Here is a 60,948-nt window from a genome sequence, read left to right on the forward strand (position 1 = left end):
TCTCTGGTCCGGAGAGGTCAACAGGACTGCCAGAGGCGCACAGCTTAGTGTAGAGGCCAGATCTCAAACCTCGCCCCTCTGCCCCACACTCCTCCCAGGGTAGGGTAGAGACGCCCCCCACTCCCCCGAGCAGAGCGGGTGAGCACACCTGCGAATTCCCCAGGGGACCCCTCGCCCGCGGCCCCCGCGGGTGACCTCGGAGAAGCCCCGCACACACCAACGGGCCACTGGACTCTGTCCCAGGAGCGGGTTCCCCCGGGAGGAGGCGCGGCCCGGGCGGGTCGGGGGCGGTCCTCCGGGGAGGCGGGGAGCGGGGGCGGGGCCGCCGCGCTCCGCAAGAAGCACGCTTGCGCCGCGGGCTTCCGGGGCCGACCCTGCTTCGCGATCCCGTCTGCAGCATGGGGCCCGGGCCGCGAACGGTCGAGCTGTTCTACGATGTCCTGTCCCCCTACTCCTGGCTGGCCTTCGAGGTGACGCCGGGGAGCAGCTTCGCCCGGGGCTTGGGGAGACGGAGGCAGAGGGAGGGTTCAGCAAAGAGCGCGGGGACCCCGGTCTCGTGAATTTCCTGGCAGTCCCCTACTTGGTTTAAGGCAAGCGGGTAGAGAGCCAGGACTGAAGGTCACTTTGTTGATAAACGGGATATGATCGCTGGCTCCAGGTCGAACCTTTATGTCTTAAGGCCGGGGTTTCCCACACTGGCTTGGAAGATGAGCAACTCCAAAGAATCCAGAATATAAGCCCTCCGATGTCAGTTTTGGGGAGTGGGGTGCAGAACAGATAAAAACTGTCCACAGGAGCAGAGATCCTGGAATCGATAACTAGGAAATTGGGAAAGTTTTGCCCTTGCAAGTCAAATTTAGGGTGTCCTTCTAACCCTTTCTCGGCGCCCACAGCCTCTGGCTGGTCAGTGCCATGAAATACCCTTCCCTCCCTCAGCCGTCTTCACTCTCCCTCCCCGTCCCTCCGTGCAGGTGCTGTGCAGATACAAGAATATCTGGAACGTCAGCCTGCAGCTGCAGCCCACGTTAATTGCAGGAATCATGAGAGACAGCGGTATGAAGGCAGCGGCATTCTGGGCGGGGATTTGAGGGAAGACTAATTTCAAACATCCAGGGGAGCAGCCCCTCCACTGGGTGTCCTTATTGGCGGCAGCAGCCAATATGCGCACTGCCTGAAACCCACGTAGGTGCATCCCCAGCCTGGGACCATCAAGTGATCTCTCATCAGTAAGTCCAACTTTCCACTTGCAGGAAACCAGCCGCCAGCTATGCTTCCCCGCAAAGCCTTGTACCTGAGAAGTGACACTAGGCTCTTGAGCCAGCATCTCCAGGTTCCCCTCCACTTCCCCAAGGATTTCTTCTCTGTGATCCTTAAGAAAGGTGAAGAGAGTGGGATATGGACGGAGGATAAGGTTTCAGCTGTGGATTTGGAGATTGCAGGGCCAGAAAGGAGGGGTTCCGGTGATTCCATTAAGTGAAGGAAGCTTTGGGAAAGCTTAGCATCACAGCTGATCTCACAGAAGGTTGTATAGACAGAGGCAGACAGAGAGCAGTATGGATTAGTGATCAGAAACGCGAATGGGAGGCTGAGGGCGATGGAGCACTGACGGGTGGGGGGCTGGGGGGAGAAGAGAAGGAGGAAAAACCTGGTCTTCATGGGAAACAAGCTAGAGGAGCCCCCCTCTGAGTGCCTCTGCACCACAGGAAGTTTGACAGCCATGCGCTTCCTCACTGCGGTGAAGATGGAGCACCCGGAGATGCTGGAGAAAGTGTCCAGAGAACTGTGGATGCGCGTCTGGTCACGGGTGAGGGCTGGGTCCCGGGCACCCACTTTCGGGAGACCTTGGATGACTTGTGACCCTCCCCTAGGCCTCGAGTCCAGGTCCTGCCCTCCTCCTTGTTCACTGACCTGGTTCACTGGCCTCCATCTCACCCCTCACCGTGCCACCCCCTCTTACTGACTGTCTTCCTCTTTTCAGGACGAAGACATCACAGAGCCCCCGAGCATCCTAGCCGTGAGTGTTCCCACTCCTCTCCTGGGGAATCTGAGGACAGCTGACCTCTGGGAGTAGAGAGGACATCATTTATTATTGGGTGGAAGTTTTTTTGGTCATAGTTACCAGGGGAGAAAGGATGTTTGAGGCCAAATTACTAAATGGTTGGAACTAAGAAGACTCTTGAAAGAATGTATCATGGGTGAAAAGGGAAATATGATTTTGATGAAAGAAGTCAGTGGGAGAGAGGTGGTACATGTGGGGACCTGCAGATGGAGAGACTTGAAGTACTGGCAAGGCTTGGCCCTAAAAACTGTAATACAAACCTCACATCCAAGAGATAAAAAGCAGGCTTTGAAAAGACAAAGAGATAACTGACTCAAGCCAGAAGTCTTCAGGAAGTCCGAGTGAGAAAAGTGGAAATAGCTCCAAATGTCAAAATGTGTGCCAGCCATATTTAGATATAGAAAAGTTTTTCTTCAGGATTAAATCAGGAAATTCAACACCACATTGTTTCCCCTTAAGATTTTTTCCCCTTAAGCCACAAGGGTTTCCCTTGTGGCTCAGCTGGTAAACAAACCGTCTCCAATGCAGGAGACCAGGGCTCGATCCCTGGGTTGGGAAGATCCCCTGGAGAAGGAAAAGGCTACCCACTCCAGTATTCTAGCCTAGAGAATTCCAGAGATTGTATAGTCCATGGGGTCGCAAAGTGTCAGACAGGACTGAGTGACTTTCACTTTCACTTTAACTTTACAGAAGATAGCTGAGGCATATTCAAATGCAATATATAAAATGACAAGTTACAAAAAACATTGAATGTGTAAAACTTGCCCAGAATATCCTCCTGTGTTTTCATTCCTGCAAAGTCTATGCATTGACTTGCTTTTTCACTTAATATTTAATGATCATTTTCCTTGTCATTTAAAACTATTGCAGAAAATAATTGTTAGGTTCCATATAGCATTCCATTCAGTGGGTATACTTCTGTTTACTTAACCAGTTCTCTATTGTTGAGCACTTGGCCAGAATACACTTATGTAACCGGGTCAAAGACAAAAAGTCGTGCCTGACTTTGTATTTCCCACTACAGGTCAAGGGGCTCAAGTTGCAATATCTGTCAACCCCAACTGTGTATTAAAATCACTTGAGCACCTAGACAACACCACCCGGAAATTCCCATGTAATTTGTTCTCGAGGATAACATCTGAACTGAGATTTTCAAAATCTCCCCCAGGATATTCTAATATATGCAGCCAAAGTTGAGAATCATTGATCCCAACAAACCCCAAACTGAACCCTTTAACATTTGCTTGAAGCCAGACACTGCTGGCTGCAGCCAAATGCCCTGTCTAGAGTCCTCAGGAAATTCTATGAGAATTAGAGTCCAGCCCTTAGACTTGGGAATTCTGAGAAGCAGGAAGGCACGAGCCCCCAGCTTAATGTCAGGGGACCTGATTTCCAGCTTTGGTTCTGCTAACAAGCTCTTCAACACTGACCAAAATATGTACCATTTCTGGTCTGGAAGCTCCTTTTGTTTTGGCTTTTTAAATATTTATTTATTTGGCTACACCAGGTCATAGTTGTGACATGTGAACTCTTGCTTGCAGCATATGGGTTCTGGTTCCCTGACCAGAGATTGAACCCAGGCCCCCTGCACTGGGAGCACAGAGTCTCAACCACTGGACCACCAGGGAAGTCTTTCCTGATCTGTTAATGAAGTGGTTGGGAAGCTGACCTCTCAAGATGCCCTCTTCTGTTAAATTTCTACAATTATGCCTATTTGCCACCCGCTCTGTCTACCAATCTCATGATTTTGAAAGAAAAAACATAGCCCCTTTTGATAAAGATAGACCTCCACTGGTGGGTAGGTAAAAGCGCTGCCAGGATAATGTGGGGACAGAAAAAAATGACCAGCATTTTCCCCTGATTCCCACCTGCACTAAAGCAGACACACTTGTCTTCCCTACCACATCCCTTCAGGCTGCAGAGAAGGCTGGCATGTCCATGGGACAAGCCCAGGAACTTCTAGAAAGGGTCTCAACACCACAAGTGAAGAACAAGCTCAAGGAGACCACTGACACAGCCTGCAAATATGGGGTGAGCAATTCTGAGACATGCTGAGACAGAGAATCCTGACCACATCCCTAAGCTCCTGACCAAAAGTTACTCCCCAACTGTGAGTCCTCCTAGATCTCCAAGATAATCCTCATCATCTTCCTTACTTTCCCTGGGCCCAGGGAAAGGAGGGAGAGGGTAGATGGTTAGAGAGGAGACAGAAATCTCTCCTTAGAACCCTGGAACCTCTCATCAAATACCTCTGGCTACTTTGTGTCTATGACCTCTGACCAGGATTGACTTGCAGCCTTCAACGGCAGCCCTGTAACCACCTGCTCCGTCACCCTCCTTCCTGCCCTGTAACTTCTCCAGGCTTTTGGGCTGCCCATCACTGTGACCCACCTGGATGATGAAACCCACATGCTCTTTGGCTCCGACCGGATGGAGTTGCTGGCGTACCTGCTGGGTAAGTTACAGGTTCATGCTGACCTGCCCTTGACCCCATTCCTGCATTATATCAGTTGCCCAGAAGGATGGATTCAAGAACTAAAGAAAAGAAAAAAATATTCTAGTCACTTCCAATAATGGAACCTCATACAGAGGTAGGTGTGCTTGGGCTGGAGTGGGGAGGGGCCACCTTCTTCTGCAGGAGAGAAAGAAGCCTTCTGTACCCAGCACCCAGGAGCTCTTCCTGGAGAGAACCCCTGGGGGCTTTTGGGGCCAGACTCTGACTCACGATCTCATCCATCCAGGAGAAAAGTGGATGGGCCCTGTGCCTCCAGCTGTAAACGCCAGACTTTAAGGAAGCCCAGAGGAAGCAAGACGATTGGTATAAAAAAGCAGATCATCTGCTTACCCCTCCTCCACCGTGGGGCCCTGGGACTCTGGTTTCCTATCTGATAGAGGTTCTTGTCCGGCCCTGGGGTGTGCTGGGGGGCGGGAAGGGCAATACACCATCTGCCGTTAGTCTCACAAATGCCTCTGAGAGCCTCCGACTCTGCGCTCCACAGAATAAACCTAATGCCCTTAGGCATCATTGATTCCGGGTCTGTGTCCTCCCTGGTGTCCATGTGTTCTTGTTCCTACATCCACATCCTGGCCACTCTGGGTGTTTGAGAGGAACAGTTCCTGGGTGCCCCCAGCCCTCTGCCCCACTCTGGGGTCGCTTACATGGAGAGAGCAGGAAATAGTCCCTCTCTCTCTTCTACAGAAGCTTCTTAAGTCTGTCAGAGAAAGAAATCTAAGCCAGATGGACTCTGCAGCTAACCGGTGGGACACTGTCTTCTGACCAGCCGTGGTGTCTGAGACAGGGGCTGGGGCCAGAAGCCCAGGGGAAGTGGAGGCCAGCAAGAACCCCAGCGTGGCTGAGCTTGCATCCAGATGTTTAAATGGGGTCCGGCTACTCTGACCAGCAGGGGCTGCGAGAGGCCACGTTGGGAGACTGGCCAGAGCTGCTGGGGCCTGAAGAAGTTGCTCATCCCCTCGGGGTTCCTTCCCCTCGCCCACAAAGCAGATCCCAAGGACAGGCCAGGCCACTCTCCCTGGCCCACTATGAACCCTGTTCCCTCCTCGAGAAACCTCTAGCTTTCTCACTCCCCCAGTTATTCACTGAATGCCCCTGCTCTTTCTGTGCACACTGTGCGATCATAAGAATGCCTTGTGTTTCAATAGGGTCTGGACTTCTTTGAGAAGACTCTCTTCAGATGCTGAAACCACACTTGGATGCCTGTGTGGTGACTTCGATGGCTCAGAGGGCTTTCAGGGTTAGATGCCTCTTCCGATTGCTGTTTTCTCATCTCATATTTCTCATCTCCTATCCCATATCCCCTCTTTTCTCCCATCACTTTCAGTCTTCCTCCTCTCCCCCTTTTTTCCATTAATCCAGTACACTCTGGACTTCAGCTCATCCTGACCATGCATACCTGTAACGTAATTTCACAAGTATATCCCCAAATAAGCACTCTGTTTCTCCAAAGGAGATCTGGGACAATGTGCAACTAACACAAAATAAAAACATGAGAACCATAAGGGCAAAGTAAAACAAAATAGAGGGACTTCCCTGGAAGTCCAGTGGTTAAGACTCTGCACTTCCAATGCAGGGGACATAGGTTCAATCCCTGGTTGGGGAACTAAAATGCAACATGCTGAATGGGCATGGCCAAAGAGTAAAAGTTAAAAAAAAATTTTTTTTAATGGAACTTTCCATATATTGCAAGTTAAATATATTCAACTATATTGAAGTTCTCATACATGTTAAGGGTGAAGAGAGACAAAGCTTTGTGAATAAAGATGCTTGTCTCACCACTGCCTGTTGTATCAAATAAATGTTCAACAGGAGAATTTTTTGAATAAATTATGGTACATCCAGGATGTAGCATTTCATAGCCATCAAAAATTATATTTGTGAAGAATTTTTGGCAACTTCCAGGAACTTTGTAAATTCTTAGGACATAATACTGATTGAAAAAATGATGAAACTGCATAGTATGATCTCAATTATATCTTCCATAAAGATATATTACAGAGGACATTAAGCTGGAATAAATCTGGACTGTTAATCTGGAATAAAATGTATCAAAATGTTTCCATTTTATTTGTATATGTTTTTAGCAGATTTATTTATTCTTGCCTGAGCTGGGCCCTCGTTGCTACAATAGGGGGCCACTCTTTGCAGGAATGTGCAGGCTTCTCATCGCCACAGCTTCTCTTATTGCAGAGCATGGGCTCTAGATGCGTGGGATTCAGTAGCTGAGGCTCACAGGCTCTAGAGCTCTGGCTAGCAGTTGTGGCACACTGGCTTAGTTGCTCCACAGCGTGTGTGATCTTCCCCGACCAGGGATTGAACTTGTGTCCGCTGCATTGGCATGTGGATTCCTAACCACTAAACCACCTTGGATAGTGACTGCAGCCATGAAATTAAAGGACGCTTACTCCTTGGAAGGAAAGTTATGACCAACCTAGACAGCGTATTAAAAAGCAGAGACATTACTTTGCCAGCAAAGGTCCATCTAGTCAAGTCCATTGTTTTTCCAGTAGTCATGTATGGATATGAGAGTTGGACTATAAAGAAAGCTGAGCACCGAAAAGTTGACGGTTTTGAATTGTGATGTTGGAGAAGACTCTTGAGAATCCCTTGGACCGCAAGGAGATCCAACCAGCCCATCCTAAGGGAAATCAGTCCTGAATATTCATTGGAAGGACAGATGCTGAAGCTGAAACTCCAATACTTTGGCCACCTCATGCGAAGAGTTGACTCATTGGAAAAGACCCTGATGCTGGGAGGGATTGGGGGCAGGAGGAGAAGGGGAAGACAGAGGATGAGATGGCTGGATGGCATCACCCACTCGATGGACATGAGTTTGAGTAAACTCTGGGAGTTGGTAATAAGGAGGCCTAGTGTGCTACAGTCCATGGGGTCAGAAAGAGTCAGACATGACTGAGCGACTGAATTAAACTAAACTGAAACCACCAGGGAAGCCCCCTTATTTGTATAGTTTTTTTTTTAAATTGTTTATTCCGGTAAAAAAAAAAAAACTTCAAGAATTTATAGATTCACATTTGTATACAATTGTGTACCCTTCTCACTGTTTTCTAAATTTGTATCAGTTGCTTAATGCTGAATGCTAAGGAGAGTCTGACTCTGTGACCTCATGGATTGCAGCCCACCAGACTCCTCTGTCCATGGGATTATGTCCATGGGATTACTCTGGTAAAAATACTGGAGTGGATTGCCATATCCTCCTCCAGGGGATCTTCCTGACCTAGGGATCAAACCCACATCTCTTGTAGCTTCTGTATTGCAGACAGATTCTTTCCTACTGAGCCACCTGGGAAACATCAATTGCTTAACTTAATCCTAAATCTTATCTCAGTGTAATGTGGGATAATCTCTTATTTTAGAGGCAGATTTTGCAGCCCTGGTCACTCCTCCTTCAAAGGCTCTCTCTTCAGGTCAGTTCAGTTCAGGCACTCAGTCATGTCTGACTCTTTGTGACCCCAAGAATCGCAGCACGCCAGGCCTCCCTGTCCATCACCAACTCCCAGAGTTTACCCAAACTCATGTCCATCGAGTCAGTAATGCCATCCAGCCATCTCATCTTCTGTCTTCCCCTTCTCCTCCTGCCCCCAATCACTCCCAGCATCAGGGTCTTATCCAATGAGTCAACTCTTCACATGAGGTGGCCAAAGTATTGGAGCTTCAGCTTCAGCATCAGTCCTTCCAAAGAACACCCAGGACTGATCTCCTTTAGGATGGACTAGTTGGATCTTTTAGCAGTCCAAGGGACTCTCAAGGGTCTTCTCCAACATCACAGTTCAAAAGCATCAATTCTTCGGTGCTCAGCTATCTTCACAGTCCAACTCTCAGATCCATACATGACTACTGGAAAAACCATAGCCTTGACCAGACGGACCTTTGTTGGGAAAGTAATGTCTCTGCTTTTTAATGTGCTGTCTAGGTTGGTCATAACTTTCCTTCCAAGGAGTAAGTGTCTTTTAATTTCATGGCTGCAATCACCATCTGCAGTGATTCTGGAGCCCCCAAAAATAAAGACTGCCACTGTTTCCACTGTTTCCCCATCTATTTCCCATGAAGTGATGGAACCAGATACAATGATCTTAGTTTTCTGAATGTTGAGCTTTAAGCCAACTTTTTCACTCTCCTCTTTCACTTTCATCAAGAGGATTTTCAGTTCCTCTTCATTTTCTGCCATAAGGGTGGTGTGTCATCTGCATATAAGGTTATTGATATTTCTCCCAGCAATCTTGATTCCAGCTTGTGCTTCTCCCAGCCCAGCATTTCTCATGATCTACTCTACATATAAGTTAAATAAGCAGGGTGACAATATATAGCCTTGATGTGTTCCTTTTCCTATTTGGAACCAGTCTGTTGTTCCATGTCCAGTTCTAACTGTTGCTTCCTGACCAGCATATAGGTTTCTCAAGAGGCAGGTCAGGTGATCTGGTATTCCCATCTCTTTCAGAATTTTCCAGTTTATTGTGATCCAAACATTCAAAGACTTTGGCATAGTCAATAAAACAGAAATAGATGTATTTTTGTAACTCTCTTGCTTTGCGATGATCCAGCAGATGTTGGCAATTTGATCTCTGCTTCCTCTGCCTTTTCTAAAACTAGCTTGAACATCTGGAAGTTCACAGTTCACGTATTGCTGAAGCCTGGCTTGGAGAATTTTGAGCATTACTTTACTAAGGTGTGAAATGAGTGCAATTGTGTGGTAGTTTGAACATTGCCTTTCTTAGGGATTGGAATGAAAACTGACCTTTCCAGTTCTGTGGCCACTGCTGAGTTTTCCAAATTTGCTGGCATGTTGAGTGCAGCACTTTCACAGCATCATCTTTCACTATTTGAAATAGCTCAACTGGAATTCCATCATGTCTACTAGCTTTGTTCATAGTGATGCTTCCTAAGGCCCACTTGACTTCACATTCCAGGAGGTCTGGCTCTAGGTGAGTGATCACAACATCATGATTATCTGGGTCATGAAGATCTTTTTTGTACAGTTCTTCTGTGTATTCTTGCCACCTCTTAATATCTTCTGTTTCTGTTAGATTCATACCATTTCTCTCCTCTGTCGAGCCCATCTTTGCATGAAATGATCCCTTGGTATCTCTAATTTTCTTGAAGAGATCTCTAGTCTTTCCCATTCTTTTGTTTTCCTCTATTTCTTTGCATTGATCACTGAGGCTTTCTTATCTCTCTTTGCTTTTCTTTGGAACTCTGCATTCAAATGGGAATGTCTTTCCTTTTCTCCTTTACTTTTCACTTCTCTTTTTTCACAGCTGTTTGTAAGCCCTCCTCAGACAGCCATTTTGCTTTTTTGCATTTCTTTTCCATGGGGATGGTCTTGATCCCTGTCTCCTGTACAATGTCACAAACCTCTGTCCACAGGTCATCAGGCACTCTCTCTATCAGATCTAGTCCCTTAAATATATTTCTCACTTCCACTGTATAATCATAAGGGATTTGATTTAGGTCATACCTGAATGGTCTCGTGGTTTTCCCTACTTTCTTCAATTTAAGTCTGAATTTGGCAATAAGGAGTTAGTGATCTGAGCCACAGTCAGCTCCCAATCTTGTTTTTGCTGACTGTATAGAGCTTCTCCAACTTTGGCTGCAAAGAATATAACCAATCTGATTTTGGTGTTGACCATCTGGTGATGTCCATGTGTAGAGTCTTCTCTTGTTTGTTGGAAAAGGGTGTTTGCAATGACCAGTGCGTTCTCTTGGCAAAACTCTATTAACCTTTGCCCTTCTTCATTCCATACTCCAAGGCCAAATTTGCCTGTTACTCCAGGTGTTTCTTGACTTCCTACTTTTGCATTCCAGTTCCCTATAATGAAAAGGACATCTTTTTTGGGTGTTAGTTCTAAAAGGTCCTATAGGTCTTCATGGAACCGTTCAACTTCAGCTTCTTCAGCGTTATTGACTGGGGCATAGGGTTGGATTACCGTGATATTGAATGGTTTGCCTTGGAAACGAAAAGAGATCATTCTGTCATTTTTCAGATTCCTGCCCACAGTAGCAGATACAATGGTCATCTGAGTTAAATTCACCCATTCCAGTTCATTTTAGTTCGCTGATTCCTAGAATGTCGACGTTCACTCTTGCCATCTCCTGTTTAACCACTTCCAATTTGCCTTGATTCATGGACCTAACATTCTAGGTTTCTATGCAACAATACTCTTTACAGCATCGGACCTTCCTTCTATCACCAGTCACATCCACAACTGGGTATTGTTTTTGCTTTGGCTCCATCCCTTCACTCGTTCTGGAGTTATTTCTTCACTGATCTCCAGTAGCATATTGGGCACTTACTGAGCTGGGGAGTTCCTCTTTCAGTATCCTATCATTTTGCCTTTTCTTACTGTTCATGGGGTTCTCAAGGCAAGAATACTGAAGTGGTTTGCCATTCCCTTCTCCAGTGGACCACATTCTGTCAGACCTTTCCACCAAGACCCGTCCGTCTTGGGTAGACCCACATAGCATAGCTTAGTTTCTTTGAGTTAGACAAGGCTGTGGTCCATGTGATCAGATTGGCTAGTTTTCTGTGATTATGGTTTCAGTGTATCTGGCCTCTGATGCCCTCTTGCAACACCTACTGTCTTACTTGGGCTAAAGTAAGACAAAGGCACTTTTTCAAAGACTCTAGAACCCTATTTTTCTAATCCAATAGCAGAATTTAATCTTCTCTGAAGGAAAGAGACAATTTCTAGACTAATCCTTTCACATGTGATCTAGATTACAATATCTGAATTTATGGCAAATAGAAAAAAATTGATTGTATTAGTGAGGGCTGGCAAAGCATAAAAACAGGATTAATAAAGTATTGAACTTGGACTCTCAGGTCTTGGAACTTAGACTAGAACTGATCCCACCACCTTTCCTGAGCCTCCAATTTGCAGATGCAGACCATGGGACTTCTCAGCTCCCATAATCACGTGAAGCAACATTGATCAAGCTAATCTCTTCTGGAAACACTCTCAGAGGCACACTCAGAAATTGTTTTATCAGCTCTCTGGCATCAGATCATCTTTTCTCAGATCTTTTATCTTTTATCAGATCTCTGGCCCTGATCCCTGGATACATGCCTCCCTCACCCCATATTAGGAGAAAGATTGGTGTTAGGGGGCGGGGCACACTTGGGGAGTGAGCAAGGGAACCTATGGTCTCTTCTGGAACACCGCCTCACACCACCCCGCCAGCAGGAGACCCAAAGACGCCTTCCCTGTATTTTTTATCAGGTCTCTGACTCATTTCTATTGCACAAGAAGCATCAGTGGTCAAGAACCCGCCTGCCACCCCAGGAGACCAAAGAGGCGGCTCCATCCCTGGGCGGGGAAGAGGCCCTGGAGTAGGAAATGGCAACCCACTTCAGTATTCTTGCCTGGGAAATCCCACGGACTGAGAAGCCTGCTTGGCTACAGTCCATGGGGTCACAAAGAATCGGACACGACTGAGCACGGTCACGCAGCAGTTCGAAGGAGGCCGAGAACTCCGGTCAGTAACAAGCCTTCTCTGGTCCGGAGAGGTCAACAGGACTGCCAGAGGCGCACAGCTTAGTGTAGAGGCCAGATCTCAAACCTCGCCCCTCTGCCCCACACTCCTCCCAGGGTAGGGTAGAGACGCCCCCCACTCCCCCGAGCAGAGCGGGTGAGCACACCTGCGAATTCCCCAGGGGACCCCTCGCCCGCGGCCCCCGCGGGTGACCTCGGAGAAGCCCCGCACACACCAACGGGCCACTGGACTCTGTCCCAGGAGCGGGTTCCCCCGGGAGGAGGCGCGGCCCGGGCGGGTCGGGGGCGGTCCTCCGGGGAGGCGGGGAGCGGGGGCGGGGCCGCCGCGCTCCGCAAGAAGCACGCTTGCGCCGCGGGCTTCCGGGGCCGACCCTGCTTCGCGATCCCGTCTGCAGCATGGGGCCCGGGCCGCGAACGGTCGAGCTGTTCTACGATGTCCTGTCCCCCTACTCCTGGCTGGCCTTCGAGGTGACGCCGGGGAGCAGCTTCGCCCGGGGCTTGGGGAGACGGAGGCAGAGGGAGGGTTCAGCAAAGAGCGCGGGGACCCCGGTCTCGTGAATTTCCTGGCAGTCCCCTACTTGGTTTAAGGCAAGCGGGTAGAGAGCCAGGACTGAAGGTCACTTTGTTGATAAACGGGATATGATCGCTGGCTCCAGGTCGAACCTTTATGCCTTAAGGCCGGGGTTTCCCACACTGGTTTGGAAGATGAGCAACTCCAAAGAATCCAGAATATAAGCCCACCGATGTCAGTTTTGGGGAGTGGGGTGCAGAACAGATAAAAACTGTCCACAGGAGCAGAGATCCTGGAATCGATAACTAGGAAATTGGGAAAGTTTTGCCCTTGCAAGTCAAATTTAGGGTGTCCTTCTAACTCTTTCTCGGCGCCCACAGCCTCTGGCTGGTCAGTGCCAGGAAACACCCTTCCCTCCCTCAGCCGTCTTCACTCTCCCTCCCTGTCCCTCCGTGCAGGTGCTGTGCAGATACAAGAATATCTGGAACGTCAGCCTGCACCTGCAGCCCTCTTTAGTTGGAGGAATCATTAGAGACAGCGGTACGAAGGCAGCGGCATTTTGGGCGGGGATTTGAGGGAAGACTAATTTCAAACATCCAGGGGAGCAGCCCCTCCACTGGGTGTCCTTATTGGCGGCAGCAGCCAATATGCGCACTGCCTGAAACCCAGGTAGGTGCATCCCCGACCTGGGACCATCAAGTGATCTCTCATCAGTAAGTCCAACTTTCCACTTGCAGGAAACCAGCCGCCAGCTTTGGTTCCCCGCAAAGCCATGTACGTGAGAAGTGACACTAGGCTCATGAGCCAGCATCTCCAGGTTCCCCTCCACTTCCCCAAGGATTACTTCTCTGTGATCCTTAAGAAAGGTGAAGAGAGTGGGATATGGATGCAGCATAAAGTTTGAGCAGTGGATTTGGAGATTGCAGGGCCAGAAAGGAGGGTTCCAGTGATTCCATTAAGTGAAGGAAGCTTTGGGAAAGCTTAGCATCACAGCTGATCTCGCAGAAGGTTGTATAGACAGAGGCAGACAGAGAGCAGTATGGATTAGTGATCAGAAACACGAATGGGAGGCTGAGGGCGATGGAGCACTGACGGGTGGGGGGCTGGGGGGAGAAGAGAAGGAGGAAAAACCTGGTCTTCATGGGAAACAAGCTAGAGGAGCCCCCCTCTGAGTGCCTCTGCACCACAGGAAGTTTGACAGCCATGCGCTTCCTCACTGCGGTGAAGATGGAGCACCCGGAGATGCTGGAGAAAGTGTCCAGAGAACTGTGGATGCGCGTCTGGTCACGGGTGAGGGCTGGGTCCCGGGCACCCACTTTCGGGAGACCTTGGATGACTTGTGACCCTCCCCTAGGCCTCGAGTCCAGGTCCTGCCCTCCTCCTTGTTCACTGACCTGGTTCACTGGCCTCCATCTCACCCCTCACCGTGCCACCCCCTCTTACTGACTGTCTTCCTCTTTTCAGGACGAAGACATCACAGAGCCCCCGAGCATCCTGGCCGTGAGTGTTCCCACTCCTCTCCTGGGGAATCTGAGGACAGCTGACCTCTGGGAGTAGAGAGGACATCATTTATTATTGGGTGGAAGTTTTTTTGGTCATAGTTACCAGGGGAGAAAGGATGTTTGAGGCCAAATTACTAAATGGTTGGAACTAAGAAGACTCTTGAAAGAATGTATCATGGGTGAAAAGGGATATATGATTTTGATGAAAGAAGTCAGTGGGAGAGAGGTGGTAAATGTGGGAACCTGCAGATGGAGAGACTTGAAGTACTGGCAAGGCTTGGCCCTAAAAACTGTAATACAAACCTCACATCCAAGAGATAAAAAGCAGGCTTTGAAAAGACAAAGAGAGATAACTGACTCAAGCCAGAAGTCTTTAGGAAGTCCGAGTGAGAAATGTGGAAATAGCCCCAAATGTCAAAATGTGTGCCAGCCATATTTAGATATAGAAAAGTTTTTCTTCAGGATTAAATCAGGAAATTCAACACCACATTGTTTCCCCTTAAGATTTTTCCCCCTTAAGCCACAAGGGTTTCCCTTGTGTATTCTGGCCTAGAGAATTCCATGGACTATATAGTCCATGGGGTCGCAAAGTGTCAGACACAACTGAGTGACTTTCACTTTAAGTTTACAAAAGATAACTAGGCATATTCAAATGCAATATATAAAATGACAAGTCATAAAAAACATTAAATGTGTAAAGCGTGCCCAGTATATCCTCCTGTGTTTTTATTCCTGCAAAGACTATGCATTGGCTTGCTTTTTTCACTTAATACTTAATAATCATTTCCCTTGTCATTTAAAACTGTTGAAGAGAATAACTGTTAGGTTCCACATAGCATTCCACTCAATGGGTGTACTTCTGTTCACGTAACCAGTTCCCTGTTGTTGAGCACTTGGCCAGAATACGCTTCTCTGATGTAACCAAGTCAAAGACAAGAAGTCAGGCCTGACTTTGTATTTCCCACTCCAGATCAAGGGGGTCAGGCTGCAATACCTGTCAACGCCAGCTGTGATTTAAAATCACTTGAGCACCAAGACACCACCACCCAGAAATTCCCATGTAATTTGTTCTCAAGGATGACATCCAAACTGAGATTTTCAAAAGCTCCCCCAGGATACTGTAATTAATGCAGCCAAAATTGAGAATCACTGATTCCCAAAAAACCCCAAACTGAACCCTTTAACATTCGCTTGAAGCCAGACACTGCTGGCTGCAGTCCTGTGCCCTGTCCAGAGTCCTCAGGAAATTCTATGAGAATTAGAGTCCAACCCTTAGATTCAGGAATTCTGAGAAGCAGGAAGGCACGAGCCCCCAGCTTAACGTCAAGGGACTTGGTTTCCAGCATTGGCTCTGCTACTAACAAGCTCTTCAACACTGACCAAAATATGTACCATTTCTGGTCTGGAGGCTCCTTATCTGTTTTGTTTTGGCTGTTTAAATATTTATTTATCTGGCTACACCGGGTCTTAGTTGTGACTTGTGAACTCTTAATTGCGTCATATGGATGCTGGTTCCCTGACCAGAGATTGAACCCAGGCCCCCTGCACTGGAGCACAGAGTCTCAACCACTGGACCACCAGGGAAGTCTTTCCTGATCTGTTAACGAAGTGGTTGGGAAGCTGACCTCTCAAGATGCCCTCTCATGTTGAATTTCTACAATTATGCCTATTTGCCACCCGTTCTCTCTACCAATGTCATGATTTTGAAGGCAAAAAACATAGCCCCTGTTGGCAAAGATTAGACCTTCACTCATAGGTAGGTAAAAGTGCTGCCAGGATAATGTGGGGGGCAGAAAATAAAATGACCAGAGTTTTCCTCTGAGATTCCCACCTGCACTAAAGCAGACACACTTGTCTTCCCTACCACATCCCTTCAGGCTGCAGAGAAGGCTGGCATGTCCATGGGACAAGCCCAGGAACTTCTAGAAAGGGTCTCAACACCACAAGTGAAGAACAAGCTCAAGGAGACCACTGACACAGCCTGCAAATATGGGGTGAGCAATTCTGAGACATGCTGAGACAGAGAATCCTGACCACATCCCTAAGCTCCTGACCAAAAGTTACTCCCCAACTGTGAGTCCTCCTAGATCTCCAAGATAACCCTCATCATCTTCCTTACTTTCCCTGAGCCCAGGGAAAGGAGGGAGAGGGTAGATGGTTAGAGAGGAGACAGAAATCTCTCCTTAGAACCCTGGAACCTCTCATCAAATACCTCTGGCTACTTTGTGTCTATGACCTCTGACCAGGATTGACTTGCAGCCTTCAACGGCAGCCCTGTAACCACCTGCTCCGTCACCCTCCTTCCTGCCCTGTAACTTCTCCAGGCTTTTGGGCTGCCCATCACTGTGACCCACCTGGATGATGAAACCCACATGCTCTTTGGCTCCGACCGGATGGAGTTGCTGGCGTACCTGCTGGGTAAGTTACAGGTTCATGCTGACCTGCCCTTGACCCCATCCCTGCATTATATCAGTTGCCCAGAAGAATGGATTCAAGAACTAAAGAAAAGAAAAAAATATTCTAGTCACTTCCAATAATGGAACTTCATACAGAGGTAGGTGTGCTTGGGCTGGAGTGGGGAGGGGCCACCTTCTTCTGCAGGAGAGAAAGAAGCCTTCTGTACCCAGCACTCAGGAGCACTTCCTGGAGAGAACCCCTGGGGGCTTTTGGGGCCAGACTCTGACTCACGATCTCATCCATCCAGGAGAAAAGTGGATGGGCCCTGTGCCTCCAGCTGTAAACGCCAGACTTTAAGGAAGCCCAGAGGAAGCAAGACAATTGGTATAAAATAGCAGATCATCTGCTTACCCCTCCTCCACCGTGGGGCCCTGGGACTCTGGTTTCCTATCTGATAGAGGTTCTTGTCCGGCCCTGGGGTGTGCTGGGGGGCAGGAAGGGCAATACACCATCTGCCGTTAGTCTCACAAGTGCCTCTGAGAGCCTCCGACTCTGCGCTCCACAGAATAAACGTAATGCCCTTAGGCATCATTGATTCCGGGTCTGTGTCCTCCCTGGTGTCCATGTGTTCTTGTTCCTACATCCACATCCTGGCCACTCTGGGTGTTTGAGAGGAACAGTTCCTGGGTGCCCCCAGCCCTCTGCCCCACTCTGGGGGGCTTACGTGGAGGGAGCAGGAAATAGTCCCTCTCTCTCTTCTATAGAAGTTTCTTAAGTCTGTCAGAGAAAGAAATCTAAGCCAGATGGACTCTGCAGCTAACCGGTGGGACACTGTCTTCTGACCAGCCGTGGTGCCTGAGACAGGGGCTAGGGCCGGAAGCCCAGGGCAAGTGGAGGCCAGCAAGAACCCCAGCGTGGCTGAGCTTGCATCCAGATGTTTAAATGGGGTCCGGCTATTTTGACCAGCAGGGGCTGCGAGAGGCCATGCTGGGAGACTGACCAGAGCTGCTGGAGCCTAAAGAAGTTGCTCATCCCCTCGGGGTTCCTTCCCCTCGCCCACAAAGCAGATCCCAAGGACAGGCCAGGCCACTCTCCCTGGCCCACTATGAACCCTGTTCCCTCCTCGAGAAACCTCTAGCTTTCTCACTCCCCCAGTTATTCACTGAATGCCCCTGCTCTTTCTGTGCACACTGTGAGATCATAAGAATGCCTTGTGTTTCAAAAGGGTCTGGACTTCTTTGAGAAGACTCTCTTCAGATGCTGAAACCACACTTGGATGCCTGTGTGGTGACTTCGATGGCTCAGAGGGCTTTCAGGGTTAGATGCCTCTTCCGATTGCTGTTTTCTCATCTCATATTTCTCATCTCCTATCCCATATCCCCTCTTTTCTCCCATCATTTTCAGTCTTCCTCCTCTCCCCCTTTTTTCCATTAATCCAGTACACTCTGGACTTCAGCTCATCCTGACCATGCATACCTGTAACGTAATTTCACAAGTATATCCCCAAATAAGCCCTCTGTTTCTCCAAAGAAGAGCTGTGACAATGTGCAACTAACACAAAATAAAAACATGAGAACCATAAGGGCAAAGTAAAACAAAATAGAAGGACTTCCCTGGAAGTCCAGTGGTTAAGACTCTACACTTCCAATGCAGGGGACACGGGTTCAATCCCTGGTTGGGGAACTAAAATGCAACACGCTGAATGGCATGGCCAAAGAGTAAAAGTTAAAAGAAAAATTTTTTTAATGGAACTTTCCATATATTGCAGTTAAATATATTCAACTATATTGAAGTTCTCATAAACATGTTGAGGGTGAAGAGAGACAAAGCTTTGTGAATAAAGATGCTTGTCTCACCACTGCCTGTTGTATCAAATAAATGTCCAACAGGAGGATTTTTTGAATAAATTATGGTACATCCAGGATGTAGCATTTCATAGCCATCAAAAATTATGTTTGTGAAGAATTTTTGGCAACTTCCAGGAACTTTGGAAATTCTTAGGACATAATACTGATTGGAAAAATGATGAAACTGCATAGTATGATCTCAATTAAATCTTCCATAAAGATATATTACAGAGGACATTAAGCTGGAATAAATCTGGACTGTTAATCTGGAATAAAATGTATCAAAATGTTTCCATTTTATTTGTATATGTTTTTAGCAGATTTATTTATTCTTGCCTGAGCTGGGCCCTCGTTGCTACAATAGGGGGCCACTCTTTGCAGGAATGTGCAGGCTTCTCATCGCCACAGCTTCTCTTATTGCAGAGCATGGGCTCTAGATGCGTGGGATTCAGTAGCTGAGGCTCACAGGCTCTAGAGCTCTGGCTAGCAGTTGTGGCACACTGGCTTAGTTGCTCCACAGCGTGTGTGATCTTCCCCGACCAGGGATTGAACTTGTGTCCGCTGCATTGGCATGTGGATTCCTAACCACTAAACCACCTTGGATAGTGACTGCAGCCCTGAAATTAAAAGACGCTTACTCCTTGGAAGGAAAGTTATGACCAACCTAGACAGCATATTAAAAAGCAGAGACATTACTTTGCCAGCAAAGGTCCATCTAGTCAAGTCCATGGTTTTTCCAATAGTCATGTATGGATGTGAGAGTTGGACTATAAAGAAAGCTGAGTGCCAAAGAATTGATGCTTTTGAACTGTGATATTGGAGAAGACTCTTGAGAATCCCTTAGACTGCAAGGAGATCCAACCAGTCCATCCTAAAGGAAATCAGTCCTGAATATTCATTGGAAGGACTGATACTGAAGCTGAAACTCCAATACTTTGGCCACCTCATGCGAAGAACTGACTCATTGGAAAAGACCCTGATGCTGGGAAAGATTGAAGGCAGGAGGAGAAGGGGATGACAGAGGATGAGATGGTTGAATGACATCACCGACTCAATGGACTTGAGTGAGTAAACTCTGGGAGTTGGTGATAGACAGGGAGGCCTGGTGTGCTGCAGTCCATGGGGTCAGAAAGAGTCAGACACGACTGAGCAACTGAACTGAAACCACCAGGGAAGCCCCCTTATTTATATAGTTTTTTTTTTTTTAATTGTTTATTCCGGTAAAAAAAAAAAAAAAAAACTTCAAGAATTTATAGATTCACATTTGTATACAATTGTGTACCCTTCTCACTGTTTTCTAAATTTGTATCAGTTGCTTAATGCTGAATGCTCAGTTGAGTCTGACTCTGTGACCCCATGGACTATAGCCCACCAAGCTCCTCTGTCCACAGGATTACTCTAGTAAAAATACTGGAGTGGATTGCCATATCCTCCTCCAGCGGATCTTCCCGATTCAGGGATCAAGCCCACATCTATTGTAGCTTCTTTATTGTAGACAGATTCTTTCCCACTGAGCCACCTGGGAAGCATCAATTGCTTAACTTAATCCTAAATTTTATCTCAGTGTAATGTGGGATAATCTCATTTAGAGGCAGATTTTGCAGCCCTAGCCACTCCTCCTTCAAAGGCTCTAGAATCCTATTTTTCTAATCCAATAGCAAATTTTAATCTTCTCTGAAGGAATGAGACAATTTCTAGACTAATCCTTTCACATGTGATCTAGATTACAATGTCTGAATTTATGGCAAATAGAACAAAAATTGATTGTATTAGTGAGGGCTGTCAAAGAATAAAAATAGGAATCAGTAGGATATTGAACTTGGACCCTCAGGCCTTTGAACTTACACTGGAACTGACCCCACCACCTTTCCTCGGCCTTCAGTTTGCAGACGGCAGAGGATGGGGATTCTCAGCTCCCATAATCATGTGAGCCAACACTGATCGAGCTAATCTCTTCCGGAAACACTCTCATAGGCACAGCCAGAAATTATGTTTTATCAGCTCTCTGGCATCTGTTGTTGTTCAGTCTCCAGCTAAATGGTGTCTGACTCTTTGCCACCCAATGGACTGCAGCATGCCAGGCTTCCCTGCCTTTCACTGTCACTCAGCTTCTCAAACTCATGTCCATTGAGTTGGTCATCTGTTAGCACAGTAAGTGATAACCATCACAGGGAGAAAAGGAAAAGCCTCCAAATGCGCCTATTTTTTCTTCCCCCAATAAAGGGACATTTCTAATTGAAACAGCTTCACACTTAGTTTCTTCCTTTCCTCATCTTCTGATCAACTGTTGTCATGCAAACTTTGCCATTATGTCAGTGCTCAGAATTAAATCCTGAAACACTTCCTTGTGTTGTAATTCAAATTCCAGGCTTACTAAATAGTGTTATGCTTCCAAAATGCTACATTTCTAGGTAAAGTTCTTAAAAGGGATACTTTGTTTATAGAACCAAAATACAAGTGGTAATTAAAAACAACAAAGTATCACATGCATGTGGTAAATCAAAAACACCCAGAAAATATGACTGAAAAGAGAAGTCGTCCCTTTCCTACTTTTCATTTTTCTGTATATGCTTCCAGAAATGCTTATGTCTGGGAGGGGAGTTTGGGGAAAACGGATACACGTACATGTGTGGCCGAGTCCATCCCTGTTCAGCTGAGGCTATCACAATATTGTTTGTTAATCAGCTATACTCCAATACTAAATAAAAAGTTTTTTTTTTAAATGCCCATGTCTTTTTAACACAGATGTCAGGCATAATACAGAGACTCTATATACCCTTTATCCAGTTTCCCCAGTGGCACCATCTGGCATATCTGGTAGGACAACCAACAGAAGCCTGGCATGGGTACAGTCCTTCAGCCTCATTCAGATTCCACCAGTTTTGCATGCACTCATTTCTGTGTCTGTATTTAGTTCCATATAATTTTATCACCTGTACGCGCATGTGCTGGAGAAGGTATGGCAACCCTCTCCACTATTCTTGCCTGAAGAATCCTATGGACAGAACAGCCTGGCAGGCTACAGTCCACGGGGTCGCACAGAGTCGGATACGACTGAAGCCACTAAGCATGCATGCAGACGCGTGTGACCACAGTCACAGTCTAGTTTAGATACTGAATGCTTCCAAAGTTAAGGATCCCTCAATGTGCTTTTCGTAGGTACAGCCACCTCTCTTTTTCTCCCCACTTCCCTAACCCCTGGCAACCACTAATCTGTTCATATAGTTCTTATTTTACCAGGCCTTGTGAATGGAATCAGAATGGCTTGTTTTCATTTAGCCTAACTCCCTGAGATCTACCCACAGTGTTGTATGTATCTGTAGTTTGTAGTTTGTTCTTTTTACTGCCAAGTCATCATGTTCCTTGATATGGATGTGCCAGTTTGTTTAACCCATTGAAGGGCGTTTTGGTTATTTCTAGTTTGGGGCTGAAAATCTGCTTCTGGACCAAATTCCTGTGTGTGTGTGTGTGTGTGTGTGTGTGTGTGTGTGTCTGTGTGTGTGTGTCTGTGTGTGTGTGTAAGCTTTCTACACCAAATGGCAATTTTCAGATGCCAGCAAGGTGTCCAAGAATTCAACTCAATTCTAACACTACCCAGAAATAGCATCACATTCCATATGTAAGACCACCCTCCACTTCAGACGCTAGCTGCAAGTCCAGTTTGTCACTGGTTCTTCTGACAGACTGGCTATATACCCCATGATCCCCTCTTTGGGTTTGATTAATTTGCTAGAACAGCTCACAGAACTCAATAAAACCTGTTTACTTACTAGATTGCCAATTTACTATAAAAGTATATTAAAGGATATGATTCAAAAGCTAGATGAAGAGATACATAGGACAAGGTCCTGAACAAGCTTTCGTCCTCACGGAGCTTGGGAACCAGCCCAGAGGCATTTGGAAGCCTCCCAGCTTCCCGATGTAGAATGAAGTGAATGATGTAGAATGAAGTGAAAGTCCTTCAGTTGTGCCCGACTCTTTATAAAGTCCATGGAATTCTCCAGGCCAGAATACTGGAGTGGGTAGCCTTTCCCTTCTCCAGGGGATCTTCCCAACCAAGGGATCAAACCTAGGTCTCCCACATTGCAGGCAGCTTTACCAGCTGGGCCATGAGGGAAGTCCAAGAAAACTGGAGTGGGTAGCCTATCCTTTCTTCAGAGGATCTTCCTGACCCAGGCATCAAACTGGGGTCTCCTGCATTGCAGGCAGATTCTTTAACAACTGAGCTATCAGGGAAGCCCAATGTAGAAGCTCTCGGAAAATAGGGTTTTTATGGAGACTTCATTACATAGTCATGATTAACTAAATCTCTGTTGTTCAGGCACTCAGTCGTGTCTGACTCTTTGTGATCGCATGAACTGCAGCACGCCAGGCTTCCCAGTCCTTCACCAGCTCCTGGAGATTGTTCAAACTCATGTCCATTGAGTCGGTGATGCCATCCAACCATCTCATCCTCTGTCTTCCCCTTCTCCTCCTGCCCTCAGTCTTTCCCAGCATCAGGGTCTTTTCCAGTGAGTCAGATCTTCTCATCAGGGGGTCAAAGTATCGGAGCTTTAGCTTCAGCATCAGTCCTTCCAATGAATATTCAGGGTTGATTTCCTTTAGGATTCACTGGTTTGATCTCCTTGCAGTCCAAGGGACTCTCAAGAGTCTTCTCTACCACCACAATTTGAAAGTATCAATTCTTCGATGCCCAGACTGCTATATGGTTCAACTCTCACATCTGTATATGACTACTGGAAAAATCATAGCTTTGACTATATGGACCTTTGTCAGCAAAGTAATATCTCTTTTTTTAAATGCTGTCTAAGCAGAGACAGTACTTTGTCTAAGCATTGAGAATGATAAAGGTGTCTTTCTGTGAATGAAGTGACTTTTATAAGCACCTAAAGATAGGGGGTCTGGTTGCCAGAAGAGCCAACCAAGTGATCAGTGAGTTGTAATTCTCAGTTCTACCCCCTGATTTCTGGGGAGGAGAGAGGAGCCTGAAGTTGAAAATCCCCACCTTTAGGTGCTTCTAAAAGTCACTTCATTCACAAAAGACATGTTTATCACTAGCAATGCTTATGCAGTTTCAAGGTTTTCAGAAGCTGTGACCCAGGGACTGTGGACTAAAGCCACATATATATGAGAAACATATTTTGGTCATCTGAATATCTAGATCTAAATATATATATATATATCCTGTGCTCAGTCCTGTCTGACTCTTTGAGACCCCACAGACTATAGGCTGCCAAGCTCCTCTGTCCATAGAATTTTCCAGGCAAGAATAATGGAGTGGGTCGCCATTTCTTCCTCCAGGGAATCTTCACAACCCAAGCATCAAACCCACATTTCCTGTGTCTCCTGCCCTAATTGGCAGATTCTTTACCACTGAGCCACCTGGGAAGCCCTATATAAATTATCAAAGACAATATCACAGGGGCTACTATAGGTAATGCTGCTATGACTATGTACATACAGGTTTTTATGTGCACATAAGTTTTCATTTCTCCAGGAAATTGCCCAGAAGGACAATCACTGAGTGCTGTGGTAAGTGAATGTTTAGTTCTGTAAAGAAACTACTATATTTTTCCAGAGTGGCCTTACCGTTTTACCTTCACACCAGCAATTCATGAGCAGTCCAGTTTCTCCACATCCTCACCAGCATTTGGTGTTACTGCAATTTCTTATTTTACCTTTTCTGATTGGTGTGTAGTGGTAAGTCATAGTGATTTTAATTTGCATTTCTCTGAGGATGAATAGGGCCTTCCCTAGTAACTCAGGTGGTAAAGAATCTGCCTGCAATGCAGGAGACCCAGGCTCTATACCTGGGTCAGGAGATAGCACCCACTCCAGTATTCTTGCCTGGAGAATCCCATGGACAGAGGAGCCTGGTGGGCTTTGGTTCACCGGGTCGCAAAGAGTTGGACACAACTGAACGACTAACACACACACATACAAGGGCTAATAATGTGAAGTATCTTTTTGCCTGTAGGGTTGACCAAGAAGGGGAATGATGGAACTTTCTGGGTGTTAATAATGTTTCTTGTCTTGATTGGAGGTGGGTTATACTGATGTAAGTTTTAGCCAAACTTGTGGAATGGTCCACTTAAAATCTGTGCAAATCATTGCATGCAAATTTTACTTTTAAAAAATGTTTAACTGTAAGGTAATATTTAACTCCAGGTACTTTTATGCATGCTGAAGTAGCTAGGTGGAAATGTGCTGATGGTTCTGCAGCCTACTTTGAAATGAATAAAAAAATAAGATATATTGGGACTTCACTGGTGGCACAGTGGGTAAGAAATTACTGCCCAATGCAGGGGACATGGGTTCAATCCTTGATTTGGGAAGATCCCACATGCCTTGGAGCAACGAAGCCCGTGTGCCACAACTACTGAGCCTGTGCTCTAGAGCCTGGGAATTGCAACTGCTGAGCCTGAGAACTGAAACTACTGAAGCCCATGTGCCCTAGAGTCCATGCTCTACAACAAGAAAAGCCACCATGGCGAGAAGTCCACATACCACAACAAAGAGGAGCCCTTGTTTGCTGCAACTGGAGAGAGCACGTGAGCAGTGACAAAGATCCAGTGCAACCAAAAATAATAAATAAAAAAATTTTAAATGTTATATTTCCTGGGCAGATAACTTCAGTGATTAGCAGAGGGTGATGTACAATAAACAGATGCTCCACAGTGAAAGAAATCCAGACCCTGCGACAGGATGGTGGCCCTGTGGTGGGCCCCTGGGTCGAAGCCAGGCTAGAGGAGCAGAATGGGAAAGGAGTGATAAGCTTGGGCTTCTTTTCACCTTTACAAATTAGAAACTGAAGCCCCGAAAGGTTAAGTACTTACCCAAGGTCACACAGTAAATGGCAGAACTGAGATTTGGAAGCTGGTTTGGCCATCTTCAAAAAATACATGATCAACTACAATGTGTCTCACTCCAGTATTCTTGCCTGGAGAATCCCAGGGACAGAGGAGCCTGGCGGGCTATGGTCCACAGGGTTGCAAAGAGTTGAACACGACTGAGGCGACTTAGCAGCAGCAGTCCCTGTTTTCTCGTGTGTGGGGAGATATTACATGGGACACGGTTGCCACTATCTGTAGACATTTCTAATCAACAGAGTGCTTTCTTATGTCACTCAGCAACCACCACACTCAATTTCTCAAATTCCAGTATTGCTTTTTGCGGCTTGGTGCTGAACACGTAACAGCACTGAATCCCACTATTCGCTCAGTTCGTCGTCAGTGAGCTTCGTACTAAGTGACAATTAGCTGGTGAGGGTAATATTTATCCTGACGTATTTGAGGATTCGTTGAAAGCATTCCCGCTGCCCCCAAATATCAACGTTTCTAATTTACTTCTGTTATATCATTTAACCAGGGCTTCTGTGGTAGCTCAGTAGTAAAGAACCCACCTGCCATTGCAGGACACTCAGGAGTTGTGGGTTCAATTCCTGATCCAGGGGGAATCCCACGTGCTGCAGAGCAACTAAACCCATGTGCCAAAACTACTGAGCCTGTGCTCTAGAGCCCAGGAGCCGAAACTACCAAGTCTACCTGCCACCACTACTGAAGCCCGTGTGCCCTAGAGCCTGTGCTCCGCAATGAGAGATGAGCCCCTGCTCGCCGCAAGTAGAGAAAAGTCCTCACAGCAACGGAGACCCAGCTCAGCCATAAATAAATCAATACAATTATTTTTTCTAAAAGATTCTGAGTATGATTCTAACTAAAGAAATCATGGACTTTCTCTGAGATGGTTTCCTCCTCTGTAACATGAAAATGATAATCAGATCTACCCCACAATTGTTACTGAGGATCAAATGACACTGTGGATCTGTTTCCACAATGTTTGTCGTTTCTACCATCAACACCTTGTTGGAAGGCACCTGCACATCAGGCTTCTAACAGCTCTTCAGTTACAGTGTTACTTTTTATAATCAGGCTTAATTAGCTCATAAAAGATGAGCATCCTGATAGTGCCTGCAATCTTAATTTCCCAATCTTGCTTTATAGCTCGATAACCTTATTTGTCTCCTGATATTCTCGCTTGTCGCCTTTGCTATCTGAAAAATCAGTCTTTTCCCAAGACACCAAACAACGGGGAAAACAGCATCTACCTACTCCTCCAGGGAGGACCAGGTTAATGACCTTGGAAAGTCATAGGAGTTTTGTTAAATTATCATTATCAAGCAGCCCAAAAAAAGAAAGTGTTTAGAGTTGGATGATATAGCAGTTAAGAGCCAGGGTTCTGGACTGGGATGGCAGGTTCAAATCTTGCTCCCACCTCACCTACAAAATGATATAATGATAGTAACTCTCCCTTATTCCATTATATTTTAAATCACCTAATTTTGTATGTACAAAAGAGAGCACATGGGCAAAAGTACAGAGAGCAGTAGGTACAAAACACTCCACATGGGTTGGCCATAAGCACAAAGCCGACCCAGGTTCAGAAATACAAAACCACAGAAACCTGGGGATGCAGAAGCTCACAGCGGTAGACACCCATGACCCTTCCCAGGAAGTCCGTGCGTTTTCTCCACTTCTCCTTCTTCCCCTGATTGCCCACTTTCCTGCACCCGCACCCTCCAAACTGAGGCCACGTAGTGGGCCAACCAAGAGGGCTGCTCCAACCTCCAGCAAGGTGGTTTGCGGAAAGTAGGCAAGTAGAAAGTGGAAAGACAACTGAATTAAGTGATAAACTCAGTTGATAAACTAAGTTGATAAAGAAAAAAAGAAAGTAAAACCTCAGGAAAGGAGTTTGGCTTCATGCATTCAGGGCAATAAAAACTTTCGCCTGGCTCATCTCAATAATGTTGGTCCTTAGAATTCAACTGGAGGAAATAATGCAAAATGGAGGAAAAACTATACCTAAGAAGATACCATTATTTTTTAAACAGCTTTATAGACGTATAAGTCACCTTTTTAAAGTGTATAATTCAGCGGGTTTTTTTCTTTTGTATACTCATAGAGTTGTACGAGCATCACTACTACCTAATTTGAAAACATTTTCATTAACCCCCAAAATAAATCCTCCCTCTCTACAGACCCTAGCAACCATTAATCTACCTTTTTTTGTTTCTTAAAGCATTATTTTTAATGACTAAAAGAAAAATTGAATAAAATATACTTGATATTATTGAATAACATAAAGGTAAGTTAAATTATGATAAATCCATTCAGTAAAATATTATATAGCTTTAGAAATCATTAAAGACTATATCAAAAGGCAAACTCTCTATGTTACAACATTTAAAAAATTTTTTTTCTAAAGATAACAAAATGGTGAACATACTCTGATCTCAACTAGAGTATATTCTGGTTTATGTGTGAAGAGATTGGTAGAAATGTGCAGAAATTTAAATGACCATGTTAGGATACTTAGATTGTGGATGCTTTTTCTTCAGCCTTTAAATATTCTCTGACATTTTATACTTTTTAACAAATGGGATTTTTAGAAAATCTATTTAAAATGATTGGAATAGACAATACATTGTAGGGCACAGCCAGACAGCAGGCCAGCCCCATGAATTGGATCCAGTTCTTACCTAACAAATCTTGCTAGCATATGTTCCCACCAGCAACTAAGAGCCCGAGGCCACAGAAGTCCCACCTTATCAGGACTGCCTGACCTTTCACACTACAGACATTCAGGCCTTCACCCTTTGGCCCTCTTGTCTGTCAGCCAACCCTTTCCATACCCTCCAATCCAGAACTCAGTCCTTAACTCCAGTCCTCTTACTTATCAGGCATAACAATGACTGGGCCAATTTCCTGCTATTAACATATCTTCTGTGGCTCCAAGTCCTTCTGATCCCAACCGTTGTACATTCTCCTTAGGAGTTGAATACTAAGAAAATCGGTGGAAACAAAATAGAGTCATGTCTCAGCAAACTCCAGGAGATGGTGAAGGACAGGGAGGCCTGGTGTGCTGCAGTTCTTCAACTGGTTCCACTAAAATGAAGTGAGTCAGACACGACTTAGTGACTGAACAACAACAGTACAACAGTATTGGTGGGGGACTGGTTAAGGACCCCCAAATGTTATGAGCGTGGAAAAGCCTTCATTCAAAGCGCATCTCAGGGACTTCCTGGAAACTCAGTGGTAAAGAATCCACCTGCCAATGCAGGAGACATAGGTTTGATCACTGGTCTGGGAAGATCGCACATGGCACAGAGCAACTAAGCCCTCGAGCCACAACTACTGAGCCTTTGCTCTAGAGCCCGAGAGCTGCAAATACTGAAACTCCTAGAGCCCATGCTCTGCAATGAGAAGCCACTGTAATGAGAAGCCCACCAACTGCAACTAGAGAGTAGCCCCCACTCGCCACAACCAGAGAAAAGCCCCTGCAAGAATGAAGACCTGGCACAGCCAAAGTAACAAATAAATAAAATCTTTAAAAGATTAAAAAAAAAATCTTACATCTCATTAGATATCATAGAGTACATGCTGGCGTGAAACCCTATAAACACTGAGTCAGAGGATGCTTAAGTCTCTTATATAAAATGATGTAGTAATGTGTATATAACTTGGTAATCCTCCTATATACTTTCAATCATCTCTACATTACTTATAATACCCAATAAATGCTATATAAATAGTTGCCAGTACTCAACAAATTCAAGTTTTGCTTGTTGGAACCTTCTATATTTCTTTTCTGAATATTTTCTACACTAGTTGGGATGAATTTGACTGAATGCAGAACCTGAGGATACAGAGAGCCAACTACAACAAGCAAGTCTCTTCCCACCCTATATTCCCACTTCCTAGAGAAACAGCTCATTTAGACTACCACGCCCTTCCTGTTACATCGATCACCTCCCTCTCTTCTCTGTCAACCAGGAACAGAGAATTAACATTGACACCCCACCACTACACACACACACACACACAACCCCAGGCACACTCACTCTTTATCCATAACCTCCTTCTCGTTCTCCTTTTCTCCCCGCCTCCAGCCCCCACACTGCACACATCCTCTGCTGCGGTAGCCCTGGCCATGCCCCAGGACTGCTACTCCTTTGGTTGGTCCACTATCAACACTCTGAAGGCACAGAGTCCAACCTTGTCTCCAGAGCAAAGTACTCCCCAGGCACTCTGCGCCTCCCAGCATCTGCCTCACCCAGACTTACCACCAGACCCAAAAGGGAAAAGAAAGGATCGCAGAAGTCCAGTCTGCAGTGAGGCCAGCTGGATCGGCAGCCTTCTAATAAGGACGTTCAGCTGTGCTCGCTGAGCACCTACCATGTGGCCGGAACCGTGTTGGTTTCAGAAATTCAGAGATGGTTGAAACTAATCACTCACCTTGAGACACTCACAGCAGAAGTGTTGCCCAACACAGGTTCACTTGCCTGACCCGCAGTGAGGCCAGACAAACTGCGACGTGGGAATGTGGGACAGAGAAAGGTTTATTATAAGGGCCATGCAAAGAGAGTGGGTGGCCGATAGTCAAGAGACCCAGTGGTCTTTTGATGGTTTTGGGAAAGAGTTTTTAAAGGCAAAATAAGCGGTGAAGTTTGTAGGGTGTGTGACTTTCTTCTAATTGGTTGGTGGTCAGGTAACAGGGCGGTACTCCAGCAATTTTGTTGTCATTGTTGATCAGTACACAAATCTGTACTGTACATGTTTCAGACTCTTTGTGACCCCATGGACTGTAGCATTCCAGGCTCCTCTGTCCACGGGATTTTCCAGGCAAGAATACTGGAGTGGGTTGCCACTTCCTTCTCGAGGATATCCTCTCCATTCAGGGACTGAACCCATGTCTCCTGCATTGACAGACAGATTCTTTGCCACTGAGCCTCCAGAAAACCCTACAGCTAATTACCAATCTTTTAGCTATTTCTCTTCTGCAAACCTACAATTACAATTGTCTAATCTTTTGATTTCTTTTGTTGTTCAGTCACTAAGCCATGTCCACCTCTTTGCAACCCCATGGACTGTAAGGTTGCTGCTGTGAGCTGTGTGCTATGCTGGGATTTGTGACCTCTGGAAGAGAGGATTTTGATCAGGGGCGAGAGACCAGGCTTGACCATGAGCTTTTCGTGTAACAGAATTTTATTAAAGTATAAGAGAGATAGAGAAAACTTCTAACATAGCCATCAGAAGGGGACAGAAAGAATGCCCCCTTGCTAGTTTTTTTGCAAGGTGTTTTATGTCTGTTACCAAGCTCTTAATCAGATAGGAGAGACACCGTAAGGCTGAGGGAGCTTCACCAGGCTCCTCTCCAAAACATGCATTTTAGAGACAGGATGGCACAAGGTGTGTCATCCCTGGCCATACAACAATTGACTTCAACACTGGTTTGAGCCATTATCAGCCCAAGGTTTCAGAAAAGAAAATGAGGTTAGTCTTCAGTTCAGTTCAGTCACTCAGTCATGTCTGACTCTTGGAGACCTCATGGACTGCAGCACGCCAGGCTTCCCTGTCCATCACCACCTCCCAGAGCTCACTCAAACTCATGTCCATTGAGTCGGTGATGCCATCCAACCATCTCATCCTCTGTCGTTCCATTCTCCTCCTGCCTTCAATCTTTCCCAACATCAGGGTCTTTTCCAATGAGTCAGTTCTTCGGATCAGGTGGCCAAAACACTGGAGCTTCAGCTTCAGTATCAGTCCTTCCAATGAATATTCAGGACTGATTTCCTTTAGGATGGACTGGTTGGACATCCTTGCAGTCCAAGGGACTCTCAAGTGTCTTCTCCAACACCACAGTTCAAAAAGCATCAATTCTTCTGCGCTCAGCTTTCTTCATAGTCCAACTCTCACATCCATACATGACTACTGGAAAAACGACAGCTTTGAGTAGATGGACCTTTGTTGGCAAAGTAATATCTTTGCTTTTTAATATGCTGTCTAGGTTGGTCATAGCTTTTCTTCCAAGGAGCAAGTGTCTTTTAATTTCTTGGCTGCAGTCACCATCTGCAGTGATTTTGGAGCCCCCCCCCCCAAAAAAAGTCTGTCACTTTCCACTGTTTCCCCATCTATTTGCCATGAAGTGATGGGACCAGATGCCATGATCTTAGTTTTCTGAATGTTGAGTTTTAAACCAACTTTTTCACCCTCCTCTTTCACTTGCATCAAGAGGCTTTTTACTTCTTCGCTTTCTGCCATAAGGGTGGTGTCATCTGCATATCTGAGGTTATTGATATTTCTCCCGGCAATCTTGATTCCAGCTTGTGCTTCATCCAGTCCAGCATTTCTCATTACGTACTCTGCATAAATAAGCAGGTGACAATATACAGCCTTGATGTACTCCTTTCCCGATTTGGAACCAGTCTGTTTTTCCATGTCCAGTTCTAACTGTCACTTCTTGACCTGCATACAGATTTCTCAGGAGGCAGGTCAGGTGGTCTGGTATTCCCATCTCTTTAAGAATTTTCCACAGTTTGTTGTGATCCATACAGTCAAAGGCTTTGGCGTGGTCAATAAAGCAAATTCCATGGACAGAGGAGCCTGGCAGGCTAGAGTCCGTGGGGTCGCAAAGAGTCAGACACGACTGAGCAACTGACACTACACTACTAGGTGTTTTTCTGGAGCTCTCTTGCTTTTTTGATGATCTCTGGTTCCTCTGGCTTTTCTAAATCCAGCTAGAACATCTGGAAGTTCACGGTTCATGTACTGTTGAAGTCATAGGTAGAAAATTAGTCTTAGGTGAAACCATTTTGAAGAAAGGTAGATTCCAAAGCAAATACATAAGTTCATTACTATAGTTTAAGAAAAACATTTCCATAAGAAAGACGCATTGGTCAGCTCAAGGCAGAGCCAGATGTCATTAACACATAATTAAAAGAAAGTGAAAGTGAAGTCGCTCAGTTGTGTCCTACCCTTTGCGACCCTGTGGACTGTAGCCCACCAGGCTCTTCTGTCCATGGATTCTCCAGACAAGAATATTGGAGTGGGTTGCCATTTTCTTCTCCAGGGGACCTTCCCAACCCAGGGATCGAACCCACGTCTCCTGCACTGCAGGCAGATGCTTTAACCTCTGAGCCACCAGGGAAGCCAGCCTCTTCTAATTTTGTGTAGAGAAGGGAAAAAACGTCTGCCACTTGCAGTTTATTTCCTCCTGCTACTTGAGGATCTCTGGCCTTTCTACCTGTTACCCTCTCAGACTGCAGCAAGCCAGGGTCTTCTGCACTATCTCCCCGAGTTTCCTTAAATTCACGCCCACTGAGTCAGTGATGCTTATCTAACTATCTCATCCTTTTCAGCCCCCTTCACCTTTTGTCTTCAATCTCTGTTGTTGTTCAGTCACTCAGTTGTGTCCAGCTCTTTGCGACCCCATGGACTGCAGCACACCAGGCCTCCCTGTCCTTCACTGTCTCCCAGAGCTTGCTCAAACTCAAGTTCATCGAGTCAGTGATGCCATCCAACCAGCTCCTCCTCTGTCGTCCCCTTTTCCTCCTGCCTTCAATCCTTCCCAGAATCAGGGTCTTTTCCAATGAGTTGATTCTTCACATTATGTGGCCAAACTTCTGTGCTTTGTCTAAAGTTACCATCCTCCACCTAGGTGGGGGCCTTAGCTCTGATAAAAAGACTCAAAGATATATTGTTACTATATCCCATGAGGAGGAACCAGGAATCATGGAACTATTGTTTCCTGACTGATCTTCCTTTGTTTCTACACTCCTCTACTTCTTAATTAGAAACTGTTTAAAACTACCCTTTGAAACTTAGGGAAGGTAGTCTGCCATTTTCTCCATAAGTCAGCTTTCCAAATAAAGTCATATTCCTTACCTCAACATCTCCTCTTTTGGATTCATTGGCCTGTTGTGCCATGAGCAGAGTGAGCTTGGACTTGGTAACAAAATAGAGGCTTCCTCAACAGCTCAGTGTAAAGAATCCACCTGCAATGAAGGACACACCCTTTAGCTCCCTGGGTTGGGAAAACACCCTGGGGGAGGAAGTGGCAACCCACTCCAGTATTCTTGCCTGGAGAATCCCCATGGACCGAGGAACCTGGGGGGCTACAGTCCGTGCGGTCGCAAAGAGTCGGAAACGACTGAGCGAGCACACATTTTACATAGCACATAAAGTACTATCTCATCCTCAATAAAATTTATAGCATTAAAATTTAAAACAAAAAAGAGTTAACTGATCAAAGCAGCATACACAATAACACATCTTACAAGTCTGCAAAAAAAACAAGGAATTTATAGAAATGATACTTTGGTAGGGGAAGCAGGACACATCATTCTGTACCAACAGTAGTGCCCACAGTGTGCAAAGCACTATGTAATTCACGGAGATTAAATAAGCCATGGTCTCTGCTCTGCTTGTTGCCAAAATCTTGGCTCTCTGTGCACCAATGCCAAACATAAATATGGAGACAGTTATGGAGGAGAAAGAAAGAGTGGCTGGCCACAAAGAAACGGTGGGGCCTCAAGAAACCTGCCCCACTTGGGGGTGAGTAGGCAGAGGTTACATAGTCAGGCAAGGGTGTGTGATAAGGATCTAGGCAGTAACAGTCTTGCCTTCTTTCTGCAAAAGGGTGAGGTTGTATGCAGGGTCTTAGGCGGTTGGGGCTCCTAACCTTGAGTCTCTCTGATCCCCTTAATCTTGCCTCAGATAGTTTCCTGATTGTTCCTCCCTTGATTAACAACTGTTCTGCTCTTTGGAACTCAGAGGTCATGGAGACTGGAGTTCTGACTCTAAGAAATGGGGGACAAAAAGACCTCTGTGCCCAGGAGCCCCGCAGGGCCTTGCTTGACATCTTGCTCCCAGGCACAAAACATTATTACCTAAACATAATGCAAACCGCTGGGAATACCAAGCGCCTTGAGAAGGAAAGATGAATTTAACTCTGATCCAAAGTATAAAGATCACTGGGGGTGAGATTGGGGAGTACTCTCTCTAGGGCTCTTTGGGGGTTAGGGATGTAGTAACTAAGAGCCAGAAAAATTCCAGGTGGGGCAAAAGAAGGAGTTCAGCCTTGAGCAGAAAGGGGAGGAAGCCTGCGAAGGAAGGTAGGGATCTGGGCACAAAAGTGGGTGGAACCAGTGGGCTCCGCCCCGTCTCCTCCTCTCTCCTCCTCCCCCTGCCCCAACCTACTCACTGCCGAGTGCGCCGAGACAGGTGAGGAAGTCCTAGCGCAGGTAAGAGGGCAGGAGGGTCATGCCTTTGGGGCTGGGGTCTAAGGAGGGCATCTGGCCCCTTTCTAGAACCTGTGACTCCTTTGTGTGCAGAGCTCAGGAGACTCTTGACAGGCTGCCAGGGGGTTGCTGCTGCGTTGCGAAGCAAAGAAAAGTCTTCTCCCCACCAGCCTCGGAGCCCCTTCAGTAAAAACTTCAGGCAGGACACTTGAAGTCTGAGTTTACCGAGTTAGGGCCCATAGAGGGTGGTGGGCCCTGACAGACGTGGGACGTGGAGAGTTTAAGAATTAGCTGGGCCAAGGTCCGTCGCTCAAGATCCTTGTCTGTAAGACTCTCAGGTAGTTGTATCCTGTGTGTACAGTTTTCTCCCCCTGACTGGAGGAAATGGGAAGACGGGGGTCCAATAGGATACGGCTGAGACCAGACTGAGGGCTTGGGACTGGCGGCGGGGGTGGGGGGTGGGGGGGGGTAGATTTAGAGCCAGCAAAAATAAGGGGCGTGGCCTGCCCATCACCTGGATTCCTGAGATGCCGTGGAGCACGGAGACGCCCCAGGGAGGGCCTGCCCTCTACTGGGAGCTGGAAGGCATAGAAATGTGGAGCTGGAAGAGAGATCACAGAGAAGAAAGACAAAGGAAGGAACTAGGGGTTGTGGCGCAGCAAATACCCTCACACAGGGGCTGGGAGTCAGAACTCCTGGGCTGGTCTCCTGGCTGCTCCACATATATCGATACCCTGGGATCATTCTCCTAGGTGATCCTAGAGAGAACTCCAGAGTTGGAGGGTGGGGGGGACCCTGCAGATCATTTCTTTGGGCCATTTATTTTGATTTGAGATGGAAAGAACAAAGCCAGACAGAGGTGTCTGATAGGCTTACTTGAAATCTGACCTAGCCATGATGCCAACTGCTAGTCTGGACACAACAGCTGTGTGTCTTTTTGCAGGAGCCTGGGGAGGGGCCATGGTGCCAGGCCAGCCGTGGGGGAAACTGGAGAAGCCACTTCTCTTCCTGTGCTGCACCTCCTTCCTCCTGGGGCTGGCTTTGCTGGGGATACGGCCGGACATCGCCCCTGTGGCTTATTTCTTTCTCAGTTTGGGTGGCTTCTTTTTGTTGGCCTGCCTCCTGGCCTGTGTTTTGGAATGGGGGTCTCGATCAGGGCAGACCGAGAGCCCAGGGGCCTCCAGCAATGCACGGTGAGTTGAGGGGTGGACAGGACTGGAAGAGTACACGTGGACCCATTCTCCCTTTGTGCTTCTGGCCTCCAGGCATACAGACTCTGCTTTCCCCGGTCACTGGTAGCAGGGAGTGGAGGGGTCTTTTCCTGGTAGAAGACAGAAAAGGGAAAAAAGGCTCCTTTCAGGAAGCCACTAATGGCCTTATTTCTCCCCCCTCACTCAGGGACAACGAAGCCTTTGAGGTGCCAACCTATGTTGAAGCCACAGTGATGGAGTCGCAGCCCCACCCCCAAGAGTTGGATCTACCACCCTCTTACAGCAGCGTTGTAATCCCCCCAGGACTTGAGGAGGGACAGCCTAACCATCCAGAGGAGCCCAGGAGAGCCAGATTGGACAGGCGAGTGGGCTCAGAGGGGTCTGTGACCTCAGCAAGTCCTAGAAGACCTCCAATCAGCCTGCGGCTTCGGTGGTCACGGACTGTGTCCACTGTTCCTGATCTGCAGACCTTGTGGACGCCCCCCAGATTGGAACCTCTGACTCCACCGCCTGCCTATGAAGTCAGCTGTGGTCACTCTGATGATGATGTTTTCTATGGAAACAACTGGACACCCTCCTAAAGGACTTTCCGAGGATATATCATCTTTCGGCACCAGACCCACTCATTCTTTGGACCATTGCCTCCCAGTGCCTGTCATGTGTCAGGAACTGTCCCCCCACCTGGACATCACACATGCAGGCTTTGACCCAGAGAGGAGTCGGGCTGTGGTGAGCCCTGCCCGGTTTTGAGGTGGCCCATCCCAAAGATGCAGGTGGCACCATTTGAGTCTTCAGGCAATATTCAGCAAACTACCCCATATCCAGAGTTAGATTGAGGGTGAGATGAGGAGGTGATCCAGAGAATCTAGGGAAAGAAGAAAAGAAACAATATCTGAGTGACATTCTGATGCTTCTGTTCCAGGTGCTTTGGCTCTATTAGATCACAAAAATGAGTTGTTATTGCCCTCATTTATTAAATGAGGACCCTAATGGTCAGAAAAAAAAATTGATAATTTGCACAGGAGCACTCTGCTAGTAAATGACACAAAGTCTTGAACTTTGCTCTTCAGATCTCATTGCCTCTGTCTTCTTTTTTCTCTCTCTTTTTTTTTTTTTTTTTTTTTTTTTTTGAGTTGTTTTATCTGGCACAGAATGAAGAATATAGCCCAGGAGATAGCATTTCAAATAGTTCTGAGAAACTGCTCCAAAGAGGTAGGGGGGGTAAGGTCAGTATGTATATGATTTGTTTTTTAAGTTTAATTGAGGATAATTGCTTAACAATGTTGTGTTGGTTTCTGCCATACAACGCGAATTAGCCCTAAGCACAGATATATCTCTTCTGTCTTGAGCCACCATCCCACCCCCCTAGGTTGTCACAGAGCGCCACACAGCAACTTCCCACTAGCTGTTTATTTTACACAAGATAATGTATATATTTCAGTGCTACTTTCTCAGTTCATCCCATCCTCTCCTTCCCCTGCTATGCTCACAAATTCATTCTCTACATCTGTGTCTCTGTTCCTGCCCTACAAATAGGCTCATCAGTACCATTTTTCTAGATTATGTGTGTGTGTGTGTGTGTGTGTGTGTGTGTATGTTAATATGGGCTTCCCAGGTGGCACCCGTGGTAAAGAACCTGCCTGCCAATGAAGGGAGACACAAGAGATGCAGGTTCAATCCCTGGGTCGGGAAGATTCCCCTGGAGAAAGGCATGACAACCCACTCCAGTATTCTTGCCTGGAGAATCCCATGGACAGGAGCCTGACAGGCTACAATCCATAGAGTAGCAGAGTCAGACACAACTGAAACTACTTAGCATGCTCAAACATGCATTAATAGTATTTGTTTTTCTCTTTCTGATTTACTTCACTCTGTGTAACAGGCTCTAGGTTTATCTACCTCAGTTTGTATTTTCAGTACAAGGCAACAGAAGCCAGTTCCCCCAAGCATCTCTGTCCTGTCTTGGTCAGTGGCTGGTGAGGGGGTGGAGGACTTCCTGTATACAGAATGGGGGACCACTTGTGTCTGCAGACAGGATGGACTGAGTGTACCAGGAGTGAACCAGTCTCCTAGAGGAGCAGAGGGAATTGCAACTGTGATGGTCCCTGTTCCAGAAAGGGAGCAATTCCAGCATGGTGGTGCTGGGGGGCTGGAGTGAAAGTGAAAGTCGCTCAGTCGTGTCAGACTCTGCGACCCCATGGACCATACAGTCCATGGAATTCTCCAGGCCATAATACTTAAGTAGGTAACCTTTCCCTTCTCCAGGGGATCTTCCCAACCCAGGGACTGAACCCAGGTCTCCCACACTGTAGCGGATTGTTTATCAGTTGAGCCACATGGGAAGCCTAAGAACACTGGAGTGGGTAGCCTATCCCTTCTCCAGTGGATCTTCCGGACCCAGGAGTCATACCCGGGTCTCCTGCATTTCAGGTGGATTCTTTACCAACTGAGCTATTAGCTGGGCTGGAGAGCAGTTCCCAATGCAGGGTCCCCATCTGATGGGAAGCAGTGGGTTAAACCGCCCCAGGGGGAGAGACTTCTGATTTTCAGGATGGGTGGATATGATGATCAACCCGACCTTCTTGTTGAGAGGTGGTGGAATATCTTCTTAGAAAGTGAAAGTCGCTCAGCCGTGTCTGACTCTTTGCGACCCCGTGGATTGTAGCCTACCAGGCTTCTCCGCCCATGGGATTTTCCAGGCAACAGTACTGGAGTGGGTTGACACTTCCTTCTCCAGGGGATCTTCCTGACCCAGGGATGAACCCGGGTCTTCCGCGTTGTAGGCAGACGCTTTTACCGACTGAGCCACCAAGGAAGTCGAATATCTAAGGATCTCTCATAAATCATCTATAATATGAGGCACTGGAGCCACTTGAGTGCTGTCTCCGATTCCTTCAGCCTCACCCCTGCGCTGTGACGCTGGGTTTTACCCCAGGCTCCCTGACCAGCTTCCTCAGATCCAAACAGAACGCCAGCTTCTCCGTAATCACGGGCTGAGCCTGTAACACAGGTTTGAGCCCGAGGGAGCTGCTCAACCATCGCTGACCCACGTTTCTCACTCTTTGCGCGGGGAATCCGTCTAGCGACTTCCAGTGCTTTCCTTGTCTTCCCTACCCCGGTTCCAACAGTTCAATAAGTTGAAAAGTCCGGCCACACCCATCTCCACAGAGTTCTCTCAATTCGCGGGTGAGGAGAGGTGGGCGGTGCCGGGGAGGGAGCTGTGATTTCCGCGGGAACCGTCGACCAATCGGATGGCGACGTAGGGCGGGGCGGCCCCTCGCTTCCCCTTCCGCCTAGCGCGCTCGCTCGCCCCATTGGTCAGCACGCACACCGTGCGGGTTCTGCGCCTGCGCGCGCTGCGGCGGCCGTTCTGGCGGGGCCGGCCCCACGTAGGGGGCGGAGCTAGGAGAGGCACTGCGCAGGCGCGTTGCGCGCCGGCGTACGGGGGAGGGATGCTGAGGACTCGGAGGCTCGCGGTGTGTTTGGGCTTTGGGGGGTGCGCGCACAGCCCGAGAAAAGCGGGAAATGGCGGCGCCGAGCGCGGGCTCCCGGTCCGCCCTTCAGCCAAAGGAGCAGATGGCTGCTGATAGGGGGCGCAGGTGAGTGGGGAGAGTCCGGGGGTCCTTAGTGGGTCCGAGGGAAGGAACGCAAGTTTCTGGCGTGTGGTCTGACGCCTTCTCACCTCGGCGTGTGGTCCTGACGCCTTCTCACCTCGGAGCCCCTGGAAGCAGCTGTATCCGCGCTTCCAGCCAAAGAAGCAGTGACCGAGGGGAGCGCAGGACGGCGAATCTCTTCTGGGCCTTGTCCCTCTCGTGGACAGACTCGCCAGCCTCCATTACTTCCAACGCTCGGGACTCTGAACCAGGGGATCTCTTTTCAGTCCCGCCAAATCTCGGCTTCTTTTAAAAGATTCTTTCTCTTTTCTGTTTCGTGGCTCCCTTTTTAGGAACTAAACTGCTCTTTTCAATACCTGTGAGACCTGCAGACGTCTGCCTTGTGTGCATTTGTTTTAGGTCGAATAGATCATGATCTGTATTGCATTGGGTGTAATGATCAGATTTTCAAAGCATTTCACAGAGGTGTTGGGATTTGAGTACTTTGAGACAAGGAGGTACCCGAGGCTCTGAGTGTGCCTCGGTCTCTGCCCTAGGCAGACTCATGGCAGACTCAGAAGATTAACTGAGGGCTTTGGAACCAGACCTGCAGGACACAGACTCAGGACTTTTTAAGACTCGCCTTTGCGTCCTTTTTCTCCACTGCCTCCTCCCTTTCCAGATGTGTCTTAAAGTTCTAAGTGATTGTGGTTACTTCTGAAAAGTACGTGTTTGAAACTGCCCAAGATATGGAATATTGGAAGGAGCAGGTGTGTGGAGAATGGACGGTGCTTCAAATTAAACCCTAATGAGTTACTGATTGAAAATTTAAGTCCAGAACTTGGAGTTAAGAACTGAGTGTCGAATAGCGAATTGTGTGAATGAGATGGAATGGGAAGAGACTTTGAGAGGGGTTGTCAACGTTTAAGGGCAGACCAAAGGTCCTGTGAAGGAAAACGGACCTAATAGGGAGAGAGGGGAACTGGAGAGAATGGTGTCATGGAAACCAAGGGAGGATAAAGTTTCAAGGAGAAAATACTAGTAAATTAAGAGAAAAAAGTTGAGTAAACTGCCCCACCATTGGTATGTATCCTGAGGAAATATCCAGTATCCAGCTGCGATGTTATCTTGCAACTGACCTATTAACACTTATTTTTATCAGCGTTCATGCATGTTTGCTTTGGTGTGTGTTCCAAGGTGATTCTTTAAAAAAAGAAAAAAAAAAGTGTATTTATTTATTTATTTATGGCCGTGCTGAGTCTTTGTTGATGCATTTGGGGCTTTCTCTAGTTGCTGGACTTGTCATTGCAGTGCTTTCTCTTGTTGAGCACAGGCTCTAGGGTGCGCTGACTTCAGTAGTTGTGGCTCCTGGGCTCTGAAGCACAGGCTCAGTAGGCATGGCACATGGGCCTAGTTGCTCTGCTTCATGTGGGATCTTCCGGGACCAGAAATCAAACCGTGTTTCCTGCATTGGCAGGTGCCAAGGTGATTCTTAATGACATTTCTGATTTCTCTATAGATTATATTGTTGTAGCAGGTTTTCAATGAATCTGTGGGATAACAGGAGTATTACAATAGAACAGAAACAAAAAGTTAAAGCAGAGTTTCAAACATCACTGTCCCAAACCCCAAAATCAATGAAAGTTGGCTACCTGTAACCCTGAGCCCTGGAGAAGGAAATGGCAGCCCACCCCAGTATTCTTGCCTGGGAAATCCCCTGGACAGAGGAACCCAGCAGCTACAGTCGATGGGGTCACAAAAGAGTTGGACACAACTTAATGACTAAACAACACAACTCTGGGGGTGTTTAAATGGCTGGTTCCTCTGCCTTTGGATTTCTGGTGCTTCAGAAGCTCTTCCAAAGCTGCTTTTACCTCCTCCAGTCTAGAATTAAGCCATTGACATTCTACAAATGTGTGGTATTTCACTGATTCTGAGATATATGTTCCTCTCACCCTCTACCCCCACACAAGCACATTTTAACATCTTTGAAATCAGGATGCATTTTAAAATAGATTTTTACATTACAAACTGAAGCTGTTACCGTATTCCTTTCTTATTGCCATCAGATCCTCACTGTTGTTATGTATTTGGAAACTGTAACTGAGCAGGCTGGCAAGTCCGGGATTTAAATATACTAAGGCATATAGATGGTATATATCGGAAATAGGATTCTTTTAGTTCATCAACAGAAGCTGATCTTTTTCCAAAGGCATGGCAAAACGAAGAAGTTCTTGAAGGCATCCCTCATAAACTAAATTACCAAAATAATTTAGCCTTTACAGGCGCTAACCCTGTAAGTGATTTCAAGTTACGTTGATTGTTTACATCATTGGCATTTATCTGCTGTCACTGTCAGACTTTCTACTTAACCCGGTTCTTATAGGATTCTGGTCGTTTCTGGTGTCATTTTGTCACAGGAGCTAACAGTTTTAAAAAACCATAGTATTAGTAGGTATAAGTGGGCTGCCCAGGTGGCACTAGTGGTAAAGAACCTGCCTGCCAGTGCAGGAGATGTTAAGAGACACGGGTTCAATCCCTGGGTCAGGAAGATCCCCTGGAGGAGGACTTGGCAACCCACTGCAGTATTCTTGCCTGGAGACTCCCATGGACAGAGGAGCCTGGCGGGCTTACAGTCCATGGAGTCACAAAGCGTCGGACACGAGTGAAGCAAATAAGCACAGCACATAGCACAATACAGGCTTGAGAAGGGTGTGTGTGTGTATGTGTGTGATTTTATTTTATATAAAAGTTGTCTGTTGAGTTTTTGCCATTGTATTAAATTATTTCTCACAGAGGATTATTTTCAGTCACTGTCAGCAACTTAGATAAGTAATGGGAAATGTTTTCTGAAGTACTCCTTAATTAAAATTGGTCTGTCAGAGGAGTATTCCTTATTGTGAATATGTGTACTTGTGTGTGTGTGATTTTTGTCACGAAAGATAGTTATTCTGGTCAGAACACAGATGATCTCAGCTGAACATCCTCTGTAAAGGATTGTATATCATTTGCTTATGATCAGTGTGTTACTGCCTAATAACAATACTTCTGTGATTTTAAGCAGATTCAGTAAAGTATGTCTTAGTTATCGGAAGTCCTGTTCTTTATGTTTTTCCTGCCGACGCCTCTTGCACCCCACTCCTCTGTGCCAGATCTTGTATTGACGGCTTTTCTGTCCGCCTTTTATCTGCAGGATGTTGAGAGGGTGTGGCATGCATCCTGACCATCAGGAAGCTCTCAAAAAGAACCGCGTGGTGCTGGCCAAAGAGCTGCTGCTGAGCGAACTGTTGGAACACCTCCTGGAGAGGGACATTATCACCTTGGAAATGAGAGAGCACATTCAGGTATCTGGAGGCAAATGAGGAAAGCCAAGGAAATACATTGGTGGTCGGAGTAAGAACAGAACACAATACAGTGGGGGAAAGATGTCGTGCTTCACTAAGGCAGTGAAAATGCATTTCTGCCCTCAAGCATTTGACAGGGAAGACAGAATCCACGAGTGACGGGAAGGAGTTCACACATCCGTTTCTTTCTGTGAAAAGGAGTCCTTGAGATGGATGATGATGTTAGTGCGAAGCTCGCCTGGAGAAATAGGACTCCAGCTGGGTGAGTAAAGGTGACATCGTGTTTTATTCTCGTAGGCCAAGACGGGCAGTTTCGGCCAGAACGTGGAACTCCTCAACTTGCTGCCCAAGAGAGGCCCCCAGGCCTTTGACGCCTTCTGTGTGGCCCTGAGGGAGACTAAGCAGAGCCACCTGGAGGAGCTGCTGCTCAGGACCCTGTCCGGTCTTCAGCCTGTGGTCCCGCCGGTATGCAGCCTAGGCTGTGTGTGTTGAGAGGGCTAGTCTGGTGGGAAAGGCATCTGAGACAGTGGGGATGGGCTGGGGTAGGGGGACTAGGGTTCTGTATCACTTGATCTGGACCAGCTCCCCTGAGCCTGGCTTGGTGGGTCCTGCTTTCTTACAGTTGAGCTGCGACTATGACCTGAGTCTCCCTTTCCCGGCTTGTGAGTCCTGTACCCGCCGCAAGCAGCTCCGCCTGTCTCCAGGTAAGAATTGATGATGTAAAATAGCACATCTCTGCCCACACCCCCCCCCAACCCCAACCAGTCCCCCCTTGCAGATTGACTTCCGTTTCCTTGACTGGTGTCTGACTTTGCCTAGTGTGATAGCTATTTTTGTTCATAATTGGCAGTTTCCTCAGTGCATTTATTAGGGACCAGAAGGACAGTTTAGGTGGGGGGGGGGGGGGGGGGTGTAGGTTGCACCTGTTTTCCTTCCATCACAGATGATTTTTTTTTTAATGGTGATTGGCCCTTGGAGTAACTGATGCAGGTAGGAGATTCCTGCACGTGATTGGTCTGTCTCTTTATAGAGCTGAGTTACTTGCAGTGAGGAAAGACTACACTGTGGGCCTCTAGCCTGCTGACTGATTAGCCTAGTGATTAGAATAAGACATTTATCAGATACCCCATTCAGTCACTCAGTGGGTTGAGCACCTACGACTATAGGCAGACTAAGTGCAGAAGATCCCTTGATGAGCAAAAGCAAACAGGCTGTCTGTTTCCGTAGTGCTTAACAAACCAGGGGAGTGAGCAAGACCAAAGGGAACCTGAAGTTATATGAAAATACTAAGAATGTCAGGGAGACTCTAAGCTAGTTTTTCGGCTCTGTGCGCCACAGATGCGGTGGAACACTCCCTAGACCACGGAGATGGTCCTCCCTGCCTCCAGGTGAAGCCCTGCACACCTGAGTTTTATCAGACACACCACCAGCTGGTGAGTCTTGGGAAATGGGAAGAGGAAAGGCACTGGGAAATGAGATACCCTTCCTGGGCGTCTGAACGTAGCAAACTTGTGGGTACATCATTTCCTTCTCATCTTGTGAGTCCCCAAAGCGTTGCTCATTGACTGTCTTCTGTGGGCACTTCTATATTTTGACCTGGTGGGGCTACGAAGAAGAATGTGACGTCTTAGTTTTCTTGAAATGTCTCCTGGGAGGGGCGGGGAGGGCATAGTTTCTGTCCTCACGAAGCTGACGGTCTCATCGGGTGCCCCTCCCCAGGCCTACAGGTTGCAGTCTCGGCCCCGCGGCCTGGCACTGGTGCTCAGCAACGTTCACTTCACTGGAGAGAAAGACCTGGAATTCCGCTCGGGAGGGGATGTGGACCACAGCACTCTCGTCACTCTCTTCAAGCTCTTGGGCTACAAAGTTCACGTTCTTCTTGACCAGACCGCACAGGTAGGTACCTAAGGCACAGGGCATGCTGACATGCGCATCAGAGAACTGTTGATACGTGGGGGCCAGACACGTCCGTGCTCCTATGCCAGGTGGGCTGAGCTTTACTAGAATTATTCTCTCTGCCTACCTTTTGCTTATTGTATTCTGTCTTCCCACCTTGCAGTCTAGTTTTTAAAAAAGGAAAGAGGGACTTCCCTGGTGGCCCAGTGGTAAAGAGTCAGCCTCCCAGTGCAGGAGATGTGAGTCCAGTCCCTCATCTGGGAGGATCCCACGTATCTAAGCCCACGTGCCACAATTTCAGATCCTGAGCTCTAGAGCCCGGGAGCGACAACCACTAAGCCCGAGGGCCCTGGAGCCTGTGCTTCACATCAAGAGGGTAGCCCCCTGCTCTCCTAAATTAGAGAAAAGCCCTCCGAGGAAGACCCAGCACAGCCAAAATACATACATAAATTTTTTAAAGGAGAGAAAGAAAGATCTGGGCCCAGCTGGCTGCTGCAGTGTTGACCTCTCAGGGTGGGTGTGCTCCCTGAGTAAGAATGGTCCAGGGTCGGGTCCTCCCATGCTAAACTTGTTTCCCAGGCATCAGGAGTTGAGGAGACACCGATAGGCACCCAGCCAACCTAGAAAAGGTACATATAATAAGTCACGACTACACAGGACAGTAAATGGCAACCCACTCCAGTAATCTTGCCTGGAGAATCCTGTGGACAGAGGAGCCTGGTGGGCTGCCGTCTGTGGGGTCACACAGAGTCGGACACGACTGAAGCTACTTAGCATGCATGCATGCATTGGAGAAGGAAATGGCAACCCACTGCAGTAATCTTGCCTGGACAATCCCAGGGATAGAGAGCCTGGTGGGCTGCTGTCTGTGGGGTCACACAAGAATCGGACACGACTGAAGCGACTTAGCAGCAGCAGCAGCAGCACCACACAGGACCGTGACTTCTTGATTGCTGCTGCTGCTTAGGATTCCAGCTATTCTCACGATGCCGTTGGCAGATAAAAGTTTGCTAGAATTGTGCTTGTAAAATATTGTTTTGTTGCTCTGTCATAAGTTAACATGACCTGTTGTTATAAGTTGTGTGACCACAAGACAGATCTTTGGGTAGATAACTTCTGAACTAGATTCCTGCAGGAGGTCATCAGCATTTTTGTGATCAGTTAGTCTCCGTTAGCCTCAATTATTGGCTGTACCACTGACTTTTTTTACCTTTAGGGAGTTCTGTTTTGAAACTGAAAATAGTCCATTGGTAGATCGATACTAATTCTTTCATTTGATTCCAGGAAAACAGTACTCTCCTCAACTTGCCTTTGGGAATGTCCATGGTAAAATTAAGGTTTCTAGGAGATTCTCTTTGATCTGTTGAGGTGGGGGGGGGGGGGGCCCGGTCTGTCTTCAGCATTGTCTGTGGATTTCGTTTCTGTTTCTCACTTGTCTTACTTGTATGAGATAGATTATGTATTTGCTAAACCTCAGGTGAGTCCGGTTTCAATCTGGATGTTGTCCTTTACACGCTGTTGCCAACTTTTCAGTGGTAGCGGCTCCTGCAAAGGAGTAAACTCACCCTTGCTTCAAAGCCATGGCTAGAACAGGTTCTTTGATCATCAGATACTTTCCTGAGAGTCTGCTGGGCTTGGACTGAGAGTGGGACAACAGTTATTCTTTCAGAGGGAATCCTATTAGAAGGTCATTTAACAAAATGAATGCTATTTACATTTCTTTAAGGGTTTTGGTCTAATCATTCCTTTTCCTAGGAATTTACTGTCTTTGTTATCCAAATTTTATGCAGTTGATAAAGGGTTTTATGTGCCTGATAGTTAAAAGATACATCCCTAATCACCAAGTCAGCTGTGGGCTCCTGCTTCTTGTTGACGTTCAATAGCTGTGATGGGCCTATGAGCCCACTTCACAGATTTCATTCCCTGATGCAGATTCAAGGACCTTTTGGATTCTGATTCTCTGATTACATTGTTCCATAACCTGAATTGCAGCAGAATTCAATTTTGAGCCCCTTATAATGGGAAACTATGTGAGCTGTCATAGCTTCCCTGATAGCTCAATAGGTGAAGAATCCGCCTGCACTGTAGGACCTCGGTTCGATTCCTGGGTCGGGAAGATCCCCTGGAGAAGGAAAAGGCTACTCACTCCAGTATTCTGGCCTGGAGAGTTCCATGGAATGTATAGCCCATGGGGTCCAAAGAGTTGGACACAACTGAGTGACTTTCACTTTCAATTTTGAGACCCTTATAATGGGGAACTATGTGAGCTCTCAGAAATTTTTTGAAATGTGAACCTTGAATTCAAGGGACCTCAATTAGATGAGGGAGTCTTGACATAAGTTAAAAAAAAAAAAAGAAGCAGCACGTCCCCTAATGTTCCTAAGACCGCAAAAGATTAGAGACAGTGTCTTCTGCAGTAGTGAAGAGGAAGAAGCCATCCCCTGGGTAGACGTGGTCAGGAGGGGAAATGGAGGGTGTGAGACTTCAGCTGTCCCTGAAGGGCAGAAGCTGCTGCGGAGAGAGGAGGAGTGAAGGGTCTTGTACAGCGGGGCACAGCACGCAGGTTAGAGCTCTGTGTGGTGTTCGGGACCTTGTGGTGAACCAAGTGTCTGTGGCCCAGGCGTGCCAAAAATGAGGTTGGAGATCAAGGGACCAGAATGCCCAGGGCCTTGAACGTCTTCCCAAAGGAATTGGACTTCCTTGGGTTGACACTCCAGCATCATTAGTAGTTTTTGAATAGAAAGGTGATGCATTCGCAGTGATGATTCACAAAGATTAATATGATACCATTGTAAAGAATGAGGTAGCAGGCTTCCCTGGCGGTCCAGTGGTTGAGACTTAATGTTTCCAATGCATGGAGTGCAGGTTCAGACCCTGGCTGAGGAACTGAGACCCCCGCATGCCGTGGGGTGTGGCCAAAGAAAAAAAGAGTTAAGTCAGAGACCAGTGGCAGGGAATGCAGTTTGGAGTTAATATATTAACTCCAACTTATCTCAGTATGAGATGGTAGGGGTTCTGAACAGGATAGCGGACCAAAAGGAAAAGAACACATGTGAAAAATAGTATAATGGCATGATTGTCCTGTCAGAGCTTTGTGACTGAATCACTACATATGGAAGAAGAAGGAAAACGTAAGGAATTGAGAGCCTCAGGGGAAGTCAGGACCAAAGATGTGAATTTGGGAACTACTTGTATAGGAAAAAGACTTTTAAGTAATGAGAGCCTATGATCTTTGAGAAAGAGCAAACGGGCTAGGACTGAACCTTGAGAATATTGCCCTCCATGTATCTGGCCCTCAGCAGCTCTGGAGATGCAGAACAGCAGGACTAGGCAGAGTCAATTTCTGACAGTGGCCAGGCAAGCTTGCAGTCTTGGTTGAAACCAGATGATGGCAGTAGGTGTGACCATTTGGTGCGATGGGCATTTGCACAGGAATACTTTCTTCCTGATCGAATGTCCTCAGCAGGCCAGAGACAGAACCAAGAAAAGTTAGATCCTCTTTTTCTCCCCCTATTATTCCTTTTTGCTTTAGAGAGAGTATCACTTAAAAATCTGAGATGGTGTGATCTTGAAGAATTATCTTACGCAGACGGTGCTGGTGAGCACGCTGGTGTCTTCCCTGCCCATGGAGGTGTTTGCTGCTTCTGTTCTTCATCAGAGTTTGTTCTTGTTGCTTCCACCTCATGAGGTTACTAGTTCTAGAATTACAGTTTATTGTGTGTTAGGCAACGAGATACCTTTTAAAGTGGCAGATTTCTTTTCACCAGGTATTGGTTTATAGCTTGCATTTGGTCACAGATGGTTTTGAGAGTATAGCAACGAGCTATGGGTCATCTCTGGAAAATGCAGCTACCCATAGGATTCTGTGTGTAGTTTCAGGGAGTTCACAGGTTATTCCCTTCTTCTGTGTCCCCCAGCCAAAAACACATGCAAGTGTGAATAGCCCTGCTATTTATAGAAGCACTGTAATTTTATCAAAAATAGATCTCAAGATCCTATTTTAAGCTATGCTGCTTTCAGAAAAATTCCCCCAAATGACTAACCCCCATTTATTCAGTGGTTTAGTCTTATTAAATTCAGTTACAAAGCCTGTCTATTCTTACTGTGGATTTTGTTGTCCTCTGTTTACTGATGTAATAACCTCAGTTATGTTCTAAATGCTTCCGAGTGCCAAACCTATACTTTTATTCCCTTGGAGCAAAATTAGCTTCCACTGTTACATGTTAAATTCTGTTATAGTCAACTCCAGAGGAGCAGTCATAAGTTATATGTATTCTCTGGAGATTATATATTATTGAATGAATTTTGGATATCTTTTATTACCTTAAGATCTCCGGAATTATGGTTGGGTTCTGTTTGCTCAGAAAGTATACCTGCCCTTTAAACACAGTCAGTTTCTCCATTTCCAGTGAAACTGCAGACTTGCGAGTCTTTTATGAAATCTTAGTTATCTACAAACAGAAATGTCCCAAACAGCAGATAAGTTCTCACATGGAGGCCTTGTGGAGGCTCAGCTTGCCAGGGGCCAAACTTCGTTTCCTGCAGCTTCCTGGGTGAAGCTGGTGCTGCTCTTTGAGGGGTCACACTTGGAGGGCCACTGCAGTCTGTTAATACAAGTAGAGGCTGTGTTAGTGCTGTTAGACACACGGGTACTGAGACTGCTCTGCTTTATAGCACGTTCTTCATTATATTTTGGTCATATTCATAGCAAAATGAACTCATTTTCTCCCTGCTCATCTCAGACAATCTAGACATTTTGAGTTGTAGAGAGAGATGTAATTTTAACAGTTTGTATCACATTGGTTTAATTATGCTTTTAGATGTATTATAACTTTCTGTTGGATGGAGCAAATGCTTAAGGTAGTGTTATGCATATATGGCTGTCTAGGGCAAGATCAAGAAGATTCTTAACCTGGACTACAGCGTCTCTTTGGAAAAATAATATTGCTACCCTTCATTAGATAGGCACAGTATGAAGGCAGATCTTTGCAGTATGTGCCAGGCGTAGCGGTAAGTCCTTCTGTGCAGTGTCTCAGGGCTTCCCGAGTGGCTCAGTGGTAAAGAACTCACCTGCCAATGCAGTAGACGTGGGTTCAGTCCCTAGGTTGGGAAGATCCCCTGGAGAAGGAAATGGCCAACCCATTCTAGTATTTTGCCTGAGAAATCCCATGGACAGAGGAGCCTGGTGGGTTACAATCTTTGGGATCACAAAAGACAACAGCAACAATGCAGTATCTCATTTAATCTATACAAACTCGGAGAAAATGTAATTGTCTTCTTACAAAGGGAATATTAGAGCCTGTTCTAATTTATGAACCCAGGGGTTAAACCTAGGTCTCTCTGATCCACTGGCTCATGTAGATAGTCATGACCCTGTCCAGTATTCTCTGTAGAGTGTGTTCTATTGTGAGCAGAAGCATTTTTGTACAGACGTCATCATTGTCTCTGGGAACTTCAGTTCTGAGACAGAATACAGCACAGAAGTACTGCTGTTCTCTCCTGTCGTGATCCTGTGAGCCCATGATCACAGAGCAGTTCTTATGGCTGTTACTTTCTGAGAAGCGCGTTGCTTACTCGTTCCCAGTTTACCTGGCGGTTCCCTTTGTGCCATTAACATACAGGAGCACACGCGCTGAACAAAGAGCTGGTTGATGCTTGGAGAGTGGGTAGAGTTAACTAACGCCTGCATGATTAGCTTCATTAATAACTTGGCTTCACTCCAGGAGTTCTTCACATATCTCAGTGAGTCTGTGAATCATAACATTATATTCAGTATTTTGTCTAAGTGTTAGTTGCTCAATTGTGCCCGACTCCTTGCAACCCCATGGACTGCAGCCCATGAGGCTCCTGTGTCCATGAGATTTTCCAGGTGTGGATACTGGAGTGGGTTGCTGTTTCCTTCTCCAGCGGATGTTCCCAACCCAGGAATTGAACCCAGGTCTCCTGCACTGCCGGAAGATTCTTTACCGACTGAGCTAAAGTCATGTGCTTTTCTGGTGCTTACTTGGCTTCCGACTTGGTAGAGAACATGTTTGATTTTCTTATAGCTTAGGGCTCCAAACACCATAAGGAAGCTTGTATCTGTGCTGACTCTAGTGAGCAACCCTGAAAGGCATCTTTCTCCTAGGAAATGCAAGAGAAGCTGCAGAATTTCGCCCAGCTCCCGGCTCACCGAGTCACTGACTCCTGCATAGTGGCGCTCCTCTCCCACGGCGTGGAGGGCGGCGTCTACGGCGTGGACGGCAAACTGCTCCAGGTGCGTGCTGGTCTGTTGCCGCGGCTGCTGAGGCTGGGCCGCGCCACCTCCCGCTGTCTGTGTCTCCAGGGATGGCCGCTATTATGTGTATAGGACTCAGGGCTCCCACTGACCACCAACCCCCCTTCTCCCTTATTTCTCTCCGGCAGCTGCAAGAGGTTTTTCGGCTCTTTGACAATGCCAACTGCCCAAGCCTACAGAACAAACCGAAAATGTTCTTCATCCAGGCCTGCCGTGGAGGTGAGTGCCCCGGCGGACTGGCACCTGGGTGTGGCTCCCGGGCAGCCTCCCACCAGCTCTCACTTTCCTGTTTGCTCCTCTCAGGTGCTAGCGGATCCCCTGGGCACCTCCTTCTGTTCACTGCTGCCACCGCCTCTCTTGCTCTGTAAGTGTCTCCCGACGCATGGGGTGTGCTGGGACCCGGGCCGCCCCTGGCTCTCAGGTGGTCAGCTCTCCGCGCGCCGCCACGTCCGCCCCCAGGACGCTCTCGGCCAGTATCTCCGCTTGTTTGCTGAGAACGCTTCCTTTTCTCCTGTGCTTATTAACCCCGTTGCGCTTTTCTCATCCCTCTTTCTGTTTCAGGGTCTGCCAGCCGCCTCTGCTTCCTCACGCTCTCACTTGATCCTCTTTCTCTTTTTCCTTCTCTACCTCTCCGCCCCCTTTCTGCTTTCTCCTCCTCCTCCTCTTCTGCCCCACTCCCCATTCTCGCCTCCTCTCCTCTCCGGGTCCCTCCTGTGTCCCACAGGAGAGCAGCGTGGAGCCCACGTCAGCCTTCGGCTCCTACTCTTCCACAAGCTCCTCCCATCCCTCTTGCATGCACTCTCTCTTCACCCCTTGAAAAGCCAGGACTCCCTGATTACGCTCAGAAGACATGCAGATGTGCTTCTCATCTCAGAGGAAAAGAGTTATGATTGAAAGCTCTAAACGTGGAGTCAGATTCTGGCTCTGCTACTGACTAGTCATGTGAAGTTACAGAGAAGTTACTCCATGTCCTTTTACCTTAGTTTCCTCAGTATAAAATGTAGGTAATCACACGTCCGAAGGTCATGTTGTGACGGTTAAGTGAAGTGGTTGATACGAAAGTGGTTCTTCTTAGTAGCTTACTCATGGTAAATCCACAGAATACCAGCTCTGACTGTTATAACATGGTTTGTGCCCTTAAGGGACTTACAGTTTGATTTAAAGGTCCCTTTGTCCAAAGATTCAAATAACATATTTTTTACATGGGTATAGCAGAGAATCCTGAAGAAGGAAATGGCAACCCACTCCAGTATTCTTGCCTGGAGAATCCCATGGACAGAGGGGCCTGGTGGGCTACAGTCTGTGTGGTCCTGAAGAGGCAGACACGACTGAGCAACTAACACATAGCAGAGAGTGGGGCTTGCCTGGTGGCTCAGTGGTAAAGAATCCACCTGCAGTGCAGGAGCCACAGGAGACACGAGTTCAATCCCTGGGTCGGGAAGATCCCCTGGAGAAGGGCATAGCAACCCAGTCCAGTATTCTTGCCTGGAAAATCCCATGGACAGAGAAGCCTGGTGGGTACAGACCACAGGATCGCAAAGGGTCAGACACAACTGAAGTGACTTAGCACATACGCATAGCAGAGAACAGCAGTGGAATCGCAGACAGAGCCTTTCAGGGAGTGAGGAGAAGTGCAGTGTGACAAGCATACCAAGATTAAAAGGACACCCCTTTCCCCTGTCCCAAAGCGGGCTGAGCCAGAAGTATGCCTGGTTCTCCATCTGCGTCAGTCACGTGTAGTGAGACGTGGCTGACCACGTGAGATAGATCCTAGTGATCATAAACCTGCAGTCACAGCTGAGATTTTGCGCTTTGACAGATAATAGTACAGAGGTACTGGGAGTGCAAGTAAGAAACAATTGGATAATTTTTTTTTTTTCAGCATGATTACAGGGAGCAGTGCTGAGAAAGAGAGGATGTGAGCAGGAACTTCCTTTTTTTATGTCCCTGCTATATCCCCAGGCCCAAGGCACTGCCTGGCACATAGTGGCACATCATGAATATTGGCTGAGTAGATGGAAATTCAGTTCAGTTCAGTTGCTTCGTCGTGTCCGACTCTCTGTGACCCCATGGACTGCAGCACGCCAGGCCTCCCTGTCCATCACTAACTCCTGGAGTTTACTCAAACTCAAGTCCATCAAGTTGGTGATGCCATCCAACCATCTCATCCTCTGTCGTACCCTTCTCCTCCTGCCCTCAATCTTTCCCAGCATCAGGGTCTTTTCAAATAAGTCAGTTCTTCACGTCAAGTGGCCAAAGTATTGGAGTTTCAGCTTCAGCATCAGTCCTTCCAATGAATATTCAGGACTGATCTCCTTTAGGATGGACTGGTTGGATCTCCTTGCAGTCCAAGGGACTCTCAAGAGTCTTCTCCAACACCATAGTTCAAAAGCATCAATTTTTCAGTGTTCAACTTTCTTTATAATCCAGCTCTCACATCCATACATGACCACTGGAAAAACCATAGCCTTGACTAGACGGATCTTTGTTGGCAAAGTAATGTCTGCTTTTTAATATGCTGTCTAGGATGGAAATTAGCCTGCCTAAAAAGTGGAGCAATAATACAGAAAACAGACACAGGGATATTGTGAGAAAAGAACCATTCGTTGATCAATAGTTCTGAGACAAAGGCAGGAGAGGAGTCTCCTTTCTCTTGAGGGACACATGCAGCTTGGCTTGTTTCCTGTAGGAGGCATCACTGGCAAAGTGAAGTAAACATGTTTATGATCATTTTCTCCTGTGTTCAGAGATTATATACAAATACTAGATCTGGGTAGGGAAAGATAGTGCCCTCCTGGGCTAAGCTGAATCTTTTCTCTAAAGTCAAATCCTCCAAGGGATGACCAGTAGGCCAGCTCTTCCTTTAAGAGTCTGAGCTCACCTGTCTTCTGCTCTACTTAGTTAACATAACTGATATCTCTAAAAAGGACCCTGCCCTGGTTGACTGGCTCCTAAACTGGAGTGTAAGCTCCATGAGGAAGGGGACTTTCTCTTCACTGTATCCCTCGGGCTTAAAAACAGCACCTGGCACGTGGCAGTTGCGCAGTAAATTTTTGTTGGATCAGTGAATCTTGGTCATTTTCTGCACAGACCTTCAAGCTTCGCCCTCTTTAAGACTCTCTTGGGTGTCACATGGAGCAGGAGATGTAAAGAAGAGAAAGCTTGCATACTCTGTTACCTGTGGCCTGACAAGCTGTATGTCCTCCTGCCTTTTTCCTACCACTCCCAAACAATAGCGTCAGAGAAAGAACATGTCTGGGGTGGATAAGGCCTGGGTCAGAAGGTTGGGCATGTGCTCAGGGTATGTTGAGGATCTGCTGCTGATAATTGAATAATAGTGTTCTTTTTACATTGTTTTAGAGAAAACAGTTGATTATCCCAATTGTAAGTTTCTCTTAAATTTTGCATGCCAGCTACCATTTGACTTATGAAATTAATAAATAGTAAGTGACTTAAAAATATCAAAAACATCCTGGAAACAGCTGATCATGCTTAGTTTTAGAATTTATCAAAAACATAAAAATTATGGTTGTGGTTTTCATACAGCATACTTGTAGTAAGTATATTTTTGGTTTATTAACTTGTTTTTCTTTTTTCCGTAGTAAAACTGTATCAGTATTTTATCATGTATTGCAGTAAGCAGCACTTTGACTTCCAGGTACACTGATAACTGGACGAGTGAATCGTGGGCGCAGATGGCTTTTCGTTCTGTTTACAAGGGGTATTTGATTGAGCACATTCCCTGTCTTACACAGAGTGGACAAAGCTCAGACCACAGATGCGTGCATGTGCGTGGGCACCCTCTGCGTGATTGGTGCACGGTGGCAGAGGAGTGGGAGTAGGGGTGTTTGTTTTTCTCTTTTTTTAAATTCATCAGCCATAGGTTGGAGACAACAGCTGGAAATGGCTCTTCCCCCATCCCGGTTGCAGGGAGCTTGGCTTGCCTGTGACAGGCTCGAGAGAGGTGGGAGGAAATAACATCTTTCTCTGTCCATTCTTATCTGCCTTTGTACAGATGAAACGGATCGGGGGGTCGACCAGCAAGACGGGAAGAACCACAACCGATCCCCTGATTGCGAGGAGAGTGATGCCAGTGGAGAGGAGCTGCTGAAGACGCGGCTACCCACCCGATCGGACATGATCTGTGGCTACGCCTGCCTCAGAGGTATTGTGTGTCCCAGGGAGTGGTCCCAAAGGTGGCAGCCTCTTAGACACAGGCTCTGTCACGCAGGGTTCTGACCAGGGAGGGTGCGGGGGAGGTCCGTCCCCTGGGGAGTGTGCCCGTGGCCTTCAGTCAGCGCCCACTGCTGCTCTGGTTGCAGGGACTGCTGCCATGCGCAACACCAAGCGAGGCTCCTGGTACGTGGAGGCCCTCACGCAGGTGTTCTCCGAGAGGGCCTGTGACATGCACGTGGCCGACATGCTGGTGAAGGTGAGTGTTCTACCCTGCTTCTCCCTCGCGCTGGTCTTCACAGTCTTCCTCACCCTTCCTCTTGTGCTGGGATCCTGAAAACACCCGATTCTCAGACCCTGGCCGCTGGGTTTCTGCCTTGGCAGGTGAATGCACTCATCAAGGAGCGAGAAGGCTACGCTCCGGGCACGGAGTTCCACCGCTGTAAGGAGATGTCCGAGTACTGTAGCACCCTGTGCCGCCACCTCTATCTCTTCCCTGGCCACCCCCCCACGTGATGCCAACCCCCAGCCCTCCGCATCCCACCCCGTCACCGGGCCACGTGGAGGCCGCTGGGCCTCAGGAGGCGAGGTAGAGCCTTTCTCTCCAGGATGCGTGGCTTCAGTGCCTCCCCTCAGGGATCAGGACTCCCCCAGGCTCCTTTCTCAGGCCCACCGTCCCCGCCGGTGACCTCGGACCACCAGCTCCTCCCACGTGCAGCTCTCCCGTAGAGCCGGCTCTGGCTGGGCTCGTTGCCAAGTGTGTGGCCTGCGCTGCGGGACCTGGCGAGCGACACTGCACACACTGTCTTGACGGGGAGAGGGCGTGTGGCTCTCCTCGATGTTTGTGTTCAGCTCCTGCCCCCAGCGCTCTTGGAGGAAGCACTCTGGTAATCGCTTTTGTTCCAGGAGCTGAGATGTCCCAGAGGTCACACCTCCCATCTCTTCTTTCATGTCCCAGCCCCATTTGTCCCAAAGTGGGAGTTTGAAAGGTGTTCCAGTTCAACACAGACAGTTTTCATTGGTTTTAAAAGGCCAAGCACCCTCTGCTACTGTGGGTGGGCCCAGACCTGTGCGTTTGTCCCCTTCGGTTCCGGAAGGTCTCCCCCGGGAAGGACCGTCTTCTCAGCTCCGCTCTTGGCTCCTTGGGGCTTGGGAACAGAGCCTTTCAGCGGAGGTCGGAATTCGGCTGCCTTTTGTCTGTTACCTTGTTGATCTTTGCCCATGGAAGCTTCCAAGACCTTCCATGGGTGGTGGGTGCTCTGAGCTTTGTACCTGAAGTGAGCCTTGCGGGGAGTGTCAGTGGAGGAGATAAGGGTGCTGTGCTTGCTCATGCTTGGCAGTCTGCCACCTTGTCCTCGCTTTTCTTCCCGTGAAGTGCCCCTCCTAGAAGAGCTCCCTGGCTGTTAGCTCTCAGCTTCCTGTTTCTCCCCTCTTCACCTTTGTCTGCTTCTGTTTACTGCAGCCCCCAAGTCGTCTGAAATACAGCTTAATTGGGTCGTTGAGCTGCTCGACGATGCAATATAGTACTTTGTCCTGGCTTTCTGCTTCCGTGTTAAATCCCCTCTGGATTTTATGTGTTCTATTTCCCCTTCCCATTGTGACTGTCCATTTCAGGGAGGTCAGTGCTCTATATATGTTACTTATTTACCCAAGAAGCCACCTTTATATGCACTTACATGAAGCCTTCTATTCTCAAAGGCCTTCTTTTTTGCCGTATGACAATCTAATCTCTGTATGACAGATTTTGATTTTGGCTTTTAAGTATAAATCTGATCCTCTTACTCCCCTGCTTGGAACGCTTTTGTTTCCTGTCACACCACAAATCAAATCCAGACTCCTTCCCTCGGCCTGCAAGGGCCTCATAAGTGCTGATTTCCCTGTAAGCGACAGCTCAGTGGTGTCCTGGCTTTCTCAAACATTCTGAGGTCCTTCCTGGGCTGGACCGTCAGACAGGCTTCCTGGGTCTGTTGAGCCCCACCCCTCGCCACTCTTGGCCCTGGTGGCTTCTTGATCCTTCAAGTCAGAGCTCAAATGCCGACCTTCCGTGGAGGGCTTCCCAAGTCATTCTGTCTCTTAAAAATCGAGTGTTGTTTTTAACTTTATTTCTGTGTTCTGTTTAATCCTCTCATTGCACTTATCACACGGTATAATCACTCATCACATGCGTGCGTGCTTCACGTGTTTGTTCGCATCTCCCCTTTAAACTCCATGAGGGCGGAAACCGTGTCTCTCTCATTCACTAACGTGAACCCAGTGCCTGGCACATCATAGGTCTCCAATGTTTGCTGAAGAAAGGAAGCAACCCTAGCTGGAATCCTACTCTTTGACGAAATTTCCCTTTTGGCAAAATACCCAGTTTAGTGTTTGTACTCCACATCCTCCCATGTGCTGGTTTCTTCCACTGGTATTGGTAGCGCCCAAGGACGGAAGTCGCAGGCAGGGCGACTTCTCTGTGTCTCCCGCGGCGCCGGGCGCAGTGCCCAGCCTCTGTAGTTCAGGTGCTCCGTCAACACTCGCGCTGTGAGCCGGGGGCTCGGAGACTTGTTGCCAAGTCCTGCCCTTGGCTCGGCATCATCTGCAAGTATTTAGGTGATAGAACCTTTCCAGTTCCCACTGCCAGGATTTTGTATTGCCATCTGGTGCCAAATAAATGCTCATATTTATTACCGGTGTGTGCCTGATGTCTAGGTAAATCCGTGCTGAGAAGCCCACTTATTTCCTCGGCTCCTTACAGCGTTCCCCGCCGCTTCACAGGGCACCCCCAGAGTGGGATACGTCTTGTTTGGCTGCAGGGCCTTTTAATACCGCCAGGTCCACACTGCGGACAGCCCACCACCATCGTCATGGCCACAGGTAGCTGCCCCAGACACAGCTACCGGCGCTGGGGCTCCTCGTGGTCCCAAGAGGTGGAAGAGTCAAGAAGCGTTGGTCCTGGATTATTTAGATGATGAGATGGAGGCTGGAGAAACAGATTGAGTTGGAATAGGAAGAGATGCCAAGGCTCGTAGAATTCCCTATCTCGCGTGGTCCAGTCTGGATTTAAGGTTTGCCAGACTGGGTGTAGGTGGTAAGAGAATTCTCGCGGAGTGGACTGTGTAACCTGGGGAATTCTCAGGTGCAATATGTCTACACCTGGAGAGGCAGGTGTATACGTGCAGGTGGGCTGCAGAGGGTTAGAGACAGGAAGGAAAGCTGATGAGGACCCTGGGGGAGGGAAGCTTGTCTGTGAACCTAGAGGAGGAAGAGCGAAAAGGGATGAAGTTGAGCTGAAGCATCACCGGGTGGAAGGAGAAGAACTGGCTGAAGAACACTGGGGGCCAAGGCTGTAGGAGCAGGCTGGCCCCGGGTGCCTCTGGAGGGAGGGCCCCGGAGCAGTGAGTGGGAGGACAGCCTGTGGGAGGAGGGTGTGCTCAGGGCTCAGCAGCATCTGCTGAGCTGGACTCCCTGTCCTCCCCGCCCCGCCCTTGGGTAAGGGCGTCAGGTTGAATTTCACAGCTCCGGGTCCTCTGCCAGGGGATTCTCTTCTAAAATTATCCCCCTCCTGGAGCTGGGGGTGGTTCTTCGCTGCCCTCCCCCATTCCATCTCCGGTGATAGGGAAGAGATGGAGCAAGTGGGGTATTCCGGCAGAAGGGGAAAGTGGTCTGAGGCGAAGATGTTAATAACAGCTCCAGCTGCTTGAGTGCTCAGCGTGCCTCCCAGGCCCTGTGCTTGCAGCTTTACACCATCCTCCCACAAGCCAGGAGGGTGTCATCGCCCCACTTCTTCAGAAGAGGAAAATGAGGCTCAGAAACTTCAATTTATACAGGAAAAGATGTAGCTTTAAGGACACAGACTCCAGAATTAAATAGACTTTGAATACTGGCTTGTCCTTTTAAGGTATCAGAGACCTTCGCTAAGGTACCTAACCTTGCGCTTCTTTAAACACGGGTAAATCGTTGCTGCCTTAAAAGGAGGAAGGATGCTACCCTGTGAGGATGAAGCAGGAGGATGCGTGGTGGATCACTTGGGGTTAACGCCTTACAGATGCGGTTAGCCATCTCTGAGCGTGAACTTCAGTTTAACGACACGTTAGCGTTCGGCGCTCACTTTGGGGCAGACACTGACTTTTAACGTCCATTCTTTTCTCTCCATAACCCTCAAGTTAACTGACTTTCTAAGGAAACAGAGGCCAGGATGGGTAACAATCTGTCAGCTTGAATTCAACAACTGTGCTTCTGTGACTTTTTTTCTTAGCAAAAGGCTTTTTTTTCCCCTCCCTCCTTACTTTTTGGTGCTGTAGATTTTCCCCACTGAGTTGTGAGAAGGAGCCTGAGACCAAAAGAAAGACTGTTCCATCTTAGCCCTTGTTGGGCAGAGACCAGGGAAAAAAGTGTACCATGTTCAAAAATCCAGAAGAGGGAGAAAGAGCCCTGTCCAATGTTAGGAAGGCGTCATATGCAGAGGAGGGAAGGGACCAGGCCTTTTTGAAAGATCTGGAAGGCAAGGTTCCGTAGGCATAGAGGAGAAATGACTGCCAGTGATGACAACTACAAAGAGGTGTGTTCAAGTTACAGTTGCCTGGGGGAAATTTCAGAAAGCTGGTGGTCATGGGTCCCATGCTAGGCTTGATGTGGAGCGGGCAAGTCATGACTAAAAGCCCCTTAAGAGTAATAGCACAGTGTATTGTCCAACAGTTGGAGAGCCCAGACTTCAAGAGGTGGGAGTCTGAAAACAAGGGTGTCACCCAGGGAGAAAGTTCCTGCTTAAATTAATACAGGGATCCCAAGAAGTGGGCTCGCTCATGACCTTCTATAACCCAACACAGTCCCACACACCTGCGTCCCGGACAGTCATTTCAGCAACCTTCCTTCAAATAGCAATTCCATAAGCCTATAGGTTTATAGGTTTTAACCTTGGACCTCAAGAAAATCTATTAAAACCCCCAAAGAATACATATCTTCCTCAGTATACATATCATAGGTAAATGCATGGTTGTGAATTTGTTTCCAAATTTAGGAGCTTTTCAAAGGACTCCCCAGAAACCCATCACTGGCCTTCCAGATAAAATCACTGAACCCATGGGGTGTTGGGGTGGGATGAGCATAGTTTACATTTTATTTTCTTGTTCTCTTGCAGGATGATAACCCAGATTTTATTTTATTTATTTATTTATTTATTTTTTGGACAGGAAATAGCATTTATTGGTGAGCCTGATTAAGGAGGGAACAGAGCTGATGCTCATGAGTGCAGGGCCCACCATATGTCCAGGGGACCACGATTAGGGATGTATTTGACCCCACAGCCGTCCGGGATGAGTCGCTTTTCTGCCACCATGTTCTCAAATTCATCCACATTAAACTTGGTAAATCCCCACTTCTTGGAGATGTGGATCTTCTGACGGCCAGGGAACTTGAACTTGGCCCAGCGGAGGGCTTCAGTCACATGCTCCTTGTTCTGCAGCTTGGTGCGGATGGACATTATGACCTGGCCAATGTGGACCCTGGCCACTGTGCCCTGGGGCTTTCCAAAGGCACCGCACATACCTGTCTGGAGTCTAGATTGAGAAACAGCAGGCCAGTCATGAATGCCCACTAGGAAGAGCTGTCTCCAAGGTCCCTTAGGGCTCCTGTACAGGCAACAGGTTGCATACACTACCATGGAGGCTGCTGTTTGCAGCCACTGCACACTGGGCCCCCATGGGGAAAAGAGCACAGTCGGCTTAATTGGCTGCAGATAACCCAGATTTTAATCTTTGAGCTAAGACTCAAGATCCTTACTCTCAAATCCTTACCCTTCAGAGCTAGCAGCTGGAGAGCTCCTTGACCCTCCTGATTTCAGAGTCTGGTTTTTAGAATTGCAGCTGGTGCTTCCAGGTGGCTTGGTGGCCTGGGAGGGTTTTCTTAATGGCCGTGATCTTGCCTTCAAATTTTGGGATCCACAACCAGGACCTGATTTTCTCAGGAACACTGGAGAAATAACAATTGTGTTAGATACTTGTTTCTTGGGATTATCAAGTTCCTGCAGAAACTGACTACTTTCAGGGGAGCCATCTCCACAAAG

The 60,948-nt window shown here is 47.4% G+C and overlaps 4 protein-coding genes and 1 non-coding gene across 11 annotated transcripts; 4 read left to right on the forward strand and 1 right to left on the reverse strand.

Annotated features, from left to right (window-relative positions):
- Positions 1 to 326: 326 nt before the first annotated feature.
- Positions 327 to 5,084, forward strand: LOC136170785 (glutathione S-transferase kappa 1-like). Its single transcript, XM_065939265.1, has 8 exons — positions 327 to 470; positions 972 to 1,053; positions 1,251 to 1,379; positions 1,704 to 1,804; positions 1,979 to 2,014; positions 3,974 to 4,090; positions 4,421 to 4,514; positions 4,801 to 5,084. Exons 1-8 carry the CDS (start codon positions 399 to 401, stop codon positions 4,848 to 4,850), a joined length of 681 nt encoding a protein of 226 aa, XP_065795337.1. The 5' UTR covers positions 327 to 398; the 3' UTR covers positions 4,851 to 5,084.
- A 7,326-nt stretch (positions 5,085 to 12,410) lies between these two features.
- LOC136170786 (glutathione S-transferase kappa 1-like) lies at positions 12,411 to 17,087 on the forward strand. The gene is made up of 8 exons (XM_065939266.1): positions 12,411 to 12,550; positions 13,052 to 13,133; positions 13,331 to 13,459; positions 13,783 to 13,883; positions 14,058 to 14,093; positions 15,973 to 16,089; positions 16,420 to 16,513; positions 16,800 to 17,087. Exons 1-8 carry the CDS (start codon positions 12,479 to 12,481, stop codon positions 16,847 to 16,849), a joined length of 681 nt encoding a protein of 226 aa, XP_065795338.1. The 5' UTR covers positions 12,411 to 12,478; the 3' UTR covers positions 16,850 to 17,087.
- A 17,255-nt stretch (positions 17,088 to 34,342) lies between these two features.
- Positions 34,343 to 36,737, forward strand: TMEM139 (transmembrane protein 139). Of its 7 annotated transcripts, none has more exons than XM_065938954.1 (4): positions 34,343 to 34,417; positions 34,508 to 34,755; positions 35,358 to 35,607; positions 35,813 to 36,737. In XM_065938954.1, the coding sequence occupies exons 3-4, from the start codon at positions 35,375 to 35,377 to the stop codon at positions 36,204 to 36,206; spliced, it is 627 nt and encodes a 208-aa protein (XP_065795026.1). In that variant the 5' UTR covers positions 34,343 to 34,417; positions 34,508 to 34,755; positions 35,358 to 35,374; the 3' UTR covers positions 36,207 to 36,737. The 7 variants fall into 7 exon arrangements, with proteins under 7 accessions (XP_065795026.1, XP_065795023.1, XP_065795027.1 ...); XM_065938951.1 differs by having other exon boundaries at positions 34,508 to 34,752; XM_065938955.1 differs by having other exon boundaries at positions 34,508 to 34,715.
- A 2,329-nt stretch (positions 36,738 to 39,066) lies between these two features.
- CASP2 (caspase 2) lies at positions 39,067 to 57,560 on the forward strand. Its single transcript, XM_065939279.1, has 11 exons — positions 39,067 to 39,224; positions 42,412 to 42,562; positions 42,860 to 43,027; positions 43,185 to 43,266; positions 43,901 to 43,995; positions 44,282 to 44,458; positions 50,586 to 50,714; positions 50,864 to 50,954; positions 54,751 to 54,900; positions 55,058 to 55,167; positions 55,293 to 57,560. The coding sequence occupies exons 1-11, from the start codon at positions 39,151 to 39,153 to the stop codon at positions 55,422 to 55,424; spliced, it is 1,359 nt and encodes a 452-aa protein (XP_065795351.1). The 5' UTR covers positions 39,067 to 39,150; the 3' UTR covers positions 55,425 to 57,560.
- Positions 57,561 to 60,487: 2,927 nt separating this feature from the next.
- Positions 60,488 to 60,621, reverse strand: LOC136171281 (small nucleolar RNA SNORA70). Its single transcript, XR_010663823.1, has one exon. It is a non-coding gene; the product is annotated as a small nucleolar RNA SNORA70 (small nucleolar RNA).
- Positions 60,622 to 60,948: the final 327 nt, after the last annotated feature.

This window comes from Muntiacus reevesi, chromosome 6, assembly GCF_963930625.1.
Source record: "Muntiacus reevesi chromosome 6, mMunRee1.1, whole genome shotgun sequence".
Classification (NCBI taxonomy): domain Eukaryota; kingdom Metazoa; phylum Chordata; class Mammalia; order Artiodactyla; family Cervidae; genus Muntiacus; species Muntiacus reevesi.

Excerpts from the sequence above, each read along its gene's own strand:
- LOC136170785 (XM_065939265.1), top strand. The coding sequence starts at position 399 with ATGGGGCCCGGGCCGCGAACGGTCGAGCTGTTCTACGATGTCCTGTCC. Across the intron at positions 471-971 it reads ACTCCTGGCTGGCCTTCGAG|GTGCTGTGCAGATACAAGAA; the intron begins GTGACGCCGGGG and ends CCCTCCGTGCAG. Across the intron at positions 1,380-1,703 it reads CTCTGTGATCCTTAAGAAAG|GAAGTTTGACAGCCATGCGC; the intron begins GTGAAGAGAGTG and ends TCTGCACCACAG.
- LOC136170786 (XM_065939266.1), top strand. The coding sequence starts at position 12,479 with ATGGGGCCCGGGCCGCGAACGGTCGAGCTGTTCTACGATGTCCTGTCC. Across the intron at positions 13,134-13,330 it reads AGGAATCATTAGAGACAGCG|GAAACCAGCCGCCAGCTTTG; the intron begins GTACGAAGGCAG and ends TTCCACTTGCAG. Across the intron at positions 16,514-16,799 it reads GTTGCTGGCGTACCTGCTGG|GAGAAAAGTGGATGGGCCCT; the intron begins GTAAGTTACAGG and ends TCATCCATCCAG.
- TMEM139 (XM_065938950.1), top strand. The coding sequence starts at position 35,309 with ATGATGCCAACTGCTAGTCTGGACACAACAGCTGTGTGTCTTTTTGCA. Across the intron at positions 35,608-35,812 it reads GGGGCCTCCAGCAATGCACG|GGACAACGAAGCCTTTGAGG; the intron begins GTGAGTTGAGGG and ends CCCCTCACTCAG.
- CASP2 (XM_065939279.1), top strand. The coding sequence starts at position 39,151 with ATGGCGGCGCCGAGCGCGGGCTCCCGGTCCGCCCTTCAGCCAAAGGAG. Across the intron at positions 43,267-43,900 it reads GCAGCTCCGCCTGTCTCCAG|ATGCGGTGGAACACTCCCTA; the intron begins GTAAGAATTGAT and ends TGTGCGCCACAG. Across the intron at positions 44,459-50,585 it reads TTCTTGACCAGACCGCACAG|GAAATGCAAGAGAAGCTGCA; the intron begins GTAGGTACCTAA and ends TCTTTCTCCTAG.